At 32.7% G+C, this 71,748-nt stretch overlaps 6 protein-coding genes across 33 annotated transcripts in view; 4 read left to right on the top strand and 2 right to left on the bottom strand.

Moving 5' to 3' along the window:
- Positions 1-4,209: 4,209 nt before the first annotated feature.
- LOC145316510 (centromere protein S-like) lies at positions 4,210-6,283 on the top strand. Its single transcript, XM_080157083.1, has 4 exons — positions 4,210-4,689; positions 5,286-5,378; positions 5,604-5,747; positions 5,963-6,283. Exons 1-4 carry the CDS (start codon positions 4,639-4,641, stop codon positions 6,056-6,058), a joined length of 384 nt encoding a protein of 127 aa, XP_080013209.1. The 5' UTR covers positions 4,210-4,638; the 3' UTR covers positions 6,059-6,283.
- On the top strand, positions 6,145-16,462 carry IntS6 (integrator complex subunit 6). 19 transcript variants are annotated; one of them, XR_013878520.1, is made up of 7 exons: positions 6,145-6,834; positions 7,042-7,608; positions 11,640-11,805; positions 12,492-12,856; positions 13,081-14,498; positions 15,166-15,757; positions 16,031-16,462. XR_013878520.1 is itself a non-coding variant. In XM_080157066.1 (6 exons), the coding sequence occupies exons 1-6, from the start codon at positions 6,145-6,147 to the stop codon at positions 15,221-15,223; spliced, it is 3,264 nt and encodes a 1,087-aa protein (XP_080013192.1). In that variant the 3' UTR covers positions 15,224-16,215. The 19 variants fall into 19 exon arrangements, 1 of the variants encoding a protein (XP_080013192.1); XR_013878521.1 differs by having other exon boundaries at positions 16,154-16,462; XR_013878522.1 differs by having other exon boundaries at positions 15,166-15,712; positions 16,077-16,462.
- A 2,378-nt stretch (positions 16,463-18,840) lies between these two features.
- LOC145316508 (uncharacterized) lies at positions 18,841-20,707 on the bottom strand. The gene is made up of 3 exons (XM_080157081.1): positions 19,927-20,707; positions 19,583-19,749; positions 18,841-19,186 (listed from the first exon to the last, which is right to left on the bottom strand). Exons 1-3 carry the CDS (start codon positions 20,500-20,502, stop codon positions 19,003-19,005), a joined length of 927 nt encoding a protein of 308 aa, XP_080013207.1. The 5' UTR covers positions 20,503-20,707; the 3' UTR covers positions 18,841-19,002.
- Positions 20,708-28,701: 7,994 nt separating this feature from the next.
- Cdc42 (Cell division cycle 42) lies at positions 28,702-38,209 on the top strand. The gene is made up of 5 exons (XM_080157082.1): positions 28,702-30,593; positions 30,962-31,051; positions 31,333-31,615; positions 33,903-34,027; positions 36,483-38,209. Exons 1-5 carry the CDS (start codon positions 30,579-30,581, stop codon positions 36,543-36,545), a joined length of 576 nt encoding a protein of 191 aa, XP_080013208.1. The 5' UTR covers positions 28,702-30,578; the 3' UTR covers positions 36,546-38,209.
- A 2,114-nt stretch (positions 38,210-40,323) lies between these two features.
- On the top strand, positions 40,324-46,633 carry LOC145316506 (uncharacterized). Of its 10 annotated transcripts, none has more exons than XM_080157070.1 (11): positions 40,324-40,483; positions 40,669-40,712; positions 40,808-41,046; positions 41,197-41,388; positions 41,715-41,822; positions 42,035-42,214; positions 42,321-42,523; positions 43,005-43,120; positions 43,523-43,923; positions 44,127-45,001; positions 45,532-46,633. In XM_080157070.1, exons 3-10 carry the CDS (start codon positions 40,825-40,827, stop codon positions 44,394-44,396), a joined length of 1,692 nt encoding a protein of 563 aa, XP_080013196.1. In that variant the 5' UTR covers positions 40,324-40,483; positions 40,669-40,712; positions 40,808-40,824; the 3' UTR covers positions 44,397-45,001; positions 45,532-46,633. The 10 variants fall into 10 exon arrangements, with proteins under 10 accessions (XP_080013196.1, XP_080013198.1, XP_080013199.1 ...); XM_080157072.1 differs by having other exon boundaries at positions 45,914-46,633; XM_080157073.1 differs by having other exon boundaries at positions 45,940-46,633.
- Positions 46,634-70,632: 23,999 nt separating this feature from the next.
- LOC145315402 (uncharacterized) overlaps positions 70,633-71,748 on the bottom strand; it is a 6,632-nt gene continuing 5,516 nt past the window's right edge. The window contains exon 3 of the mRNA XM_080155384.1: positions 70,633-71,748. This exon is cut by the window's right edge and continues 127 nt beyond it. Coding sequence (XP_080011510.1) covers positions 70,633-71,748 — 1,116 coding nt within the window.

Here is a 71,748-nt window from a genome sequence, read left to right on the forward strand (position 1 = left end):
TAAAAAAATCAACATGTTTAAAATGGACGTACGGACATTTTGGTATTGATTATAGAGTTGCTACGCTTTCAAAATCGTACCTAACTATTACAGGAATCACCATGCAAAATTTGAAATCGATAGGACAATTATAACATGCCTAAATTAACGAAAAAAGCTATTTAAAAAAGTAAAAAAATCAACATGTTTAAAATGGACGTACGGACATTTTGGTAATGATTATAGAGTTGCTACGCTTTCTAAATCGTACCTAACTACTAGAGGAATCACCATGCAAAATTTGAAATCGATAGGACAATTCTAACATGTCTAAATTAACGAAAAAAGCTATCCGTTACGGACGTACGGACGGACGTACGGACGTACGGACGGACGGACGGACCGACCCTAATTATAGAAAAGCTTCGCTTTTAAAAAGGAAAACTGGACACCTTGATTTTTTTTATTTAAAAACTATAATTATAAATATCTATTTTGTCACAAACGGATGTAATACCCTATTCATAGAGTAGTTGTGTGCTTAAAATATGAATGATAAAATGTATATAACTGTTAAGGTAAAGGGGGGGGGGGGGGGGGTTAATGCAACCAATCAATGTATAAATGGCACTTAGAATTCGAATTTCAATCTGAAATTTCGCATGAGGAACCCTTGGTAGGTCTATTTTCCCTAAATCGAATGAAAAGTTAGAAAAAGTAACGGCTGGCAGCTCAGTCGTTAAGCCGGTTTTTGGCTATTTTCAGGGCATATCCATCATTAATTACGGAGGAATCAACTTTTTGAATGATTGTTTTAAATTATTCGGTCTAAAAATGATACTCTTGGTATTTTATAGCTTCTACCAGCCTTTTTTAGTCGATTCTAGCTGTTAAACAGCTGGTACTAGAAATTTTTAAAAAGTTTATTGATGTTTTTATCGAAAATTTTGCCCTAAAAAAAAGCCCCAAAACAGCTAAACGTCTGAGCCGGCAGCCGATAGCCGTTACTTTTCCAACTTTTAAATCGATTTAGGGAAAATAGACCTACCAAGGGTTCCTCATGCAAAATTTCAGATCGAAATTCGAATTTTAAGTGCCATTTATACATTGATTACGAGATTGTTGCATTACCCCCCCCCCCCCTTGTTGTTCTGTTTACGAAATCTTAATGGACACGTCTGCTTATTGGATTGTAGGTCCGTCTATCTGACGCAAAAATCTTAATATGAAACTTTAAACTTGGCTTCGAAGGAATTAAAAATCAAGAAATTATTATAAAAATCAATAAAGTCAACATATTTAAACTTTTTTTTTTGTAGTGAATATAGAGTTGTTACATGCCTAAATCAACGTACGGACGGGCCCTGGTTATAGAATAGCTTCGCTTTCCAACAAAAATTGTTTGTGAGAATCTAAAATAGATTTCTACCAAGAAATTATGGAAACTCTAATTTGTATGATTTGTAAACAATTCACCAAATAATTCCCAACAGAGAGAGAGCTTAACATGGGAAATCAAAGCTAAATAAAGATTTTGTATGCTGATAAGATATTGTAAATGTTAAATTGGACACAACCACTGCACCCCCCCCCCCTCTTCCCCTATCTCAATCTGTGCTCACTTAATAACTAATGATACACCCCTCCCTCCCCACACCTTGTTCTCCACTGTTAGTTCTTTGCTTATAGTTATTGTATACATAATACAGGGTGCGTCGAATAAATACAATTTCTTTAATTCAAAATTGGCAACAAGACAACCAGAAGCTGAATGGTAGCCGCGAAAAGGCGATAGTAGAAAATTTCAACTTATTTGTAAAACACTTTTGTAAACCACAAGAAAATCATAGAAATTGTATTGTTTAAAATAGTCCTAGTTTAAAATACAAATGGTTCTTTAAACTATCTTCACAGGTTACTAGTTTAATGAACACCCTGTAGTAAAATTTTAGATTAATAAGTTTCTTAGATTAGAAAAATTAAAATATAATTCATTAATACTGTATATGCTAAATTCTACTTTATTATGAAATACTAGCTAGCGGTATGCCCCTAGAATATAGGGCTCTGTATTCGAAGGGGAAGAGTGGTTAGAAAAATAGCTTAAACCATCCCAAGTCTTTAATTTGAAAATAAAACAGCCTTTAACCACCATAGGACCTATGTGATTACCTACTTAAAATATAATACCCAGTCGGTTCGGTAGTTATTGAGAACTTAAGCTTCAGACAAAACCTTGCTACTTCATGGTTTAGGATTAACCTTTTTTCACACCCTGTACATAAAAATGAGTGTCTAGTGCAGCTCAAATAATGGTAGCAAAGACCCGCGGCACCAATAATAATCGCTCCCTTCATGTTAATTTCAAGGTCAATCTAATCAAAAACAACAAAAAAATTTTCTTTAACTGACATAAAAATAGTTTGTTTTCAAATTGGATGTGGTCAATTATGTAACTAGGGAAAAATTCAATTAAAAAAGTGTCAATCTTTTTTATACAATTACTCTGTACATGTATATTAGTATAAATGAAAATAAAAAGGGAGAGGAACTAATCAAAAGTCCCGTAAGTAAAAAAAAGTGTAAGTTTGTAAGGACAATTGAAATAAAATAACTAAATCGTGGTTTGGAGTCGGACTATAAAAATACAACAATTTAATAATTGTAATTTTTTTAATACATTTATTAGATTCATGCAAATGATTTAAAATGACGAGTTTTGTATTACTCTCAACCAAACTTTTAAAAAAATTTAAACCTTTTAATTTTTAGATTTCAATTATGTTACCTACTTAAAACTTTAATAAGTGGGATTTCTAAATAGTTCCTCTTGTCCTTTAATATAATATTATATTTAAAAATACACAAGATTCAGAATGAAAAATCTTCTAAGTTTATTTCTTAAAATCAATAAAATAAAATTAGTTCTCAGCTCAAGTACGGTTTTCAAATTAAACAAATTAGAAATTCCAAATAAATAGTAATAATTCATATTTGTGATTTAAACTTTCATATACATAAACCTATGAAAATGTACTTTAAAAAAAATATAAATTAAGTTGTTGTTAATCCATTATTTGGAACAATTATTGAAAACTCGTAATTTTAAGGTAGACAAAAAAATTTCATAAAAACTAAATACGGAATTTTCCCTAAAATTGTTAAATTAAAATTTTCATGAATGAATATAACCTATACAATGTTTTCATGTCTATATATTTTAAAATCAAAATAATTCTATTTAAATAACAAATTAACTGCAATAATCAAAAACCATTAAAAATAACCTTACATTTAGTAATTAACCTTTTTATTTTGATAATGACCGTATGATGTGTTCATGTGTATATGTGATGGTCAAATGAATTGTCCAGAAAAGAACATGCAGGACGCATATACAAGCAAAAGAGTAACAAGACAGAAATTAAAATAAAGCAACAAGTTGCAATAAAATATACTTTTGCACTACACTGCAATTATTCCTATATTGTCACTATAAAACAAATCATATTAAATCTTGAATGGATATCATTTATTAACAACAAAATACAACAATTCACTGGTATATAAATTAATTACACTTTAATGCACAATCACAAAATATTTTTAAAGAAAATTTTGTAATACTCCCCATGCAATGCAAGGGACATCTCAACCCGTCCCAGACTGAACATGGATGCCTGCTCTAGAAAATTTGAATGGTCCAAATATAATTTCAAAGTTCCCCAAGTAAATTTGTATATTGGTCAAATGTATTTTTATGTTTTTACTATTTATTTAATGATTATACAAAAACTATCAAAATTTTAAAGTTTAGTACAAAAGCATTTAAAAAAAAAGATGTTATAAAAACATCTAAAGAAAGAATTATCATGCCTCCATCTTAATTTGTAATAAAAAGTGTGGAAATTATTCTTAAAGTTGGCCGACACTTCTACTTGATAAAATACTCTCAAAAGAGAAGTGGGGAAACATTGAGGAAAGCAAGGAGAAGGAGGAAACAAAGAGATATTTTGCTTCACGGTGATTTGGGCAAAAAAAGGGAGAGTAAAAGACTACCTCTACTTTAAAGACACAGGGATAAATATAAATCAAAATACTGGTTAAAAATCAAAGCAAAATCCAAAAAATGAAGCCGAAAAAGTTACAGAAATTAATTTTTATTTTAAAATTTTGTGAGGAATTATTTTATACCTTTATACGATCATGAGAGTCAAGTTAGTATTCGCTTTATTTAGAAGAAAAAACGATAATTTTAATAAAAATCATTCAGTTTAAAATTAAATTTTGAATCTAAGTTTTGGTAAAAATATTATTCACTTAAGCAATATTTATTTAGAGCTTATAATTTTTTGTTTTTTTATTTGAAGTGGGCCAAGCAACACTTTTATTTTAAAAACTGCATGCATTTTTTATACCAATTTTAAGTTCATCTTATCAAATCGAACATTTTAGAAATTTGAAAAATATAAATTAATAAAAATAATTTTAATGTGAAATGTATTTAATTCAATAATAGAGTTGCGAGTCTCACACAGTGAGTATTGGGATGATTAAAAAAGGAGAGAGAGTAAATGTCGGGGGGTAAATGAGAATATCGGGGAGAGGACAATACTGAGTGCTGCCCTCCTCAGTGACTGCGTGTAACAGTCTAACAGAATGCCCTGTGACGGCACGGAAACAGAGCTCCGACAATCCCAACGGTTTAAGGTGATTTTTGCCGATTTTAACGGCACCCGGCGTGAATTTTTTTGGCCCAACGGATTCGTGAATGTCTGCCCTTTCCGCCGATGTGCATAATAAGTGATGTCCTTATCATATTAATTTGTGAAAAATGAGTGTTTGTGTTGTGTTGGTTGGAACGGAGTGTTGATATAGTGTGTGTGTGTGAATGCGTGTGGCAGAGAGGGGGTGGGTAGGCCAAGAAAGAGAATGATTGCGCATGTACAAACCCGTATGCTCAGCAGCCGCGCCAAATTTAAAAATCATGCAAAATTTTTGCCATTTTTACATGTAAACCTGTATAACCTAGATAACAAACATGTTTTATCAATTATTAATGATTTACGCCTTAAAATTGCTTTTAATAGGTTTTTGGTATGCTGCGTTTTTAGTATGGATCTAAGAAGTCGTCTTTTATTTTCTAAGATATATTTTAATAAAGTCTTTTGCATATAAATTGATCTTAATATTTTGATTGGCAAATTTAATTATTTTATACTGTAAACTCAGAATGATAATTTTTGGCTCAAAATTCTTTAAGAGAAACGTTTTCTTTCTATTTTATACTTTATTTTTATATTTAGAGACTGAGTGCCGCTGTTCAGCTATCTGTCCACGATATTGTTTCAAATACTTCTCAATCTTATAATCAACAACACCTTCCCAAGTTTGAAAAGGTAGCTAGAAAAAATGAAAAAAATTTAAATTACACAAAGTCATAGTTATCTAGATAACATATTAGCTAAATTTTTATCAGACCTATTCGTATTTTTGATTTGATTTGATCATTAGTTTAATTCATTAAATAAGGTTTACCAAAGGAATATTGAGTCTATTAAAAACCCTTTTGGTCTTATCACTAGTTATATGCATAATAATGTTTGAAACATTTGTATATTTAGGAGACCACTGCTCTTGTCGCTGAACTAGTTATTTATAAGTTGGAGAGAACTGTTCATGATTTAGAAGCATTTGCTGGACATGCTAAGAGATCAACTATCAACACTGATGATGTAAAACTTATTGCAAGAAATAATCCAAAGTTGGTAAGAATGTAGAATTAGATAAGAAATAGGTTCTCTTTGAATTACTCAATTCTAATAGAGCTGTTGACTAAATGTAATAATTTTTAGAAAGAAACAAAAAAATAATAATATATTTCTATCCTCTCAAGGTTTTTCTTTATATAAAAAAGATACCTAAATATTAAGCATATCTTTAAAAAATTGCTATTTCATCTAACCTAATTTTATATTTTCAGAAAGAACGTTTGATGAATCTAATACCCGAGAAAAGCAATGTTATTCGCGGAGGCAAGTCCAAAGGCAAAGGAGCCGCCAGCGGAACCAGTGCATAGTTAAACAAATCATTATTACTATGTGACTAACAACACATCTACTTTAGTTTTATACATACATTTTCAAGTGCAAAAAAATAGTGAAAATGACCATTATAGTGTTTTTAGTTGACACAAGTGCCAGTATGAACCAAAGGGCCTATGTCAATGGCCGCAAAACTCTTCTAGATGTTGCAAAAGAAGCAGTCGAAGTTTTTGTGAAACAAAGACAAAAGTCGACCGAAAGTCGCGGTGATAGATACATGCTTTTAACATTTGATGAATTTCCCCGGAATATTAAGGCCGGTTGGAAAGAAAATCTGACCACTTTTATGGCAGAATTAAAAAATTTGGAAGCTTCTGGTATGACAACACTTGGATCGGCGTTAAAAGCCGTCTTTGACACGTTAAACATAAACCGTATGCAGTCCGGAATTGATATGTACGGACAGGGACGGTATCCATATTATCTTGAGCCCGCCGTTATTGTTGTCGTAACGGATGGTGGAAAGCTTACAACCGCCAGCACTGTCCAGCGGGATTTAATCCTGCCAATGGGTGGTGCCGGAAGCATGGGCGGTATGGCGGGTGTTCCCGGTGCAGAGCTTACTCGTGAACCTTTCCGATGGGACCAAAGGTTGTATGCTCTAGTCCTGAGAATGGCGGGACACCCGCCCATGTCTGGTTCAGCCGGAGAGTCCGGTCACGTGGCATCAGACTCTAGTCCCGTTGACGCTATGTGCGAGGTGACCGGGGGAAGAAGTTATGCTGTCACGTCAAATCGTGTTTTACACCAGGTAGGGTCAAAATTATTATTGCATACACGATATCATATAATAATAACTTACTAGACCATTTTATAAAATATTATTAAATTAGAAAGCTTATACTAAAGAATTAGATTTTATAAATCTATAACCAGTAGGTACATTAATTTAGTCCCGCATCTTTAAATTGATTTCATGAATAAGAATTTAAAATACTCACTTTGTGTTTTGTTTCAGTGCATTGAGAGTCTTGTTCAAAAGCTTCAATCTGGTGTTGTTATTCACTTTGAAAAGACTGGAAGCGACCCTCCCTTTACAGCTCCTGATGAAGATATTCAAGACATGGATAAAAGTGACGTTGAAATTATTAAATCCTCCATGTTTCGTGAACTCCACAGTGGGGGCTCATCACGCCCTAACACTCCTAACCCAGTGATACCGGGCGGCGGCGTCGGCGGATTAACACCGACAACGCCTTGGCACTCGTGCCGCAAGCTTATTTATGTGCAGCGGTCGGCGCAGAAAGGCTTCGCCGTTGGCTTCTGGCCGTTACCTGAATCATTTTGGCCAGACGTGAACGCCAGTGCCTTGCCGATAAGATCGGCGCATCCAACGGTCAAGTTTACCTGTACTAATCAGGAGCCAATGATTATTGATCACTTACCTTTTGATAAATACGAGCTTGAGCCATCACCGCTAACATTATTCATTCTGGGTATGAAGCAACCAAATTACTGCTGGCAGGTTTTCATTCAAGGTTCCACGAAAATGGGCGACACAGGGCATCCTTTTGGCTACCTCAAGGTAAACATTACCATAATTATTTACTTACTTACTTGATACTTGGCTTCTTAATCTTCATTTTCTACTGATGTAGCGAGTTGAAGATGTTGGTACTGATTATCTTGTTATCTTTTGCTAGTTCATATATTTTTTCAGTTTTGATTTAAAGCTAGCCACTGATGTGGCAATGGCATGTTTGATATCACTTGGTAAACTATTCCAATCATCATTTGTATAGAATAAGAGTAAATGGTGTTTTTAATATCTTTGATTAAACTGCCAATCATTTAAAATAGCTTATGTCTCTATTTAGATTGATCTTATATAACGTTTTTGTCGCCGTAATATCAATTTTAGAGGGAATAGAAAGTAAAAATTTTCTAACCACCTAATATTATTTAATTTTTTCCCGCTTTTTACGATTTCAGTTTTAAAACCAACTTTCTGCAAATAACAAAAACAAATTTTTAGTAAACTTAGACGTGTTAGCTTCGTCCCATCAATTTCTAACTTGGGGTATTATTCCGAAGTCTTAGGAATTTTAATATCATTAACATTTAAGTATAGGCAGTACGTACATACACACACACATTGACTTACTATATATTATGTAGGGTTGGCAATCCGAATCCGGGATCCGCCCAATTTTTGGCCAACTTTGGAATCCGAATCCGGAATCCGTTTTTCAATAGCGGATTCGGATTCTTAATTGGTAGGCTAAAACTAGCGCCAATTATCATCATTATGTGTAATATCTTTTAAAATCTGGTTCGATTATCGGGAGTGAATTATAGAGACAACCAAGAACATTAATTTTTAGGACATATGTAGCACTTAAATTTTTATTAAAAGCCTTTTAAAATATTGCTAGAATCCGGAATCCGCCAAAAATAAGAATCCGGAATCCGCGGAAATCCGCCTTTTTTTTGGACGGATTCTTTTAAGAATCCGAATCCGGTCCAATAATTTGACGGATTGCCATCCCTAAATTATGACAATTATATTTACATTAATGATCCTATTAAGCTGATTTTTAAAAAGGAAGATTATAAGGAAGTTTAGGCACTAAGTAGTTAATAAGCGATGCATCTCTAATAATTTTAAAAACGTATGTGTGTCGATATGAAACATATTTTATAGCAATTTTCGATATATTTACTTTTTACATTGAATTTTTTTAATGATTAAAAACAGGGGTGTATATTCTACATGGGATCCCCTGCTCAGGGGGGGGGGGGGGGGAAATAAAAAATATGTGGTTCGAGGGAAATAAAATGAAAAAATTAAGAAAACTGAAAACATTTTTTCCATTTCCCCCCCTCCTTGGTGAAAAAAACTTTTAAAAATGTGTGGTAGGAGGGATAAAATAAATAAAATATAGAGTTCTTTAAATATTTTTCCATTTTCTCCCTTCTTGGTGAGAAAAAACTAGGGGGGGAAGAAAAATAAAAAAATTGTAGCAGGGGAAAAAAATAAATCTTGTGCAGAATATACACACCTGATTAAAAGAGAATATTTCATAATAAAAGGAGATGTCTTACTTTTTTAGCTTTGCTCATATGTATGTTGTCATCCTGAGTTTTCTAAATCTGGCGTCTATCTTAAAAATTCTTATTTGACTAATGTCTTTGTCAATCTGTGATCAAGGTTTGCTGTTATGGATGTTTCAAGGATTTTTTTGTCCTACTTCTTGAATACTTAGCTCTAAACACGAAGTAGCCGTATGTAACTAATCAATCAATCTACGAGGCTAAGCCACCTTATAATTTGTATTCTTTGTAACAGAAGATTGAGGTTAGGTAGGACACTTGGCGTTTAGGGAGGTTAGGTTAAAGTGATCATTTATGAAAATTTGTTAAACAAGATAACAATATCCATAACAGCATGCTCAACAGACCAGACCGTCATAAAAATATATTGACATTTACAAAACGATTGACACTATAAATTATCAACATAATTTGTAAAAATTTGATCAAAAAGTTTATGTAAACATATTCCAAAATTACTGAAGTGTAGGATATTAGACTTTATTATATAGATGCAGTGCTTAGCACATTGTGCCCAATACACCTAAGATTCAGTTCAGTTCAGGCGCGTCTCTCTTTTGGACTGTGGAGTCCAGAGAATACGGCCACCCTGCTCCTCCATGAATTCCTTTTTTTGGCAAGTGCTTCAGCTTCTCCCCATGTTAATTCCAAATTAAAGAGGTCCTTTTCAGTGCTCCGACGCCAGGTCATTTTTGGTTGTCCCCGTTTACGTTTACCAGTGGTGGGGTTCCATTGTAAGCACTTTTTTGGAAACCTATTTTGTTCCATTCTAAGCACATGTCCTAGCCACCTTAGTCTTTTAAATTTCACTTCTGCTTCAATACTATTGCACTTGGTCTTAGCATACAGCTCAATGTTTGATATTTTACACCTAAGATTCACTATTTCAAAAAGCAAGTAATTATGATATTTATATCATTAAATACTTAGTGGTTTTTAAAAGCCAAAATTCTTTATGTCTTAAATGAACAAATGGACTTACTTAATTTGCTATGTTTTTAAAATTTCAATTTTTTACTTATTTTACTAATTAAAACAGTGTGTTTAGTACAGAAATATGTACGAACAACAACCTAATAAGAACTGTATTAAATGTAAAAATCAAAATATTCTACTTTTTTTTTTATCAATACAAACAATCTAACAGTAGTAATTTTAAAAATACTTCACAAACACTTTATTTAAGTTTTTCTTTGAGGTGCTGATCTGTGATTTAACTAGGGCTAGTCTGTTTTTCCTTTTGAAATGTCCACCTCTCTAAGTAACTTAACAAACATACCCACTGTATATAAGATATACTTACAAGTACTATAACTATGGCTTAACCCGCGACCGTGGCTCAACACGTAGCGCATCCGCTCGTCGTCGGGAAGGTGATAGGTTCGAATCTCGGGCCGACACCGCGTCATAACTAAAGACGTTAAAAATGGTTCCTACTGCTGCTATGTCAGATGCGCGACACAAATAGTTAGAGTAGGGGGAATTTCTTGGCCCAAAACAGGCGCAACTCGTTACCATGCACAGTTGGGACTTCTCAGACAAAGGTCGTGCATCACAGAGAGTTGGTTGTCTGATGGATGTTACTTAGCCTAATATCCTTGGGTGTTTGGACAGAAAAGGGTGCGTTACAGTCATCCTTAGTTCTCCTGGATTGCTGGACCAGGACCTGGACAGTACATCAAGTCGATAAGGTCCTGGACTGCAATCCCGCCCGTACGAGGTAATCTAGGTATAACTATGGCTTTATTAGAGTAAAAAAAATAATTCTTTATCATCGTTTGTATGATTTTGCACAGTTCCTAGTCTTTTATCATATTTTATCATATCAAGACATCAGTTTCACAAAAAAAACTAGTCTTGTTTAAATTAGTTTATAATAATCGTCATGACAAGTTTAAAATCGATAGGACAATTATAATATGCCAAAATTAACGATAAGAGCAATACATTCACGAGCATCATTCATAACAGTGACTTAATTGACAATATATATAATTTTGTATTACAATAAATAAACAATTAAGCAAGTACCTACATAGTAGAAAATTGAAAATCTTTTAAATATATGACCTATAAATGTAGTTTAAATCTTTGAATAGGAAAAATATGCAGTTCATTAAATTCATTTTTAAATGCATTTCGTGCAACTACCCCTTTGGGTACCTTTTATGCTCGGCGAGGAAGAGGTAATAATAAGGAGCTCCAACGAGATAGTGGGTAAAGTCATAGTGTGCTTGAACGTGGAGCTCGAGTTGGTTCTCATAGCTGTACAAAACTTTTCATCTTATTCCATGACTACATGGGTCGAAGTAATTTTGGCTATACATAAACAAAAATAGTAGTTCTGCCTAACTTACTGTCTTTCGTACCGACTTAAAATTTAGAAAGGCTTCATTCTAAAATGAATTTAAACTAATACCTAAATAACTCCAATTTTTTCCAATATTTAGCGTTTTCTTTACTACTGACCAGTACCACTAACAATTGCATTATTTGTTGTAGGCGAGTACAAACCTGCTGACAGTGAACCTGTTTGTCCTGCCGTACAATTATCCCCAGCTCCTTCCACTTCTTGATGATCTCTTCAAGTTGCATCGTCTCAAACCGACCAATGACTGGCGAACCAGCTTTCACAATTATTTGCGCACAATGCCTTCTTACTACGCAGGTAATTCGTGAATAAACTGGTCCAAATATGAAGATTTGCCTCATAACATAGAACATTACAATAAGAATTCATATTTTATTTTCACCATCAGTTACAAGGATAATCAAGTCCTTGCGGAAATTGTGTTTTTGACCCTAATTTGGCTTAAAATCAAAATCAAAATTTTGTCCCTCATAAGGGTTATTGAGCCCGCATGGTTAAAGTGTGAATTTAAGATATGAAACTGTAGGGTTAAAAAACTTAAATTAGGTACCTACTAAAATGCATTTAGTCTACCAGATGTATTAAACCATTAAGGCCCCCCAAAAAAATTTCGCTGAGTTTCATCTACTTAAACTCAGTAAAAAATTATAAAAATCTTCAATTTCTATATCATGTTTTAGTGTGTTACATTTATAGGAGAGACTTCTATTCAAAAAAATTCTTTAGATGGATATTTAGATTAGTTTGCCAACAGTCCTCACTCTACATATTAATGTCATTACCCTATATGATGGGTTGATTAATTCCTTGTTTTATGCCTTTGTTAGGCTCCTAGTTTCCACTCTTTTAAAAAATATATAATGCATTTATTAAAAAATTGTCCTTTTTTCACCGTTTTCTTGAAAATCTGAAGCACAGTTTACATATTGATTCTTTTTTTTAAAAACCTACTCCTGTAACCTAATCTTTAATTTTTATTTTAGGTCCTTTACGGCGAGCTTTGACTCGTATGGGTGCTGGGAACCTTGCGTCTACACTTATACCTGAAAACCTTGACAACAGCTTGAGCTACACAGTCCTTAACTATTTAAAACGTCTGAAGAACCAGGCAAAGCAGGAGTATGACAGAATCGTGTCAATGACCCCATACAAGGGCAAGTTCGGTCCCGACGGGGTGAAGGTGGTGCCCCGGTCACAGCTCCGCAGAGAATTGTTGGAGAATCCGAGTATTAGGGAGCAGCTTACTGATTTCCCGGGCTACATGCTGGGACTCCCGGAGAAGGCGGCCACAGAAACTCACCCACTTAGAAATCCGTTCGATATTTCCAGATCTGCTCTATTAGATCAGGTACTTCATTTAGATTAAAACTGTAACATTTTTTGACTAGCTTGTGAATTTAAGTTTCGCCTTTTAATGTTGCATGTTAAAGATATTACTTCTCCAAGTTTTACATTTACATATTAAGTAAAAAGTGAAGAGGCGGTAGCGCTACGTTTGAAACTTGAATAAAAACCCATTAAACAATATTTTCATTGCAGTTATTTTATTGTGTGATATTTCTTTCTTTTTAGATTGTTCGAATGAGATCTAACTTGCTCTGTGGTCGAGGAGGTGTCAGCCACGTTGTTGACGAGGACACGCGGCATTCTTTACCCATTGCGCAGATGGGCAACTACCAGGACTACCTGAAGAAGCAGCCTGTGCCGCTTAGAGAGCTGGAGTCTCCGCCGGTTCGCCAACACATGTTCGGCAATCCCTACAAAACGAACAAAAACCTGATGATGATGACGGACGAGGTTGGATTTGGTGATGTTGACGAGGTCCAGATCATCAACTCTGCTGGCCAAAATTCGCATCAAAGTCAGGGCCAAGTTATGCGAGGCGTGAAACGGCCTGCCGGTGATTCTCTCAGTGCCCCGCCAAAACGGCGAAAAGGGCCGCTTCCCAAAGATTTCAAGTATCAAAGTCCGTCATCTAGTCCGGTGCACAAAATTGATTATCCTAGTGTTGACATTAAGCCTGAATCAATTGATGTGAAGCCAGTTGTTATGCTTATGAACACACAGCCGCAGGCCCAACTGCCGTTGCATGCACCACAGCTGCAACAGCCACCTCAACAACAACTACTTCACCACCAGTTTAACGGTCACAACAAGGCAATTGTAGCACCTATGGTGCAGTCACATCCGCCAGTGACTGGTAAAATGGCTGGATTTGTCAGCGGTGAATATCATCTTCCTACTCCTGTTGAGCCTAGTGAAAGACCAGCGCTGCGCAACAGCATAGAAGAAAAGAATCCTGTTATTAAGGAAGAGCCGCTGCCTGTAGTGCGACCAGTAAATCCTATATCTAATCACAAACTAGAAAACTTTAAGAATAATTTTCTTAAGAAAGCCAACATGCCAAATTCTCATGGGAACCTAGGCGTAAGCTCACAAAACATTGCGGATACAATATTATCGAACATGACTGAAATGCACTCCCCGGGTAACTCATGGTTGCATCACAACGGCCAGGCCAATAGCAATGACCTACACCCGCTTCAGAAAACCAGTTTAGAACATTCATTCAGCCTTAATCAAGCCAAAACAATAATTCCCGCCACAAATAGCACACCAGTTCTCCAAACTAATTCAGAATCCTACAACAGTGACAGTGATAAACTATCATTGATATCCTCTCAGGACAGCAAGAATAAATCTAACCAAAGAGGTGACAGCTTTTCTTCAGACCCATCTGTCACTGTGTCCACGGGGCCGACAGTGACCAACGGACCCAACTCACTTGCACAAGAGGAGAAGATACTGACTGCGGATGAGCTACGCAGTATCAAGCTGAGAAACAACAATGTTCGTCAGTTGATCTATAAAGAGGTGAAGAAGCCTGGTAAGTTGCACACTGACCTCTGGAAGATGTTGGATAGTGACCTGCATGGACCTCCCTGGATCAGGAGACAGTTTATACAAGAAGTCAAACTTGAAGCACTGAGGTAAAACAATTTTTTTTATTATTTGATTCTTTATTTATCTTAAATATTTACGTGAAAAGTTTACATCTGAATTATAAGAGTTATTATAACAATATTAAATTAAAACAAATTTTGTCTTTATTCTCAATCAAATTGCTTTCATGGGTGAGTATGCAAATATGATAAAAGACTCGTGGTAATAAAGTATTTACTTTTACACTGTAAAATAAATATGTTTATAAATTACAATAAGCTTCTAAAAATAACAAGTTTTAATAAGATGTTGAGGGTCTTATCCTTATAATAAAGTAACAGGATGTTTGTGTGTCTGTGTGTTTGTGTGTTTGTACCGAAGGATCTCGCTAACCGCTGAACCGATCGGGTTCTCCTTAACAGGGTAGATTCTCATATGTCCCGGAAAGGTTTATAACTATTTTGGGGGAGGGTACCACCACCCTCCCTAGAGAAAATAATTTTTTTTAAATTTCTCAATTTTAGAAAGAGAGTTCAACGAAAAACAAACATCAAACGTAAATTTTTTTACTTTTTCTTTTAAAATCTAAAAAAAGAAATTGAATTATTAAATTCGACTCTCTCCTCCTCAAGTGCCCCTAGAGGCCTCTAGGGGCGTAGCCGCTAGTTATTTTATAAATGAATTACTTGGTAATTAACATTATTTTTTTTTTAGGTTTAAACGTTCAGTGTTGGCATACCAGCTGGATGAATTCTGCAAAAACCTGAGCTAGCGCGTTATAACTCCTTCTACTTGATAATATGAAAGCTACAACATAACATTTCTTACCTTGTGCAACATTATATCTGATAAAATATTATTCTACGCAAACCTGGTCCGTCAAGCTAGAAAATTTCTAAGTGAAACCCGGAGGCCTTTATGTAGAGCCTTTTGCTTGTAGTGAAGCCAAAATTTGAGTTGTACCGAAAAGTACTCATCATTCTAGTGGTTGTTCCCGCTCTCATTCTTAATTCTACTTGATGTATTACTGATGGTATGTGGCGAGTAGAAAAAACTATAGACTCCATATCCTAAAACCTGTGATAAGCTTGGAAACGTGATTTGTATCCTGTAATTAGTGCATATGGCAGCACAAATATGCACTTTACTGACTACAGAATATATAAATTTCTACACTTTATATGTGCTATTTATTATGTAACAGATGTGCACGATTAAATTATTTTCAAGCTCCTTGGGCAAAGTTTATGTACACAAAAATGTCTCAAATTGATGCCGTTTTTTTACACAAAGAACTTTTTTTTAAGTACCCAGAATAGTCTATTATACTCCACTCCGCGCATTTTTTTAAGCATTGTAATATTAATCATTTAAAGGATGGGGGAACGGTTGGGTCTAAACTTACAGCCTGGACTTTGTAAGACATTTTATACCAAAAGAAGCAGCCTTAGCTCTGAAACTAAATGCCTAAAGATTTGAAGGCTGATTTTTTTTCTTCCTGAGGTTGTAATGTAAACTTCAACGATAACCCCATTTAATTTTTCATTTGCGTGTAATAAAATATAACATTTTTTTTAAGGGTGTATTAGAAATTATTTTACGAAAAACGTAAACAATTACAAAAGAGATATCTTTTACATAAATGAATGTTGAAAATAATATTAAGAGAATTAATCGTAGCATAAAAATTCAACTTTAAAAGTAGTAAAATGAACACGGCATTAGTAAATGTTTTTTATCCGACTAGCAAACCAAAATTAAAAATTCAGCATATTACTGAAATTTTATGTTTCTAAAATAAAGTTTAAAATTAATGTATATGTAATTAATGAAGCTAATTTTATTTGAATGTGATACACAATGATAAGGAATATTATTTAATTGCTAGTTATTTAAGGCATTAAGATAACTATTATAGGGCAAATGATATTGATGTGATATTTCCCTGACGGGTTTTTATATTTTCACCATGGAAAAAATCCGCAATTATGGAATACATTGTTAATTCAAACCAAGGTGGTTTATTGTTTTTGATATTATGATATTTAATTCGCGGAAGGGGTAATGCACCCGTTCTGCGTCAGGTTCAATCCAAGTCATAATTAAAGACGTTAATAGTTGAGCCTCCTGCATATATTTCTTAAGATGGCCATCAATAATGATAATAGATATAGAATATACGTGGATATTATAAAAAAAATGTCAATTTAGGATGCTCTCATGGAACTCATTTATTGGTCAGTTCGTTCATTCATTAGGAGGAAAGGGAAGAGGAGTATTGTTATTAATTTTAGCCCACTGAGAGTTTTACTAAATTATGGGAACATGGACATGAACATCAAAGTAATCCTAATATATAAAGTAATAAGCGTTTTTTTCTGTAACGAAGGATCTCGCTAACCACTGTACTGATCGGGTTCTCCTCAACAGGGTAGCTTCTCTTAGGTCCCGGGAAGGTTTATAACTATTTTGGGGGAGGGTACAACAACCTTCCCTAGAGTAATCGCCCCTAGTAAAAAATCAGCCCCCTTTTTTTGTAAACTAAATTTTAAAAATGGGTTTTGGGATTCAACTCCTCCATTCTGAAGTGCCCCTAGGGGCGTAGCCGCTAGTAATATATATATTCTAGTAATGAAGAATTTTGTAACTTCATTTTATTCCATTAAAAACGTCTTATTTCGTTTCCTTATGCTACAATTAATATTTTTTATCGATCGATATTCCATAAATCACTAAAGAATCCTCGAAAAGTAAGCTAAAAGAGTTAGAATATTGGGAAAATTCGAAGAATTCGAGAAGTATTTAGGAACCAATCGAAATGAAACGAAGAAATTCGTGAGAGTGTTCGGATATGAATAGACCAGTTCGAAATCGAAAGATTAATAAATTCGATGGTAGGTAGCTATTATAAAAATCTTTTTTCTTTTAAAAAAGAATTATTTTTAAATAATCTGAAAAAATACTGAAATAAATAACTAATATGAAATTAAAAAATCTTGTTTTATTAAAGAATCTTAATGAAAAGACATAATATGTAAAAAATAATACAAATTATATAATGACTTAGTTAGGCAGAGTCACGATGAAAGTCTGCGAAGATTCGATGGCTAAGAATTCCTCGCCATTGGCTCTAACCTCCGGAACTTCTTGTGGGAGCGGGTAACCTTCGTTGTTGAGAGGGCATCCTTGGGGGTCTAGATAGCCCGAAGCTAACAAAATTTGGAAAATAAGGGCGCGGTTCAGAGAGGCTGAATGGGCGGAGGACCAAGAAGGTGTCGTCCGTGAAGTGATGGAATTGGAGGCCTGGTCTGTGAGAGCTGCTAAGGACCTGGGGACTGCTGTGCTCGAGGATTTTAGCATAATTTTTGAAAATATTTCAACTAGCGTTGTGTCGTCAATAGCTCGATAATGTTGAGCTGTAGCTATGGAGCGCCATCGGCCTAAGACTCGGATATGATCATCGCTCATACCTAATCTAAAAGCCGATGACACTCCTAAGCTTTTTGCGGATTTAGATGTAATTTTATGCTTAAAGGGCGAATATAGGTTCGATATGATATGAGCTTATATGAAAGGTGCCATTTCATACTTTTAGAATATCTATGCCAAATTTAAAAATTCAAAAAAATCCTTAAGTAGATTTTGCAATTTTCTGTTTCAATTGAACATATGATAAATGAGATTGACGACAAACGGTTTATTTTAGCCCTTTACAAGACTTTTTTTTGACTATTTTGCTTAAGTTTGATTGACTATTACAATGGCACGCATCTTAAATGATAATTTAAATGTTTATTAATTTAGATTATATACTCTTTAATTCAATTTTTAAAAAGCGTAGAAATAATTTGCGTAAAAGTTTTGACTAGGGTAAATAATACGTCTTAAAGTTTATTTTCTGTACAAAGATCATTGGTTGATTCTGGAAAATATAAAAACCCTGATGTACGCAATTTTAACACACACACACACGAACCTTAAAAAAACAGGGATTTGAAATCATTCTTCCTCCAAGAAAATTTTATCAATTATTTTTTTTTTACTTTTTACATTATTTGATGTTTTTTTTAACTTTTAAATATTTTACTTTATATAATTTGTATTAAGGTAGAAGATGGGTATATTTACCCCTGATTAATTGGTTTCCACGTTATTACGACTATCCTTTAACGAAAGCTTTTTAATTCAACCTTGCTACGAAGCCTTGTGTGATGCTAGGGTAATTGAGTTCTTAGGGAACCACACTTATTAAATAATATTATCTTGAGTTAGAAAGGTTTAAAGCTATAAACAGACTTATACAATTAGATATGTCAATATCCTTAAGTTATTTATAATCTATATAATGGCACCTTTGAAATAAGCTCATATTATATCAAACCTATATTCGCCCTTTAAGTCCTAGATTACTATAAATTAAATTGACATCCTTCATTAAGGTAGAAGCTGAAATGGCGTAACGTCCATCTGCAACTAGGATTCTAAAAATAATTACTAATAAAAAATGTGAAAAAATAAAAAAGGTAAAAGAAATGTGTGAATTTATTATGCTTAAAAAACTCGCCTAGAAGATTTCGAAGTGGTGCCGTTGCCTGTGCGTGGCAGAAGGTAGCTGGTATCTAAGCAGGATGAATCTGATGAATATAACCGGAGCCTGTTATAATAGAGGACTAGTAGTGAATAAAGACAGTACTCTGATCCGTTGAAAATAACATAACTGGTGGAACCCTCGAATCTAAAAAAATGAAATAATGTTTATATCTTTGTATAAAAAGATTTAAACAAATGATGTTCTAGATGAGGTAAAAAGTTGAAAAAAGATAAATCTTAAAAAATTTTTTAGACTTCGTGGAAATTAAGTAGAGTAAAATTATAATTAGGAAAAGGTTTCCGTGGTAAAAAACTTTCAAAATTTCTAAAGTATATAAGATGGTAATTAAACGATAACTAGAAAAAAATTTTTTGTAACCGTAATTTGAATTTTAACGAAGAAATTAAAACTAATAAGGTAGAAAAGAAATTTTGTATAAAAATTTGAAATTAAAAAATTTGAAATTAAAATCAAAATTATCTGGGAAAGGTATAAAAAATTTTAAAGAAAAAATTTCTTGTCAATATTAAAATTAAGTACCTAGGGTCAGTTTTAGAAGATCTGAAGGTTATGGACATCGCGGGAGTATCTCCTAGTGTAGTAACTGCTAGATCACAAGCCTTCAGACGCAGCAGGTCGGAGATGCGGGCACACAGGCTGTATTGTAAGTGTTGTGCCACGATCGCTCGGAGGGTTACAATTGGAATCTTAAGAATAAATAAGATTTCTATTAGAAAACAATATTAATGTGAGGTGAAAGAATAAAAAAGTGTAAACCCCGTATATTGAAATTAGTTTGGTCCGAAATTTTCTAAGATCTATAGTAAAAAATTTGAGAAAATTTTATTCGAAGAAGGATTTATGAGCTGTGTAAAACTGATTACCTGGTCTGGATCCTTTAAAAAAGGTGTCACATGTTTATCAATAGCCATGGTCAGATATTGAATGGGCAGTTTGGGCGCTTTCTTGGTTAGAGGCTGTTCTGCTGAGGCTCGTCTCGTGATACCTTGGTACATCCTCTCTATTTGGGGGGTCCAGGGGGATTTAATATCCAATGCGGAGGCGAGGAAGTCTATGGCGCCTGCCAGTCCGACTACGGCGGATTTTTTAGCTGCGGAGTCCTCTAGAAATTCTATGTAAGCGGCTAACTCTTTCTTTGAGAAATTTAATAGAGTCTTATTTCTATTTCCGCAAAAAATTTCAAAACGTCGTAAAGTACGGTTGTGAAGTAATTGTGTGGACTTAGTTCTTGATGACGCGGTTAGTTTTATGTGACGTTTCCTTCTTTCCGTAAGGTTGTATTTCTCTAAAACTGAAGGAAAATAGAGGGGGCCTCTCTTCTCTAGAGGTCTATTGTCTTTAATGGTTTGTAAAGAAGCATTAAACTTATGATAATTAACGGTAGAGTGTTTGAAAGATGTTCTCATTTTAAGATGCTGAAAAAATTTTGTACAGTTCATTAAAAAATATATTAATTAAAATTGAGGTAAAGGAATTGCATATTCTTTACCGGTGTGAATCAATAAGGCGAGAGTTTTAAACGTCTTGTGGCCATTGAAAAAATTATTTGGCGGAGAAGCAATATAGTAAGGATCCCAAAGAAGAAAATTTTTGACAAAAGAATTAAAATAAGATCCTTTAACGATACAATTCCAAAAGGGGTACGTTGGCCATGTGGGCAAAACTACTACTGCTGTTATATCATCATACAATTTTAATTTATTAAAAACACGAGAAAGTAGAGAAATTGGGGGGTGGATGTAGTAACATTCTGAACTAGTCAGGGAAACTGTAAAAAAGTCAATATCGACACAATTAAGTTGAGGGAAAGGGGAAATAAATTTCTCTACTTTGCAATTTTTGGATGTTGCGAAACAGTCAATTGAAAATTTGATAGAAAAATAATTTTGAAGAAATTGAAAATCATCTAAACTAATTCCAAATTCATTAGAAGATTTAAAAAGTTTAGAGCCTAAATCTGCTAAAGTAATGAGTGAGCTGTCTCGGGGCATCCACTTAGGTAAGATACGAATTGCGTATTGGAATTCCAAGAGTTTTAATTGGATTAACAATTTTTGAATTACTAAATTACGCCTTCCAATACGCAAAAAAGAATAAAGGCACATACTATCTGTTATCCAAATAACCAATTGTCCTTTAAGAGTAGCAAAATAATTGCTGTAGTGGTCAAAAGCTTTTATAATGCTTAAAAGTTCTCTATGGCCTGAAGATAATTCAGCCTCTTGTGGAGTAAATAAATAATCAGAAACAATTTTACAATCTCCAGCTTTGAAGGAAAAGGCTGAATGGTCGGAAGCGTCCGACACGAAAATATTACAATGTTTGTTTAAATCATTAGGATCAATGTTGTCAATTAAAAAAGAAATTTGATGGGGGGACAAAACTTCTATTGTTTTTGATTCAGTGCAAATGGGTTGTCCGTTTAAAGAAACAAAATGTTCTTTACAGAGGGACAATTCTTGAAACATGTCTGCATTAACAAACAAAGATCCTTTCCAACCGTACTGTGAGGTGTAAACACCTAAAGCATGGTTAGAATTTCTAGCTATTACACGAATAAAATCTCCATGACTAAAATATGCGTGACATAATTTGCCTAAAAAGGAGGCTAAAATTTTAACATCTACAGGGTCATTTGAGTCAAAAGCAAGTAAAATTTTTTCAATTAGAAATAAAACTTTTTGAATTTTTATGATAGGAAGAGAAATTATCATTTTACTACTATCGAGAATAAAACCTAAATATTGAATGCGTCGGACAGGTTCTAATTGACATTTAGAAAGTTGGAAATGCCAACCTGCACATAGTAAAACTGATAATACAAAATATGTACTGAGAAGACATTTAAAATAATTTAATTCGACAGTCAAACCGTCATCAATATAGACACGAATGTCTATATTGTGACGATGACAAAAATGTTTGACTGGACGGATCAAGGCATCTACTAAATAAACGGCTGAGGCAACCCCGAAGGGAAGCCTGAGATATTTATAAAAAGAATAAGAACTGTCAGCATTCTTGTAACAAAAACCAAAAAATTCGGTAACAGCGGGATCTAGATGTACTTGGTGGTACATACCTCGCAAGTCCCAAGATGTAAAAAATACATCCTGAGAAATGCGAGGCAGTACTGTCTTAATGTCGTTTAAGGAGACGTTTTCAGGCTGGAGAAGTAGATTAATATGGCGTGATAAATCAATGCACAATCTAAAAGCAGGAAAATTCTTCGAAAAATGGAAAAGGGATATTTATTAAAAAATTGAAAAAACTTAAGGAAAAAATATTTCAAGGGGCAAAGAAAAAGAATGAAAAAGAAAAAAGAGTTTTTAAAAAAGAAACATAGAAACTTAGGGGAATCAAAAAAGGGATGTAAAAAATAAAGAAGAAAGAAAATGAAAATATAATTTTATGTTTCGAAGAATTTTCCTGAGTTTAGTTGTGTTAGTTAAACTACATGTTCTACTAGCTACCGTAAGAGGCGAACAACAATAAGGCTGATGATCAATTTGAGCAACAATACCTTTGTCTAACAAGGATTGAATTTCTTGATAAACAAATTCGGGATTGCGAACAGCGCTATTGTTGTTTTTCTCGAAATACGGTAACACAGGAGATGTAAAAACTTAAAAATTAAAAGATAGATTATGGAGAATAATTGTAAAAATTTTGTTTAACAAAAGTAGAAATAAGTAAGCATAAAAAGAATTATTCTCGATAATCTACCTGGTTGATATCCAAAAGTAAGAGTTTGTAAAACAAAAGGTGGAGCTTTAAGAACATTTTTATAAAAATTGATTGCTGTAAGCGAATGAATAGAATAGGCTGGAGAATAACTAGATAAAAATTCTGCTTGAATGTCATATAAACGTTTATAATGATCATAATCTTCTGTAAAACAGAAATTTGTTAAAGAAGAAATATGAAAATTTGGAATATCTGAGGTAGGTATTGGTAAATTTAGATCTTGAATAGTGTAAAGAGGATTAGACTTATGATTTAGAGTTAGCGGAAGGACAGTCTTCGATTTTATGTCCTTCGCCGTTACAACCGTGGCAGCGAAGAACTCCTCGACCTCGTCCTCTGGATCCTCTGCCCCTCTGAGGGTTTGAGCCTCCATTGTGGTTAAACCGGCCGTTAGAGAAGCCACCACGTGCTCCTCGGCCAAAGTTTCCTTGAAAGTCAGGTAACGAATCAGAGATGCGCTGCTGTTGCGAGGTGAGATAGCGCCTGTTACCTGCTAGAGCTACTCGGTTGGCGTGGCTAATGTTTTTAGAAAAGGCCAGTTCAATGTAGCCTATTGAACTTTCAGCTACCTAGATAAAAAGAAAATATTGATAAAATTATTATAAAATATAATAATAACTGTCGTATTAAAAGAAGTTTCCGTAGAAAAAGATTTTTGAAATGAAATTGAAAAAACTAAACTTCAATTGGAACGAAAGAATAGTTATTTCTCGCATTTTATTATAAATGTCTTTCTGTGGTGCACGAGCCAATAAAATTGGTTCTAATCTATACTTGCGCATCCTTAGATATGATTTTAATACTAAACATAGTTTTTTGTAGGATGAGAACTGATTTCTATCTACCGGATTCAAAAATAAAAAACGAGAAAATGAATGACACAGTTTTGATTATGTAAGACGAAAAAAAAAAGAAAAGAAATTTTGAAATTCTTGCCTTTATTGCTTGATAACAGGCTTGTAACGACTGCTGCAAGTCGTATAAGAGGCTCTTGGGGGCCTTCAACGCTACAAGGCGCTTCGCAGCGTCCTCGACGTAATTCTTAGAACGACAGGTGTCTCTTATAACACATTTTAAAAATGTGAGAGAGACATCGTTGTTTTCATCCAAAGACTGAATAGAAAAAACTATGTAAGATTCCTAAGAAAAGATTTAATTATAAGAAAGATAACGTGGATAAAATAACAAAAAACTAATATTCCAAAAAAAATAAATTTGAAAAAACGTTGAATAGAGAAAAATTTATAATAAATTTTAGAAAAAAATACCCTTAACCCAATGTAACTACCCTTTTTTGTTGAAAAATGGACTAATTAACCCCTACATATATTAAAAAATATATGATTGATAAAAATTTTAAAATTTTTCTTACGTTGAGATGTTCGAATAAGCATTCCCGCTCGGCGTGAATGTCTGCAGAAGTCATTCCTATCCACGCTGGTGGGTCTGATAAGATTTCTGCTGCTCGTCGGAGGCGACGTTGAGCTTTCCGACCACCTACTAGTTGGCTGCCGCTGTCTGAATCAGACGAGTGTCGCTTTCCTTTCTTCTTTTTCTTCTTCTTTCCTACAGAAAGAAAATATATGAAGAAATATTTATCCGAAGAATAAATGTCAAAAATTTAGTCAATGCTTATAGAAATAAGGTGTTAAGAAATTTATAATTTAAATTAAACAGTATTTAAAATAAATTTCTGTGATAATATCTTTAAGATTTAAAGAGTTCATGAAAATGATTGTATAAGATAAAGGATTTTGTCTAATTAAAATACCTTTTCTCTTTCTCTTCGGTTCATCTGATTCCGTAGAACTTGAAGATGAGGAAAATGAACTAGATGAAGAGGAACTACTTGGGTAGCGTTTCTTCTTTTTAGACTTCTTGCGTTTGGGGGAAAAATCATCTAAAGAAAAAATAAAAATTTGTTTAAATGTAATAAAGTAGAAAAAAGGCTTATAAGTGTGAAAAAGAGAAAAAATAAAGGGAGGAAAAAATTAGAGTTTCTAAAAGGAAATTTATGGGGGTAAAAAATTGTCAAGAAGAAGAAAAAATTATTGAACTCAACAAAAAATCAAAATTTGAATCAAATCATTGATTTTCTAAAGTATTAAGTTTACCTGAAGACACTGAATCATGTCTAACAGGCATCTTGACTCTTTCAGATTCAATAATTGGAGCTGCAGACACCAATGGTTGCGCTAAAGCTGCAGACTCTTGAGGTCGCGCTGACATTTTTGGCGGCTGATGCATTTGCGGCACAAAACCTATCCCCGGCAAATATGAACCGGCTTGAGGGAGGTTATTGAGCCCTAAAGGATCTTTAGGATCTTTAGGGATAATAGTTTGCGAAGCCGATGAAGGGCCTGGAGCTACAAACGTAGAGGGAGCTGAGGCAGTTAATGGAACCGAATAGGTTCTCGATAAATTTATGGTAGAAGTCACTGTGGAAGGTGCGGGGGGGGGGGGATTATCCTCATCTGAAGAAATTTGCGAATGTCCTGTAGGAACAGGCATTTTAATTCTGAAGATGAAAAATAAAAGTGAAAAGATTTGAAAACAATATAAAGCAAAACATTTATGAAAATCATGCAAATTCAAAAATACATGCGGTAAATTTAACAATTTTTTAAAAAAAAAAAAAAAAATTTAAAATGGAAGAAAATGAAAAATAATTTAGAAATTGTTGTATTGAAATTTTGAAAAATTAAGAAATTTTGTTATTAAAAAGAAAAAGAAAATTATTCATCAAGAAGACATAAGATATTGTTGCGAATTTCGGCTTCAAATTCTTTAAATGTACGGCCAAACTCATCATAAACAGATTTAGCAGTGAAAAAACAGTCGTCGAATTCATGGTTATAATGATCTAATTGATCACGAAGAATGTACACACGATTAATCATTCCTCGGACTGTTAGATGTTTGTTTGTGGCACTATGAAACGTTAAATAAAAATCGAGACAAAAAGTTAATCTCTCCTTAAGTTCACGAAGTTTACAGAAATATAGTGTCCTGACATTCCGTAGTTTGTAATACTCAAAAGGAGTCATGATCACAAAGAATTGAAAAACGATGATCTGAAAGAAAATGTAGATACATAAATAACTTAATATGTCAAAATTGAAAGAATAAATATTAATGTAAAAAATACAAAAAATTAGAAGCAAAAAACTTTCAATAATGAATGAAAATAATATGAAAAAAGGGGTTAGGGAGGGTGGGTGAGAACGTATTTAAAAAGCGATGTAAAGAGAGAGTACTAACTCTATCGGTGAATTGAAACGAATGAGAATATGAAAAACGTTTTGATTTAAAGTAAGTTTTAGGAGATTTCAACTCGTGTGACGGCAGGTTATAGAAACGTGTCTGAAGCGCAATTTTCGAGAATGCTCCGTAATTTATTGCAATCGATCAATAAAATAATATCAAATTTCTCTTAATTCAACAAAAAATGGCCATTTTGTAACTTCATTTTATTCCATTAAAAACATCTTATTTCGTTTCCTTATGCTACAATTAATATTTTTTATCGATCGATATTCCATAAATCACTAAAGAATCCTCGAAAAGTAAGCTAAAAGAGTTAGAATATTGGGAAAATTCGAAGAATTCGAGAAGTATTTAGGAACCAATCTCCATTTACTATTGAAATTCTCCCGAATAATCCCAAATGCAAATAAAAATCCCCAAATGAAAATAGTAAATAATGTAAATACGTTGAAAAAATAATATATATAATTCACTAAAAAACTAAAACTTACTGTTGAAAACGTATTTAAAAAGCGATGTAAAGAGAGAGTACTAACTCTATCGGTGAATTGAAACGAATGAGAATATGAAAAACGTTTTGATTTAAAGTAAGTTTTAGGAGATTTCAACTCGTGTGACGGCAGGTTATAGAAACGTGTCTGAAGCGCAATTTTCGAGAATGCTCCGTAATTTATTGCAATCGATCAATAAAATAATATCAAATTTCTCTTAATTCAACAAAAAATGGCCATTCTCAAGCGCAGTTAAAAATCATGTAATTGCACAGCACAATCAAGACTTCGAGACAATGGTCGTTCATTTAAATGGTTGGATGTCTTCACTCGTTTGAATTTGAATGTTGTTCATAGACGGGTCTTCCTTGAAGTTTGATCACTATCAGGCTTAGTTGGAAATGAAATTTGTCAAATCCTTTTAAAAGTAACAGGATCTGTGTCTGTTTGTCTTCCGTAGGATCTCGCTAAATGTTGAACAGATATTGTTCACCTTTACAGTGTAGCTTCTCATAGGTCCTGGGAAGGTTTATTACTATTTTTGGGGAGGGTACAACCACCAATAGAGAAAGATCACCCCCCCTACCTAATTTCTTAAGAAAATTCGGGTCATATGTGAAGGAAACAAAGTTGCGGGTTACGTCATATTTTCACAGTAGCTTTTCTCCTATTTCTCAGTTTGAATTTTTTATCTGAGGATTTGAAATAAGTCTTCTTAATTGTTGGACCATGGGGTTGTTAACTAAACATGGCCTGCTCTGCTTGCTTGGTCAGCATAAGAGCCACCCCTATGATAAGTCCTAGATCCTCATTCATATGGCCTGAATATTAATAAAGTATTTTCAAGCCAGAATGATGTTTAAACTCTCCATTATTTATTTATCCACCTTGATTCGGTGACAGCCAGGATATCAACCTTGGCTTTTAGCATTTCTTGGCAAATGTTTACTGTCTGGCCTGACTTTTACATTGTCCGAACATTCCAGGTGCATATTTTTGCTGGTCTGCGGGAATTCAGAATCATCCGTCTGACTGGTTCTTTAGCTGTTTCCCAGTCAAACATCATAATCTCTACTTGGTTCCTGAGTCCAAAGTTAAATTGATCTTTACTTTGTGCGGATTGAACGTGAGCAGGTTTTTTTTCTTAGGAAGGATTGTTAGCCCTACCCAAACCCCCTGAACTGGGGGAAGTGACCAGAATTCAGTCTGGCATCTACCCTAGGAACTTTCCAGCACAGTAGGACTTTTCTGGTGTGGCTGCTATAAGGATCATTGCACGGTGCAGGATGGACGGCGTGCATTTATCTGATATCCCATCCCAATTTTGACAGTGGGTAAAAAATACTGCCAAAATTACAGCAAATAATCGAAATTGACAATAACACAATTCTAGTCAAAAACACAATTGATAGTACTTTTGCTAGTCGTTGAAGTGGCAGCATCCCGCTGACTAAGTTAGATATAGTTTGAATTTACATTTGTTTATAAATAAAATAATATAAGAAAATGGATTTTGAGAACTCCGCCAACTTAAAAAAAATCCAGTTAAATTTAACATTTTCATTCTTATAATAATGATTATTATTTTTTCCTTATTCCAAACGGACAGGTCGTATTCTTCGAGTCTAGATATTGCAACTTTAAACATGCGCAGAACAGAAGAGGTAAACATGCGCAGGGCTCCAGTAAATGCGCAAATTGTTTTAAGCAAATTACTTATGGTATTTTTTTGAAGGTAAAACGCCTTTTTAAAATATTAAAATGTAATTTTAGTAAAGATAATAAAGGGAATTATAAATAATTTATGGACTTTATAATATATTAATGTTTGTTGCGTATGCGCTTAGTGTACATCTGTTGTTGACGCATGCGTATAGAGTTCAGTGTTACCAGATAAACTTACAACAATTATTTATATCAATTGAAATAATATAACACAAAAAAAATATTTATTTATAGATACTCATATATTAAATTGAAAGAATAGTAAAATCATCAATCATTGAAATGTATATAAAAATATGTTTTAATGTATATTAACACTTACTAAAATAAATATTTTTTCTGTTGACACTGTTTCCTTGTATCTCCTATCAAAAGTATGGCTGACACGCCCGAGTTTACACTGTGTTGATAAGTGATGCACTATTGAAATTTTATCAAACGTATTTATATCTTTTGTATTTATCGAATAACAAATAAGTTGTTGTAATTCTATGTTATTTAAGTTAAAAATATTAACAATTAAACCAACACGGTATGTATTTAACCAAATTTGGTCAAGCGTTAGATGAGTCATATTTTTTATTAGCAATTTTTAATTCATATTTATAAAATTTTGATGTCAATGTAAATGAATTTATCATGTTAAGGATATAATATTTCTTCAAGTTTTTATGAATCCTTTATAATGTTTGCAAAGCTGATTTTTTAAATATGTGCTACTTCCTATTATAAAAAGTAGTAAGCGTTTTTTGTCTGTCCCGAAGGATCTCGCTAACCGCTGAACCGATATTGTTCTCCTTTACAGTGAAGCTTTTGATAGGTCCTGGGAAGGTTTTAAACTATTTTTGGAGATGGTGTCTTCACCCCCTTCCCCTCGATCAAAATATATTTTTTAAAACTCTTTTGAAACTCAAATTTTAAATGTGATTAGGTCGACTTTTCTCTTTTCTAACAGTGCCCCTAGAGGATTCTAGGGGCGTAGCCGCTAGTATTCTTATATAGAAATAATACATACGTACACATCTTGAAATACGTTTTTGTAAACAAACTTTGACATGCTGGCCTTATTGTAAATGGTCATTTTTCTCCCTAATGGTCCGATTTCTTTATTTGTTTAAAGAATATTTTGTATATAAAGATTACCCTCTTCATAATTGCATAGGTATTACATTTTGAAAATTTTATAAAATCTTTGAGAAGGATCAACAGTAGATTTTATGTTATATCGATGAATTACTTTCTTTGATAAATATCTTGTTCGTAATATTACACTATTGATAAACTAAACAGTGATGACAAACCAGAATTAAAATAGAATAATCAAGTTAAGGAGGGCTTCATAACGACCTTGCAGTTTTCCTCTTTAAAAATATCCCTTCCACTTTTCCTAAGTACCTTACGTAATAATCAAACCAAATAGTTCAAAATGAATTATTACAGATTTTCTATCTTTAATTTTTTTTCTATTAGTTTGCATTTTTCATGAAATATTTAATAGGGATGACAATCCGTCAAATTTTTGGACCGAATTCGGATTCTTACAAGAATCCGTACAAAATGGAGGATTCTTGCAGATTCCGGATTCTTATTTTTGGCGTATTCCGGATTCTAGCAATATTTTAAAAGGCTTTTATTAAAAATTTAAGTGCTACACAGGTCCGAAAAATTAATGTTCTTGGTGTTCTCTATAATTCACTTCCGAGAATCGAAACAGATTTTAAAAGATATTGTTATGTATGATGATGATAATCTTTGCCTTCAAAAAGGGGGAGTTGAAAGAAAAGTTAAAATTAAAAAAGGGATTCCGGATTCGGATGCAGATTCCAAAATCGGCCAAAAATTGGGCGGATTCCGGATTCGGATTGCCAACCTGAAGGGGATTTCTTGTCTTTTTTTTTATAAATGTTGGCTCATCTCTTAAGCAATTCTCATTGGAATTGTTCTGCGTTAAAGTAATAGAATCACATTATTTATTGTTCTGTGAAAGAGGTCCAAGATGAATATGATTGTTTGTGTTTCTTACCTGACTTAATGCCGGCGTGTATCTTTTGTTTTCTAAATTGAATAGTAAAAAGGCCCAAAGCAAACGTGCCGTTAAATGATTATGGGGTTTATTGTTCTAATTCCAAAGATAAGATTTTAAACAATAATATAGAATAGCCTAAAGCATAAATTTGAAGATTCCTTAAAATAAAGAAGCCAATCGGTTTAAAGGTTATTGTTATTTATTATATTTCAGAAGAAAAAATATTAAAATAAAGAAGCTGTGATTTAATGACGTAAAAATGCAGACAATAAAGGTAATAAAGTTTTCATATAGAATTAACTTGAACATGATGTAAAAATTTAGTTTTTATATATGAGTTTGAATCTACTTTCTACAATATTTCTTGTAAACTGCCTAATTTCTATGGTTTGTTCAATATTCGGAATTCCGCGCATTTGTTTCATTGGGTGTTCAAAAGCAATGATATTGGTTCATAATTCACAGAAAATGCCCTCCATATATAAAATCCTGATTATGGTTATTAAGTTTACCTAATCCTTATTTGTAAACAGCGGATGTCTAAGTTTGGCTAGTTTTAGGTTAAATCGTCTTTACTTAAATAACTTGAATGATACTTTAATATGTAAAAGAACATCTAATAATTTAATTGTTTTTTTTTAGTGTGTAGTGGTGGGGGATGGAGCTGTCGGTAAAACTTGTCTTTTGATTTCATATACAACAAACAAATTTCCATCGGAGTATGTGCCAACAGTAAGTATCTTTGTTTATTGTTTCCAAATTCGAGTCTTGTATCAGACAGTGTCATACAGAAGACTTTGTAAGTTTGACATTTTTTTGTGATTCTTATAAATCTCAAATTAGAACCTTTAAATTAAATGCTAGTCATAATTTATCCTTCATTTTAGTTTCACATTCTTATTGGACATGTAATACCTATTTTATTTTACATGTAAAACAATATCAACTTAGCAGTTTAATTCAATTGTGTAGACATGATATAATGTTAATATTTAATATTTGTTTTACTTTAGGTTTTCGATAACTATGCAGTTACCGTTATGATAGGCGGTGAACCCTACACCCTAGGACTCTTTGATACCGCTGGACAGGAAGACTACGACAGGCTTCGTCCACTTTCCTATCCCCAGACTGATGTGTTCCTCGTCTGTTTCAGCGTAGTGTCCCCATCTTCATTTGAGAATGTAAAAGAGAAATGGGTTCCTGAGATAACACATCATTGTCAAAAAACTCCTTTTCTGTTGGTTGGCACCCAGATAGATTTAAGAGACGATGCCACAACAATCGAAAAATTAGGTAAGAATTACAAGTAAATTTTATTATAAACAAAAGAAAAATATTAGCCATAGAATGTTAGATTTAAATTTGACAAAATTATATAAAGAGATGATGATTCTGGCAAATATTTCTTTGTGAAAAACTTTCCTTTAATCCTTTTTCTGCAATTTATTGAACTTCTTCATCCTCACATCCCTTTGGTTACATCCCTAAGCTAGCTTATCCTAAGAACGTAGACTAGGCATTTTCAAGTTGAATTGAATAGCTAAATTACAGCCCCTGATAGAAAATAATGGGTTTTCACTTTTTTTATTTGCGTGTATGTTAAAGAGTCATTATCACTTTTTTTATTTGCTTAATCCTAAAGTAACAGGCCGTTGGACTGAAAAACCTTAGCACAGAGTGTCACAGCAAAATGTTTCATTGTCCTCTACATTATTATATGAGTACTAATTCAAGTTCTTTTGTCCACCTCGCGTAACATCGTTTTTAAAAAGATTATTTTTCTGTTTTCATAGTATAACAATCTATAATAACTACCAGATTTAAAGATATTACGCAATTACTGGTCTTGTTTTTAAAAGCCAGAACGGGGAATTACGCATAAATGAAATTTTCATACTATAGCATTATCATTGATTACGTAGTGTCTGTATATCTGTATTTAATTTTCATAATTCCTAGCCCCCCAAAAGTTCTGTTGCAATTAAGGAAAAATCCTCATTTTTAGTAGCGAAGCTACTCTATAATTCACTTTGTCCGTCAGTCAGTCCGTCAGTCAGTCAGTCCGTAACGCTATGGGGGAAATGAGATTTACTCAGCTCCTATAAAAGATAGAATGCTGAAATTTTTGACAACATTCCTATTAATAAGGAGCACAAATAACTTTAAAACATCAATGGCGGTCAGACCGCTTTTTAGCAGGTTTTAGGCTATTTTTGTATTTTTCACATTTTTCTCCATATCTTTGGTGTTTATGGTCCGATTTCCAAAATTTTTTCAGTTATAGATATCAAAATTAAATTTCCTGTCTTTTGAAGTAAACAACTATGACGGTCAGACTACCTTTAAACAGGTTTTAGGCTATTTTTGTATTTTTCACATTTTTCTCCATATGGTCCGATTTCCAAAACATTTTCAGTTATTGATATCAAAATTAAATTTCCTGTCGTTTAAAGAAAACAACCATGACAGTCAGACTGCCTTTTTGCAGGTTTTTGGCTATTTTTAATTTTTACTTTATTTTTCCATTTCTCTTATGTATATAGTCCGATTTTCCAAATTTTCAAAGTTAAGGATATAAAAATTAAATTTCCTGTCGTTTTAAGAATTTTTGGGCATTTTTTTTTGGGAATTTTTGGGCTTCGCTACTTATGGATGTTGTCATCCTTGTTACTTTACAAATGGGGGAAATACTGATGGGTAGGGGAAAACGAAATTAAACTAGTTAAAAATTATACACTCCTGTCCTTTACTACTAGCGGCTACGCCCCCTAGAGGCCTCTAGGGGCACTTGAGGAGGGGGGAGTCGAATCTGATAACCCAATTTCTTATTTTAGATTTTAAAAGAAAATTTTTTAAAAAATATTTGGGGGGTGGAAATTTTTTTTTGAGGGTGTTGTTGGGGGGGGGAGATTTTTCATTTTGGGGGGTTTGGGGTGTCCCACCCCCACAAAAATAGTTATAAACCTTCCCTGGACCTATGAGAATCTACCCTGTTAAGCAGAACCCGATCGGTTCAGCGGTTAGCGAGGTCCTTCGGTACAGACAAACAAACATCCTGTTACTTTAGTATAAGGATAATAAAAACTGAGATGCGTCGTCCTAGAGGTCATCCGTATATTCCTGGTGTCCTAGTGATTCAATTTAATATCACTTAAGTCTTGTTTAAGTCCGTTTACGATGCTGCAATTTAAATAGTTTAGTTTAAGTTGGCGACAATTGAGTCACTTCCTTTTATCGAATAACAATGCACAATAATAAAATATAGGTACGTCACATCAAAATATTACTTTCATATAATACGTTTGTTTAAGCATTGTCGAAAAATATTCTTATTTTCTCTTTACTAAGAGGTTTTGTCTCTAGCCTTTATGGTTTGAGCGTGTTTTATGTAAATAGGTTAAATCATGTTATTTATTTCTTGTAGTTATAAGCTACATAAAAAGTTTCAGTTAATTAGGATAAGATAACGAAATCTCTGTGCAAGTGTTAATTACACTTTCCTTGTTTAAAATATTTCCCAACGCCTTTTCTATAAAACATCTTGACTTAACAGATTTATAATTGTTTTTGTTTGTTTTAGCAAAGAACAAACAGAAACCATTGAGTTTGGAGATGGGTGAAAGATTAGCGAAGGAACTGAGAGCTGTTAAATATGTAGAATGTTCTGCTCTCACACAGAAGGGGCTGAAAAATGTATTTGATGAGGTAAAGTATTTATTATCTCGTAGCCGGTCATACTATTAGCACCTAAAGGACTAGGAAACCGTCTTCAGATAAATGACTGCGAAATTGATTGAAAACAAAGTACTTTAAAACATGAGATGTATTATTGGCAGTTTGTTTTATACTTTGTAATATCTTCTAGGTTTGTATTACTAAATGTTTCATACGTAAAAGTATCGGATTTCCTTATATTCCTTTTTAATATGTAGAAACGCTAGGGAGCAGAGTAGTTTTTACTTCTGTATAACACTTCTATTTTATTATTCTGTGCGTATAGACCATTCCATTTCGTTAGATGGTTCTATTTCAGTAATGTTTTGGTAGTTCTTAATTTCTCAACGAAAAAATTGTGTTGTAAAGCGGATTTGCAATCATTTTAAGTCCAGGGGAAAAAATATCTTGTGAGTAACTCCAACTAATTTGTATAGCGCTTTCAGGGGTGTATATTCTGCACAAGATTTATTTTTTTTCCCTGCTACAAAATTTTTATTTTTTTTCCCCCCTAGTTTTTTCTCGCCAAGAAGGGGGGAAAATGGAAAAATATTTAAAGAACTCTTTATTTTATCTCTCCTACCACACATTTTTTTTGGTTTTTTCACCAAGGAGGGGGGGGGGGAATGGAAAAAATGTTTTCAGTTTTCTTAATTTTTACATTTTTTTCCCCTCCAACCACTTATTTTTTATTCCCCCCCCCCCCTGAGCAGGGGATCCCATGTAGAATATACACCCCTGAGCGCTTTTCTATTAAATTTTTGTTTTTACCCTAAATCAGAACAGATACCATAATGAATTATGAAATTTACAAAAACCAAATTTTTATAGAGGGAACAAAATCATGTGGTAGTTTTTTCTCAAATTAAAAAAAATACTTTCACTTCATTTTACTTACCTTGTCCCTAACTTGCCCAGAACCAATACAAAGCCTTCAAGAAAAAATATATATTTTATTTATAAATAATTATATCATTTATTAAACACAAACAATGTTCACAGTGACCATAGCCGTGATAAAAATACAAGTTTGATAGAAATAGTCCACGGAGCCAGTTAGGAAAATATTCAGTTTTCCTATCCGCGGACAATCGTCGATAAAACCATATGATGATACAATTAATCCATTTTATCTGGTTCTGCTACATAAGTCATTGTATTTTTGTTACTTGATTCCTGCTCTTTTTTTTGCTTAAACAATAAACACAAATCTTTATCAATTCTTGGCCTTGGCCCACTACATGTAAAAAAATATGAATAATGCATTGAATGTTTAAATATATTAGGCTTTGTTGCATAATTGTATACATATTCTTATTTTTTTCGTGATTACTAGGCTTTTAATTTTTCTATTTGAATGTCTTATAGTACGAAAATGTGTTGATGCATTAGAAATGAATTATGACTTTTATATGGGCTACAACCAGATAAATCGTCCGCTAAACTTATTGATTTTCCATGCAGTAGTGAAAGAACTAGTTCTACTACACAATAAGTTTGATTTTTTGTAGCATTTTTTGCTGCGCATATTCATGTCCTAGTTTCTTTTGAAAACTTGGGATGACGCAATTTGCAATGTTTTACCTTTTCATATAAACTTTGTATTTTATGCATCCAGTTTTAAACTTGTTTTCCTGAAATTCTGCATTTATATTATTATGCAACAACTGAGGACTGACAACTTTTTTTACGCATTTCATACAATATTTTTAGTTCTCTGAATTTTTTTGTGTTGCCGTTTTTCTAATATTTCATGAAGACCTGTTATTAAATTAGTCTTAATCTTTATCTTAAAGGGTCGTTTATAATTTTCCTTTGATAGTGAAATGAAAATTATGGTATTAATTTTTGGTGTTTTTTTCATGTAGAATTTTATTCTATTTTTTCTTAAAAATTCCTATAATTTGATAGAATACATGATTTTTCAATATCGTCTAGATCCGGTTTTAATCCAGCGGAAATGATTAAGAGCCATTCTAGAAATGGTTGTACCAAATTTTATTTTATTAACATGGCTACTCAAATATTTATAATGAGTAAGTGAATGCTGTTTATAATACTAGCGGCTTCGCCCCTAGCCTCTAGGGGCTTTGCCCCAAGAGATGACAACAAAAAAAATAAGAAGAACTAAAGAAACTTTCTACAAAAGAAATTTCTACAAAAGAAATCTTCTACAAAAGAATTCTTCTACAAAAGAATTCTTCTACAAAAAAAAAAAAAAAAATGGGGGGGATTTTTTGTTTTTGGGGGGGTTGGGGGTGTCCCACCCCCCAAGAAAATAGCTTAAAACCACCACAGGACCAATAGGTATATACCCTGAAGAGTAGAATCCAATCGGTTCAGCGGTTACCGAGATCTTAAGGGATGGACGGACAGACGGACAGACATCGTTCTACTTTGTATTATAGATATTTTAGTTTTATATTTAAAAATTTATTTGTTTTAGGCAATCCTAGCTGCGTTAGAGCCACCAGAGCCTGTGAAGCGAAGAAAATGTACTCTGCTATAAAGTAGAAGAGAACAGCTGAGATGACCAATTTTTTCATATCAGCAGCAGCAAATTATAATCTGCTCGTCGTCCTTTTTTCATCCACCGTAATCATACATAATTCCCGCATCTTTTATTCATATCCTGCGTCATCTTTTCAATCTTAAAATTGTATTTGCCCTAAAAGTAAAATTGTAAAAAAAAACCTTAGGTTTATTGAATTAACTGTTTGTAAGATGACATAAGATTGTCATTAAACCTTATTCCCATGAATTTCTTATCATAACCACAAATATTACTAAAAACCATTTATGTAATTGTTACATATAATAAGATTATAAATATAAAATATATCTTCCTATACTTGGTGATCTAACATAATTCTTTAAAACTGAAAATTGCTTTCCATAGAGGCCATTGAGCAAAAAATATTTATAATTAAATTAGATTTTTTATAAAAATGCTTAATTAACCCATATCTGTGACCTTTCTTGTTTTTGTCCTAATCAAATGTTTTATATTTCTTAAATTTAAAAGAATATTTTTTCATTAATATTGAACAAAAAGTTTTTGATAATTTTACTGGACATAAAACAGGAGAAAATAAATCAAATCTTTTTGATAATTTAAAAAGTAGAATTTAATTCATGAAATGGTTATTTGAACTTCTTTTTTTTATTTAAACTATTTGTTTTTGCTTATTTCCTGAGAGAATATTGTTAGTTTTTTTTATTGAGATGAATTTAGAATTTAAAATAAACTTTTGATTGATTTTTTACTTTAGTTTGTAGTCTAAAAATGATTTATTTTCATCTCATGATAATTTTAAAATCCAAAATTCTCGCATGTTGTAACGTTTTTATATATTTAAAGTGTTTTTGTTATTAATTTAACATATATATGTTATTAAAATACATTAAATCATTGGTAGATGTGTCAAGAAATATTCAAATATTATTATTTTAATAAAATTAAGATAAGACAAAGTAATGTATAATTAGTTGAATTCAATAAAATAGTGTTTAGCAGTGACAATGTATTAAACATTTATCATATTTTAAAATCTTATCTTAATTTTATTTAAAAATGTATTGAAAAATATAAATTGTTAGTCAAGTCTCCTGCACTTCCTTAACATTTTTAAAAATCCCTTTCAAATATCAATCATTACAAAAAGTAATGATATTTTGATAAAATCCATTTTTTATTCCTTACTTATTTGGCCTTTTAATTGCAAGACTTTTGTTTTTATTTAATTCTTATCGGCACCTGAATTTCTGAGGATAGGGTTTTGGCACCTTAAAAGTATTTTGCCTTTTCAGCTATTTTTACTTCAATAAAAAATTTTCTTTAGAAACTGTCATGATACTGTTAAATGTAATAATGAATCAATGAAAAAATGGTACATTTTGCCATAACTATTTTCAAGATTGGAGGTAAAATTATTTTTCTTGATGCCAAAACTCCACTTTTTATCCACCCTCCCATCATTATCCTTTCTAATTGACCTCCCCCTGTCAATTTTTATCCTTTTCTGTACAAAATTTGATGTACAAGGAGGAAAATGTCTATTTTCCAAATTTTATACTAAAAAGTTAAACGTATTTTTCATAATAGAATGTATCATATATTGTAATTGGCAAAAATTGCATTTTATGAAAAATATATTATTTGACATTGATAAATTGATAATTTTAGATTTTAAGTCACACAAGGCATGAAGTAATCGCGTACGGAAGTGAGATGTCAAACCCACCTTGATATAGGAATTACCTTCCCCTTTTTCACTCCAGAAATTTGTACTATTTGTAACTACAGGTTGTTTATAGAAACTTTTGGCGTGATCCTCTTTATCCCCCCCCCCCCCCCCCCCACAGAACAATTATTTTAGGTTAGGCTAGGGGGCCGAGCGCTGCGGCTAGGGAACTCAAATTTTCAAAATTGAAAAATATTTTTCTAACAGGATATTACCAAACTTTTATTAGAAGATTCATCATAAGAACTTGATCAAGTAAAATGGGGATCTTCAGACAGATTATCATGTACTCTAAATAAGTGAAACTTTTAGCTGGCTAAGATAACGATCCCCTCCTACTCTATGGACGAACTGACAAATAAATGACAGTGAAATAGCAACCTAAATTGGCAATTGTTCCCCTGTCAACATCGACCATTAGAGTAATCCTTCTAATGCTCATTCAGGGACAACTATCAATAAGCTCCATCAATTTGGACTATCCTAGAAGATTATGGTTTTTATCTAGTTCTAAAAATAGGCTCAAATTGATCATGTAATCAGAAATTAGGGTTTCTGAAACTTTAAATCAACTGTCAAATCATATATATTTCTAAATGTCGTCTTCTATATCGTAATTTTTAAAAATATTTGGAGTCTAGACTTCCAAACTTTTAAATTCATAGTAGGGCTCGGAAATTCAATGTGTAAAGTAATATTTCAAATATTCTAAAAATCTTTTATCTTCTATTTTAAATGATTCTTTCAGAAGAAAGGTCATTTCTAATTCATTTTATCCATCATTTAAAGAAAAATTTCCGATCGTTATGAATACTTGTTGTTTACTGAGATTTGGGTCTAGACATGACAATTTAATTTCCCGCTGTGGAGTTAGCCAAAGCTTCCAACATGGCTACCCCTCTAGGACCAACAGCCCCCCAATTACAAACATGTAAACAAAGGAAGAAATTGCAATTTTTCAACTTTTCTGCTCTTTACTTGGTTAAAAGTGAAATTTACGTAGTGAAATTGATGAAAATCCCACAATTTGGCAATATTTAAGTATATTTTTATGAATTTAATAAGCTTTATCTTCTAAAATTTATACGAATGTTCTGATCATTTATGCTAAAAAGTAGATTTCTTTTTAACTTATTCATTTTTATGTTTTAATAAACAATACTATTATTTTATTTGTATGCCATTGGTATAGAAATGTAGATATTTAGATGTAAATTTCATCCATCCAACAACTGGGAGGCATTTTTTAATGAATTTCGTTTTTACTATTAATCATGTTACTTTTTATTCAACAATTAATCCAGGCAAATACTAAGTAGGTATATAGGCTAAAACTAATCACTTTATTACATATTTGCTCCAAAAATTAAACTGCAATAATAACCAAAGAATATATCTTTGATGAACTGCAGAATTTGAGTGAGATATGGAAAGATGATTGCATTAGCTTGAAAGCCCTAGCTATATAAGTTCTAGTTCTCAGCATAATATTTAGAGTTACTAAATGAGGGATAAACTATACATACAACATCCAATAAAACCATGTTATTCAATTAATTGTACATGCCTTTTGAAACAGTTCATATTGATTTTAAATTCTAATCTTATTTTGACGGTTTGGAAAATCAAATATTATAAAATTAAGGAATTCTTCGGCGATTTCAACTGATCTTCCATATACCTGTCAATGAAAAATATAAAAAAAGTACGTTTTCTAGAATAGTTATTTATTACTGTACTTAACACCGGGTTTTACGGGAACTCTTGATTTCAGGGAACCTTCTCGTAGGTCGCGGGGTGGTTTATGTTATTTTATTCATAGATTCTTGTGATGGTTTAATGTGTATGGTTTATATGTTCTCACCCTGCCCCTTCGAAATTTAATATGTAAGAGGCCCCCGCACAGCCGCTAGTATGATCAATATCAAGAACCATATTTAAAAATTATTTATCTTGTTTGTTATCTGTCTTGTAGTTGCCACCAATCTTAGAACCTGCTGTGCTTCAAATAAAGTTTATAGTATTTCAAAAATCTAACTTTATATACATAAGCTTTAAATGTGGAAGTAAAATCTATTCTATGTTTTTTTTTTAAATTTTAAAAATATTTTCAGATCTTAAATGTGAATTTAAATGGTTGCCCGTAAATGAATATGTGTTTGTTACTGTGTACATAACACAGGACGAGGCAGCTTTCAGAAAGGTAATAATTATGAAATTTACAAGATGGTTGAAATATAAATTAATAGTGGGTATAAATATCAATTTACCTATGATAGAAATACAGATAGAAAGTATATTTGTATTTTACTTAAAACTTAAGTTAATTTTGATATTATAAGTAATTTTGTTTGTTTTGCTTATCAATAATATTTTATTTTATTCTAGATCTTCGGTTGGAAGAGAAGAAAATATTATTTCTTAATATTGATGTAAGTTTTTCATTATTTATTAGATTACTTTTAATTTAAAAAGAAAATTGATATCCAATAAAGAAGATGATACCTTATCTTTAATTACTTTTTAGTGCTAAAATAAGTGAAAATGCTCGAGAACGGAGTCCACGTAACCCAGGTTCCCTCCCCCCACCACACGCAACAACAACAACAACAGCAACAGCGCCAGCAGCTTGGTGGCCAGCAAACCAACGACACAGCCTTCCCTGGAGGACCTCTCCGTCACACGTACACCTTGGCCGCGCCTGGTCAGGTTACACATACAATTCTGTCAACAATATCTGCAAATGAAATTAAAGAACCAAAGCAGGTAATTAAAACTATAGCCTTTTATTACTTCATGTTAACTTTAAAAAGATGATGAAAATGATAATTTCTGTTTAAGCCTTCTGTTTTTGTGTTTCCCATTTTCGTTATTTTTTTAATCATTACCAAATTATAAAGAGATTTTTTTGTTCAGGAATATCTTGTAAATGGAGAACCTTTAGACAAACAAAACTATAAATGTCCTCATTGTGAAAAAATGTTTGTTCGTGAAGAGCACCTGAAACGTCACATTCGAATTCACACGGATGAGCCTATACACAAGTGTGAGGTGGAAGGATGCAACAAGGCATATACAAGGAAAGAAAGACTTAATAAACATTTAAAGGTAATACAAAGTTACTTTTTCATACATCTCTTTGTTTTTTTGAGATTTTAAACTTTTATTTTAACTTAATTAAGTAGGTACTTAGTGTTTTACAAAGAGAAATAATGTCCCAAGTAGTCATTAATATAAAAGCAACAAAATATTTAATTAAAGAAAGATTGATAAATTATAGGTACCTAAGTATTTGCATTAGTCTGTTGCGTTTGACATTTTCTTAGAGCATTTATGTTTTTCAAAGTTTTTGATTTAATCATTTAAAAAATCTTGTAGAACTCTGGTTCACGGTCAGAATTATTTCAACTAATAAAAATCAATTTTAAATATAGTTTGTTCATCTTGGAGTACAACCAGAGAGATTGTTTTGGTGTTCTCTTTGCGGAAAGGACTTTAACAGGAAAGAACATCTACAAAGACATCAGAAAAATGTTCACGGGGTAAGATTTTATTATAATTTTTTTATCCTACTTATGAATTTTGAGGCCGATAGCTTAGTGCGGGGGGGGGGTCTTAAAAGTTAGGTTTAAAAAACAACCTCTACATTCCCTGCCCATTAAACACAACAACCCATTCGTTAGAACCATCCCATAGATTTTTATTAAATTATTCTATTTGTTATTTGTTGTAATCAATATCTTTTTTATTTCAGCCAAACGGTAAACTCCCTGGATCAACAATAGCTCCGCCCAACCACCTGGCAGGACCCATCATTCAGACGCCGCGACGAAGGAAAGAGGGACCTGTTGAGGTATTGCACTGCTCTTACGAGGGATGCAAGAGTACATACACGCGGAAGGAACACTTGAACAAACATCTTAAAAAGCACCAGGTTTAGGAGACATTTGTTTTTGACATCCGTTTTTTGGTTATGATACTTTTTAGATGGTATTTGTTTAAGTAATATAACTATTTTATAATAGAATTATAATTTTTAGGGAATATTACCGGAGCGCAACCACTTTTGCCAGACGTGTGGCAAAAGCTTCACCCGGAAGGAACACCTGCAACGTCATGTAAGGATCCACACTGGGGAGACACCGTACCACTGTGTTCAGTGTGATAAGTCCTTTGCGCGCAGAGAACATATGAAACGACACGAGAGGGCTCACAATGGAGAAGGTCCTCCTTTCCCTCCAGAGTAAGTTTTCTTATCCTATTATATGAAGTATTATTATATATATAAACACAGGTCATTTCTTTAACTTTTTATTGATGGAATACAATTGTTTCACTATTAAATAGATCAGTTCCAATTAAGATGTATAAAATAAGAGTAAAAAAAATATATGTCCTTGCATTTTGAATCCTTTTAATAGACTAAACTATAAGAAAGAAGTATGTGTAAGAAAATTGTACCCCCTGCAGGGTTTTTTTTTTTGTATAAAGCAGGTAGTAAGGTTATTTTTGTCTGTTTGAAGCTTAATTTTGAAAAAAGGAAATTTGCATGAATAACAAAGCTAAAAAAGTTATTGGCTTAAGCTTAATTAAGTGTTTATTTAAATTACACTTAGTAACACTTCTTTAAAAGTAGGCATATTTATGATTTTTTGTTTGTTAATAATTTTAATATGATTAGGTAGCATTTTGTATAAACATTGTTTAATCCTTTATTGTTTCAGGGAACATGTTACCCCAACTAGAAAAGGAAGAAAGCCTAATCCATTAAAGAACATGCACCCAAGTCAAATTACTATTGGAAGCATTACCACGGTTAAAAAAGAACCAGGACACCAAGGTTTGTATTTTTTACGTAAATAAGGAAGGCTGTTTTTTCTTTCTTATTATCATGTATTTTATGAATTTAATGCAAAAACGAAACAACGCTGTTCTTTATATCCTTTTATATAAAGTAGTAAGCGTTTTTTGTCTGTACTGAAGGATCTCACTAACTGCTGAACCGATTTTGTTCTCCTTTACAGTGAAGCTTCTTATAGGTCTTAGGAAGGGTTGAAACTATTTTGGGGGAGGGTGTCTTCACCCCCCTCCCCCCAAAAAATATTTTTTTATCTTTTTGAAACTCAAATTTTAAATGGGATGAGGTCGACTTTTCCTCCTCCTACCTTAAGTAAAGTGCCCCTAGATGCTTCTAGTGTAAATTGATATGTTTGAAATATTATAACCTTTTTTTTTTTTTTAGTTGAGTTAATAGAGAATCATGGAGTATTTGGTGATCAAACTCCAAATCTACTCAATGTAATTGCAAGAAAGGGACCGCTGAGTCCTGATCAGCTGGGTATCCGCGCCACTCAGCACGTCAAGGCCATAGCCAGCGCCAGTGGAGTGCAGAAACGTACCTACACAACCAAGAAGGCAAATCAACATCAACTGCAACAGCAGCAGCAACAGCAACAACACCAACTCCAGCAGCACGAAGTGACCTCTATTGTAACAACTGGCGGCCAGACTTTGCACACTATTCCTCAGGCCCAGATTGTACAGGCCCAGCCCAATCAGGCCAGATCAGTTGACATCAGCTTTGCCCCTGCCAATGTTCATCCTGAGATGAGTAAGATGCCGGCTGGTTTCTCCATTTTCCAGGTAAATCTTTTGTAATTTTACATAATTTGCTGGCTCGTTTAATGGACAAGAAAACACAACATATAACATTAATTTTTTGTGTTGATCTTTAATTAGTAATATGGAATTTCTTTAAATAGTCAAACTCAAAAATTGTGCAATTATTCAAGTTATTAACCCGTAGGCATAGATTTATTGAAATTAAATATTTGAAATTGTTTTAGGTGCAAGATAACAAAGCTCCTCAACAAATTGCAGTTGACCAGAACGGTCAGATTGCTGTTGCCACTGGTACAGGCTACTACCAAACCCAACAGGCACATGTGGCCACACACGCCCCAACCCACACAATCAAGGCTGGCGAGTTGACCACGATACCAGTGACAGCCTGGGGATGGCCGGTTAACATAAGGTCAAGCCCGGCCAAACTAGAGCCAGCTGACGGCAAGCACTGGGAGACACCAACAACATACTTTAGAACAACCTTCTCATAGAAATATTATAGACTACTGAGCAGTCTTTTTGTTATATGCAATGTACACGTGTGCATACAAGTTGTATGCAAAAGAAACCGAATAACCTCTCTGTACTCTACATAAATATATCTCACAAAAAGTATTCTATTTGTGAATTCCTTCTTATACAAATTAAAGCCTGTAAATTGTGTACAGTGTAAATATGTAAATATTATTAAGTTTATTTTTACCTTGTATAGTGACTTTACTTTTTATTGACACGTTATTATACCATAATCTAAATTCACCAAGATAGCATTCAGTTTAGTTCTTTTTGAATATTGTTAATATGATTTTTTGATAATTATAAAAAAAAGATTTAACCCAGTTGTGTTGGTGACATACATATGAAATATTAAAATGGTAAGTCACAGTGAAAAAAAGAACCACCCCAACTTGAGTTTGCAGTGCATCTAGAATAGAAGATGTATGAAATGAAATTATGAAGGTGAACCTCAAAGATATTTTGTGAGACTGGTTAAAGTTCAGTGATTATATCTCTATGCAGAAATTATTTTCCCCTCGTTATTTTTTCTTAATAAAATCCCTTGTTACATGCCATTCCTTTGTACTAACTAGCCTTTGTTATAGAAAAGTCATTTTTTATGTCAAGGGGGGGGGGGAGTTTTGACACATTTGCATAAACCTGGCACCTAGGCTTTATCTTTGGACTGAGAGGATAGGTTATTAATGATGAAATCATTCTTATATGATGAATTTCACGAAGTTTAAAGATTTTTTGGATAGGCCTCCAGGTGGTCTCTGTACAGGTAAAAATGAAAAAAAATTTTTTTTTATAAAGTTACAGGTCAACTTAGAAAACAAAATAAGCATAATTTTTAATATTATTTACATATTTGAAGAAAAACGATGCATATTTTGTTTTAAAGGTTGATTTGTAACTTTAAATTTTTTTTTCTTCATCTTTACCTGTACAGAGACCGCCTGGAGCTCCGGAACCTGGAGGCATATCCAAAAAAATCTTAAAACATCGTGAAATTCATCATATAAGAATGATTTTATCATTAATAACCTATCCTCTCAGTCCAAAGATAAAGCCTAGGTGCCAGTTTTACGCAAATTTGTCAAAACTCCCCCCCCCCCCCCCCTTAAGGACCAAAAATCAAACTTTTTTCAGTCATAAATTTTAATTTTATAAGCTTTAGAATTATATAAAGAGATGCAAGATTTTTTCATATGCGAATTTTAAAAAGTTTTCAGTTTGATATTTTCATTGGGTTGAATATTCAATTCATATTCGAGTCTTAGTTTAATGAACACTAAATGGCTTACAATAAGACAATTTTATTAAGGAAGACATGGTTATTGTGATTCTAAATATTTACACCAGAGGAAGCTAAAAATTCATGCATACCTTACTAACGGGTGTTAAGTCCAATATTAAATTCTTATTCTTTACTGATAAAACAACAAATTATCGTAGTTAATAATTCTTTAGAATTACAGGATCACCAAAATAATTCTATCTCCCTTAGTTATAAAAAATGACAATATAAAAAAGATTAATTTGTTATAATGTGTAAATATATAGATTTTATTATACCAAATATGTAAAAGTAATCCCTGGAAAATGCAGTATGAGAATTACAATAAAGTTAGTTAATGATTTTAAAGTACAAAAGATCTGTTGTTGTTTTGAGAAATAAATATTGAATTTAGATATAATATTGTTTGCTTCCAATTAGCCCTAGATGCAAAAAATTATTGGATGAGAAGATTTTTTTCTAGATATTACTTACATGCATCACAATAATAAACAGGGTTATAGCAATTGAAAAAAAATGTTTTTCATCACAAAACTTGAGGACTTTGTTTCAGCAAAATTATTAAATATTGAATATTCCTGACTCAAACTTATGGTTTAATATTTTTAGTAATATTTCACATAAAGAAAAATTATTTTGCCATCAACTCTTTCGGAGTAAAAAATAGTTTTATCCTTAATACCTATTTTGATAAAAATAATCAAATATGATAAAGAACTCTTACTAAGACAACCGAAAAAGTTTATGGCAAAATAGTTTTTCTTCAAATGAGACATCCCTCCGATTTATATTTTCTGGTAATTATTAATGAATAATAGGAAAATTAATTGTATAATAGGTTTAAAGGAAAATTACTGTTTTTAGAGGGGCAGTCATATAATATAAACAATTATTAAGACTAGTTGTAGAATAAATATTTTTACTAAATAATCAGACTTAATTAGATAGATGCATTTTTATACAGGGCTATGATCGTCTGTACAGATAACTTTTTGAGGAAATAGCTTTTAATTTATCCACCAATTAAATTCACAATTGTCTTCAAAATATTGATTTAGGTTGTGTTTGTGTCTTGGTTATACTTTAAAACATTTTTTTAAATCTTATGCTATATTTTAAACGTTTTTCCGCCAAAAGTATCAGAAAGAATAGCTATTTATCGCATTGTATAGTCGGATAATAAAATGAAAAATTATGATATTAATTCCAGTTTTGTTATAAACTGTTTATTATACGATTCGATACATGGGTTTTCAGTATGGCTAAGAACCGGTTTCGAAACCAAACTGGAAAAGATATTTCTCGCATCGTATTATAAACAGCTTTCCGCGGATATAGAATGTACAATTATAAAGATTAAAACCAGTTTTTTTTTAACCCAGAGGTGCCGAAGGCACCGGCTAAAAAACTGGTTTTAATCTTATGATTGTTCACTTTTATATTCGTAGAAAGCTGGATATAAAACGATGCTAGACATAGTTTTTTTCTAATGGATGAGAACCGGTTCCTATCCACCGGATTCGAATGAATACGAGAAAAAAAAGTTTTTTTGGTTCCTTGCGGTTAATGGATGTCTATCTGCCAAAGAAGTATGATGTATATTTGTCTATCTAAATTGAATTTCCATATCTTTGGATTTTCAATTCCTATATAGCTAATGGTATCGGAAAAAAATGCCGTTCTGATTGGTAAGTCTGTACACGAAAGGACAATAATCGTTTTTTAAAAGCGAAGCTTTTCTATAATTAGGGTCGGTCAGTCCGTCCGTAACGGATAGCCTTTTCGTTAATTTAGGCATGTTAGAATTGTCCTATTGGTTTTAAACTTTGCATGATGATTCCTGTAGAAATCGTAGCAACCCTATAATCATTACCAGAATGTCCGTACGTCCCTTTTAAACATGTTTTTTTAATGTTTATACTTAAATTACATTAGAATTCATATGAAATTATTTTTTTAATTCACTAAGCAATGAAAAACCTGTGAATAAGTTATTCGCAAGTGTCCCAATTAACTAACGCGACTGTATAACAACAGATAATCTAGAACAATCGGGCCACAGCATTGGTTAAAATTGTGTACAGCTTTTTGGTAGGAATAGGCATAATTTCTTAATTTCATTCGCATAATGAATTATTTATAAATAGTCGCATGTCTTAAAACAAAGTTATCTTTGGTAATTTATATCGAGTAAGATTTTCTTTCCTAGTAAATAGTGTGAAGAGCTCAAAAAAACATAGGTTGAATTTCTTAGGATAAAGTTAGCTTTCATGGATCATCTAGATATATTATGTCCATTACTATAACATACGTAACAGAAAATTCCCCTCGGGGGGTTGTGTATATCCCCCATAGTTCTCTTAATAAATCTAATCAATTGGGGGTGTGTTCGCTCCGGGTAATGGTTTCCGTGTGGGGGGGGGGGGTGGCTAGTAAAGGAAAAATAGGATTATTTTACACCCGGCAAGAAATGGTGTTCTAAAAATCCCCCTAAAAAAGAAACATACCTACTGAAATTAGTTGGTAAAGCCGTTTTAGCAGAGAGAATCGGAGAGGATGGGTAGTTAGCACCTTCCTGACTATTTCAAGGCAGGGTTTACCATTGAATATCCTCACTATTTTCCTCTACTTTTGTGATCTTTTACTAATTTTATTTAACAACCAAAAAATGTTGCGGATTTGAAGAAACACCCAAGAAATAACCATTTTACATGAGCAACAATGAATAAAGAGGAGAAATCAAATAATTTCTTTTAATATTTTCCGGTTAGTTCTTTAAAAATTTCTCCATAGTTACGGAATGAGTAAAGGCTAAACTTATATTAATCCGCCAATCTCCCCTTACCAAACCTTTTCAATTTGAATTTGTAGGTCGAGAAAATAAGGAATGCCTCACATTTTTAGAACTTTGAATCATGTCTTAAAAATTAAACAAAACAATAGAGGGGACAGGGTTAAACAACTGTATGCCCACGGGGTTGGGACCCTGTGGCGACTTTCAATTTCGTTTTTAAATATCAGCCAAAAGTGTCGAAAATATTAACGCAACCAATCGCTTCTAAAGAGCAAAAAGCAAATTGCTAGCAGACAAAAAAAGGTCCCCACCAATGGAACCAGGAGGTTGTCTGGGTTATACATTTATACTTATAAATTTATTTATCACATTCTTTTTCAACTCTCTTCAATCGTCCTCTATGTAATTTGCTGACCCTCCTTCCCCCCAAAAGATATCCCCTACCCTTTAATTTTGAGTATGTTCGTCCGTCACTATATTCTTAATCAAAAATGTATATAACCTATTCCCTTCCCCATTTCTCTTCTCCCCATATCTTACTCAATCAACAGGCGTGATGATCATTGCATACATCAAATGTATTATTTGAAAATGGCAATTTCATAAGGCATTTGCAATTATAAGATTTGATTTGAAAATATCCCCACATGGTTTAGGTTTGTGTAAGCAGTTAGACAAAAGTTTAATTTATTAAGGATTAGTAAATTGATATTGCAATAAGAATTTTAGAGCATCTCATGATATTTTCTCAAAGGTTCCATTGGTTTCCATTCATACAGGGTTTCTCAATCCTCTGCAGAAGGCATTAACCTTAGCAGCCTAATAACTAACAACATAAACAATCCTTTAATAACCTAACCTATATAATAGCTATTTTGTGAAATGAGTACAGACCCGTTTTAGGTCAATTCCATGTTCATATTTAACAAAATGCAAGGTTTAAATGACAATGATTGCGTTCATAGAACAAAAAAAACGTTTACAGGAAGCAGCTTATAGTGCCTAATCAAAATGATGTCATACAATACAAATGACCAATGATAGACTAGTATACATTTTACCATTGGTCAATTACAATGTATACTTGCCTATCATTGGTCATAAATAGTTTAGAGGCAAGCATACTTACCTACATATCCAAGATACAAATATGGTGAACTACTTTAAAGATAGGGACTTCTAATCTAATTTATTAAATATTTCCCATTGATCATCACAAAAAGTAAACAAAGATGGTTGTATAACCATTGATCTTGTTATAAATTCCCCCAGGTCTAAGTGAAGACCATAGGAACTCACCTCACCACGGAATGCATGCTTGAAAAGTATGAAAAGAACCTTAGATTTAGGACACAATAAAACATTTGATAAAGGTTTTACTTTAGGTTAAATTTTAAAATACTATTTGAAATCCATTAAAGACTAGTTTGAAATTTTTTTTTATTTTTTGTCCCATCAGAAGAATCAAGTAAAGAGAAAATTAGAGTATTTTAGCACTAAATATAATATTATTATTATTTTTTTGACATGTTGTAAGATAACTTCTGATTTGGCAAAAAATTACTTTCGAAAGTATTGGAACTTGGTATTTGCCAACATAGGTTCTGTTATAATTTTCAAAAACATATTCCAGGTAGGAGTGAACGGGTGAACCAATATTCTTCAACATAAAATCAATACAACAATTTTTCTCTTTAGTGTTGGCGATTCCACTTTATTTACCTTGTCTGTCCATCCGTCAAGAATATGGTTTTCTTGGCTGCTATTCAAGATAAACTACAAATTTTCAACATTCTTCCTTGGATGCAGGAATACCTTGGACGTCCTTGTTAATTATCACACAACTCTTTCTCTCTTTACTTAAATAAATTTAGTATTTAGTATTTTTTAATTTGATATAATCATGTTTTCTTTATGCCCAATATAAACAGTTGGCCCTAGCCCTATTGGGATACCATGCATCCAACTTAACCTAACCTTTAAAAATGTGCGCACGCACGTGAAAGTAACAGGTAGAAGAACATGTGTTTTTCTTTCTTCATGGTTTTTGATAAGTTTAAAAATACCCTGTAACAGAATCCAAGTAGTTTTTTTGTGTCCTAGATAGTAATCTATGAATTCTGTTTCAGCAGGTTTAAACAGTTGCAGCCTTAGTCGGATGTGTCACCCTGAGCTGCGTGTAGTAAAATTACTCTGCAATATGTATGTTAGTCTGTCTGTAATACTTTTTTAAATTGTATCATATACTTTTCTACTCTATTTACACTTTTGTGATTTAAAATTGCCAATTGAATAAAAAGCCTGGCGTGGCCACTAAGATATATAAGTTTTCCAGGATTTTAATGAGATTTGAAATCAGCATCAAATTTTAAGGATTTTTTATAAAATTCTTTTTTTGTATAATTCTTTATCTAAAAGCGGAAATGCATTTTAAGTTAATTAATTTTGACCAATAGGATAGATGGATTTTAAACTACCTGCGCTCTAACTGGTTGAATGATGTACGCTATCCAATCAGAGGGCAGATTTTTTAAATCCACCAATCACAGATGCCAAAATTAATTAACTTAAATTGCATTACCGCTTTTAGATAAAGAGTTATAGAAAAAACGAATTTTATAAAATATCCTCAAAATTTGATGCAGATTTCAAATCTCCCCCTAACTTTAAAATTCCGGAAAACTTATGTATCTTAGTGGCCACCCTGGGACTTTGTATCGATCTTGTATATTCAAAGCTAAATGAAATGGCATCTAAATTTCTATAACAAACATATTATATCAGTGGGACTTTCATTCTATTGTACTACAGGAGGATGTAATTAATACCATCAAGATTTTTGGCCAGCGAAGGATTACCGAAAAATAGTTTTTCTGCGAGTGCCCTATACCGAGACGCAGATTTATTTCCATTATTTTATAATAGCGAGGCTTTTCTATAATTAGGGTATGTCCTTAATTAAGCCCTTCCTTCTAACTTTTAAGCTTCGCTTTTATGGAAGTTGTAATCATTGTTTAGATTCAACTTCGGTTTCATTTACAAAGGGTAGCTTTTGTATAGTTTTCATTGATAGCGTTTAAAAATATGGCAATTTAATGGTATTATTGCAGAATTTTGATGGGTTCTTGACAATTTACAACAAGTTTCAACCTACTCAACATACTTTATACTCAGTTTTTATCTAACAAGGATAACAACATCCATAAAAGCGAAGCTCTGGAACGACAGGACAAACGAACATTAACACTTTTGGAGTGTCAGAACTGAATAATCAGAATATAAATGTATAAAAGTCGAAACAAATTTGAAAGTAAATTTGTTAAAAGAATTGTTTAATACAGGATAATGTTTAAGGACACACTTACATTTTTAGGTCTTTATTATAGAAATGCTTTGAATTACATCACATAAACATTTGTTTTTAAAAAAGTTAAAATCAACATGATTAAAATTGACGTACGGATATTCTGGTAACTATTATGGAGTTACTACGCTTTCTAAATCATACCTAACTATGACATGAATCACTATCCAAAATTTAAAATCGACAATTCGACGGTTTCTCACAAAGTACCTTGTTGAGCACTAATGACCTCCCAACCTTATTTTTTGAATAAATTGAAAATAAGTGGAGTGGTAGCTTTTTGTTTCTTAGTTTATTACTTTAGATTAGGTTAGGTTATATTGGGTACAGGGTGGCCCTGCAGGGCTAAGGTAAAGAAAACAAGGATGACAACATCCATAAAGGCGAAGCTCTAAAACGGTAGGACTAACAAGCATTAACACATGCAGAGTTTTAGAACTGAATAGCCAGAATATAAATGTATAAAAGTTGTTACAAAATTGTAAGTAAATTTGTTAAAAAAACTGTGTGATTACAGGATAATGTTAAAGGACATACTTACATTTTTAGTACTTGATTATAAAGATGCTTCGCTTATAACATTGTACTTTGTTATCTTAGGAATCGTATTCCAAAAATCAGATCAATCGGACAATTATATCACATAAAAAATTGTAAAAAAAAGTTAGAAATTAACATGTTTTTAAAATGGACGTACGTACATTCTGGTAACGATTATAGAGTTACTACGCTTTCAAAGTTGTACCTAACTTCTACAGGAATCATCATGCAAAGTTTGAAATCAACAGGACAATTCTAACATGCCTAATTTAACGAAAAAAGCTCTCCGTTACGGACGGAAGTACGAACCGACCCTAATCATAGAAAAGCTTCGCCTTTCAAAACTACCCTCCTTAATTTTCAATTTATCAAAAAAATGAGGGGGTTATCAGTGCTCAACTGGCACTTTGTGTGACATCACCAAGAATTAGCACAGAAACTATAAAATGTGAGAAGTGAGAGGTCAGGTATGCAAATATATAAAAAAGATTGCCAAATATTCAACAAATCTTCGGCAGCCGCAGAGGAATGAAAGAAAACTATAATCTTTAAACTAAACAGATTTTTTAATTTTACGGTTTGTAGAAACATCGTCAGCTGACATTTTATCAACAGTACAATTTGACTAATGTCTTTTGTTGATGTAATAACACCAAAAAAGACGTGGTAATAAATAAAGATTTCCATATCATAAAAAGTCGTGAGAAAAAACAATTTCTAAAGTTCACAAAGTTGGTGGGCCAACCAATAAGAAAACGTTATTATAAAACTTTGTGGAATAGTTTAATAAATAGCCCATTGTCTCTCTATATGGTTGTTGCGGGCGTAGATCCTTTGCAGTGAGCATTTGCCAAACTTTATTACTCTTTCCAATAAAAATAAATCAGTGTTAATTACTATGCATAGAAATATAACAAGACCGCGTAAGACCATAACTCAAAAAGATGAAATGTAATTATAGAAAACTATAGGAATTTAATGTTAGAAATATTATAAAACAATAATACATAAATATTTCAAAGTAGAACAAATGAAGTATTTACAGGTAAAATTTAGTGTTCAATAATAGTAAATTTAGGTTTCTGGTGTAAAGGAACTTTTTTGCTCAAATTTCAGAAGTCTTATTAAATAAAATAAATAAAAACTTTTATAAGGTGATACAAATTAAGTAATCGTATCAATAGTTTAAAAAGATACTTTACTTTGTTAACCGATTCAAACTAATAAAGTTTAATTTTTTTCTTCAAAAAATAGTCAAAACCATTTTAAAACTTGAATTTAAAAAAAAAATTAAAACTTATGTTACCTAAAACCATCAATAGACAAAATAATCCTTATAGTAGGATAAGTCGAATCCTCCCTAGATTCTAGAGGAGGGCGAACAGGGTCTGGAATATAGCCTAAAATCACCTAAAGACTTTTATAAAGCTTCCCTGAAAAGTTGACATAATTCGGACTTTCAGTTTCCAAGACCTTTAGCTTCAGTAAAAATAACTTTTCTACTTTGAAGTATAGGATTACTGCAAGTGTCCACTCCCTTCTTGATTTGCTAACTAACTCTATATAAAAACTCCTACTAAGCTGATAATAAGAAAAAGGGTTTGGAATTATAGTAATGGAATTCTTATGGAAATTTCAACTAATTTTCTTGGTTTACTTGTTGTGTTTTACATTTTATTTTCTTACTGGGGTTTATAACAGGGAGGGAGAGGACAATCAGAGGTAGAATAAAATACAACCATTTCTACTCCATGTATGTATATACCAACTAACATATGCAGAAATTTACACATGAGAAAATTTATCTATATTACATTGTTCTATCCCTGTATTGTTTCTATTGTTCTTAAAGGTAAAAATACAATATTTTTCACGGAGTAATTTAAAATAAGAAATGGAAATTATTCTTACTATTTAGTATTTGATGAAGATGTTAATTACATCCTTCTATTATAAGATGATGTTAGAATCAAACACGTAAATGATTAAAGTCCCTCAACAGATTATGACGTCATACGATAGAATAGCCAGTGAGAGGCCAGTATACACTGTAATTGACCAATGGTAAAATTTATGCTGGCCACTTATTGGTTATTTTATCGCATGACGTCATAACTTGATGAGGGACTTTAATCATCTACGTGTTTGATTCCAACATCATCTTATAATAGAAGGATGTAATTATTGTTTATTTGTTTGTTCGTTTAGATCTTAGTAACAATTAAACCAACTGATTTATCGATATTAGGTAAGCTTGACATAGGTCTTGTGATACCAACCACAACTAAAAAATATATTGTCCACAATTTCGTGAATACCGAAGGGGAATTTTGGGGCATTTCCCCCCCCCCCCTTCCCTCTTACGCCCCCCAGCCACAACCGCCCCCCGCCTTAATGATGAAAAATGCCCATTACTGCCCCTGAGATATGATTTAAGAGGGAGTTGGGTGTGATCTGTCAAATGTGCCACCCCTAGACAAAGTGCTTATGCTACTGCATGTCCATTCTTGTAGATTGTATTCTTTGTTATTTAACCAAATGTATAAAATATTCATCCTGCAAAACAAATTACAAACATAAATTTCTTCAGAGAAAGATTCTAGGATTGAAAGAGAAAGAGAGAGAGGGAGAGAGAGAGAGAGAGAGAGAGAGAGAGAGAGAGAGAGAGAGAGAGAGAGAGAGAGGGAGAGATAGAGAGAGAGAAAGAGAGTAAAGGAGAGAAACCCAATTGGACAGAGGAGGAGTTTTAAATAATTTATTCATCTAAGATTCATTCTCCAAACTTTTCTGTTAAGAAAAAACACAAATTTTTACTGAAGACGTTAAAAAAGATAATGGTAATATTGATTAATAGTTCAATAATGGACGTACTAACTTTTGAACTACAAACAATTTTGAAGTTGCTACCTTCTTTACTAACAAAAATGAGGAGTTTACACCCCATTAGACGTCCCTGTAAAAAAGATTCAAAAATAATTCTTTGTAAGAGTTGTTTCCAAATTAAACAACTCTTATTTATCTAACATACAAAAATTAAAACACTGTTGCATAAGATATGCCTTTATTCATAAATGTAGAGTAGCTTTTTTTGTATAAATCGTGTAAAATACCGGCTATTTATTGTCCTTGTTCTGGCAACCATGCCTTCAGCCAAAAAGATGCAGTTGAAGCTGCGGGGAAAGCTAAGGGAATTATGTGGCTGTTAAACATTGAGGTAAATTTGGTAACTTTTAAGCTGCGCATCTGATATTGTGTAGTTCAATAAGTTGCTTAACTAACTGGTGTCTGAATTAAAATTTGGTGGCAGCGGCTTAGGCCAAATTGGTGGCTTAATTATTCTTGCAGCTGAATTGTAAAGCATCTTTAATCCGCGCGACTGAGTGTGATTTTGGCTGAGAAACCACTTTCATGTTTTAATATTTTACTTACAAACCTAACAATACCTTTCAGATGTTAATTGTTTAATTAAAAAAAGAAACAGTGTGTGTGTGTATGTACATATGTGAGAGGGTGGATGTCTTTTATTTTGAAGATTAATTATTGTTTTATTCCAACACATTTCCTTAAACAATCAAGAATATGTAAAACTGTTGGAAGAAAAATGACTCTAGAAATATGCGCAAATGGTGGAGGATATTTTATTTGAAATCTCAATTTTCTTTTTTTTTAAATCGCTAGTAAAATAACAAGTAAGGTTTGTCTACTATTTTAATTTTCCATTTTAAATTTTCAAAGCAGCTCCTAGTTGCTTAGAATTGACCAATCGTAAAATGCTTACTTGCTTATCAATGGTTATTTGTATTGTATGACGTCATTCTTTATTAGGCACTATAAGCTGCTTCGAATTTTCTTTACAAAGGCTTTTTTCTGCTAATTGTGTAAAAAGTCCTGATTTAAATTGAATTTCAGAACGGAACGATCAGTATTCTTTTTTTGAGGGAGTCTTAGTAATGTACCTGGTATATTTTGGTCAGCTCTCCACCCCCCCCCCCCCTCCCATCCCTGGATAAGTTACCACTTTCTATTAAAAAATCTTCTGCTGAAAAACTTTAAACCTGTCCTAGACCAACAATAAACTATTCTGAGTTATACATTGACATAACTTTAGCTGAAGCTTTGTTTTAAGATAACTATCGAAGCTTAAAAGTGAAAAAGAGAAAGAAAATAACAAAAATAAATAAATTGAATAAAATGTACAACGAATGTTTGGAATGCATAATACATCTGTGATTCTTATGCATAAATGTATATGCAACATATGATTCAAGGAATGACAGACGCGTGTCTTAAAATTGGACGGACACAAAAAGTTTACTTTTAAAACTTCATAAAAATGGAGAGTCTTCTATTATCATTTAGGATTCGCGCCTTAAATCATCACATTTGATCCAGGCAGAGAGCCTTTTAAAAAAATTAATGCAAATACGGTCCAGAAGTTGCCGAGATCTTTGGCAGCAGACAGAAGAACAGACAATGAAGCAGGGCTCGGATGCTGATTAAAGAATTTTTTAAAAATGCGGCTGACTTAATTAATATAGTATAGCTTCAGTAGTAAACTTTAGCAAGGTATGAACCAAAAGACGGCTGCGGCTGACGTAGTTTGCAGTTGCAGCCGCGAATGAAGATCCTTCTTTTATAAAATTTATTCTTCTTCAAACATAATACATCCCAGAAATCAAGCCAAACAAACAAACAAAGAAAAAACAAGCATTTGCATTACATACTTAAAACAAGGACAATCATATCCATATCACAACCATAAAAATAAGGGTAAATAATAGCAAATGAAATTAAAGTTAGAATAATTTATGACTTGTGTTTTCCATTGAGAGGTATGTACCACCACTAAATTAGGAAAATTCCCTGAGAAAAAGAGCCCAATCGGTCCAGTGTGGTTGGATACAGAAAAAATTACAAACAGACTTCATTCTCCTTTGTGTTAGAGATATCTATAATACAAAGTAGAACGATGTCTGTCTGTCCGTCTGTCTGTCTGTCCGTCTGTCTGTCTGTCCCTTAAGATCTCGGTAACCACTGAACCGATCGGATTCTACTCTTCAGGGTATATACCTATTGGTCCTGTGGTGGTTTTAAGCTATTTTCTTGGGGGGTGGGACATCCCCAACCTCCCAAAAACAAAAAACTCTCCCCCCCCATTTTTTTTTTTTTTTTTTTTTTTTTGCTGAAGATTTCCTTGGTCCTTTAACGAATTTCGCCTTAATTTTTTTTATCACCTCTTGGGGCAAAGCCCCTAGAGGCTAGGGGCGAAGCCGCTAGTCTATAATACAAAGTAGAATGATGTCTGTCCGTCTGTCCCTTAAGATCTCGGTAACCACTGAACCGATCGGATTCTACTCTTCAGGGTATATACCTATTGGTCCTGTGGTGGTTTTAAGCTATTTTCGTTGGGGGTGGAACATCCCCAACCCCCCAAAAAACAACCCCACCCCCCCTATTTTTAAAAAGAATTTGCTTAAGATTTCCCTGGTCCTTTTACGAATTTCGCCTTAATTTTTTTTAATCACCTCTTGTGGCAAAGCCACTAGAGGCTAGGGGCGAAGCCGCTAGTGTATAAAATAAAGCAGTTAGTTAAATACAGGTTTATTTAATCTATTTTTTTCTGTATTTTCTTGTGTAAATAATAATAATGTAAGAATAATATTAAAAGAGAGGATATAGATTTAGTCCAAAGGCTTTGCCCTAGCTTTTCAGGACTGTGCAGTGCAGGATAGTATGAATAGAATTTTTTCAGTGGTTTCTTGTTTTGGGAGGAATACGCCCCCCCACACAAAAAAAAAACAATAAAAAAAAATTGAGGGTAGAATTTGTATGAAGATCTAATACATTAATATAAATGTTTATTTTTGGTGGGGGAGGGGGGAGGGGGGCGGGATTGATGGTGGTTTTCATGTTTACTATCAAAGTTTAAATGCGATTTTAATAACCTACGGTTTTGACAAGTTGGCTTATGTAAGTTTAGGTTTTAGGTTTATATAGAATAGAAAAGAGTATGGGTTGAATATATTCATCTTTTTTCATACCCCCTTTACTAATCTCTGTGCACGTGCCTGCTTGGGACAATATCGCAGGCTAAGTTAGAGATGGGGGGGGGGGGGTAAGGGTTGTGCTTGGGGGGATACAGATAGATAGATTGTTAAAATAAGTGTATGTTTTTGTATAAAATGTGCACTAACTAAAACAAATAAATATACACTGCTCTCTTGCAAGGCTTTAATCTAGATGTTTTAAAAGTGCATTAGCGAACAAGAATGGCAACATACATAGATGCTAAATTTACAGAAAATAATTTACAGTTGCTGCTAATAAATATCTTTGCAATTTTAGCAGGGTGTGGTTTTTATAAACCAGATCTTGTATTAGTTGGTTTTAAACTTTGGGTACTTGTGTTAGATATTTTGTCCAAGCTTTTCAGCCAATGATTTATATCTACAAAAGGGTTAACTTTGAATTTTAATAAATGATTTGTAATTCACCAAAAATCTGACGATCAAATACATTTAGATTGGTAAAAAAAGGTATCTAATATCATTCTACTTGGTTTATTAAACACTAGCGGCTACGCCCCTAGAAGCATCTAGGGGCACTTTACTGAAGGTAGGAGGAGGAAAAGTCGACCTCATTCCATTTAAAATTTGAGTTTCAAAAAGATAAAAAATATTTTTTTGGGGGAAGGGAGTGAAGACACCCTCCCCCAAAATAGTTTATTTTAATAAATGATTTGTAATTCACCAAAAAACTGACGATCAAATACATTTAGATTGGTAAAAAAGGTATCTAATATCATTCTACTTGGTTTATTAAACACTAGCGGCTACGCCCCTAGAAGCATCTAGGGGCACTTTACTTAAGGTAGGAGGAGGAAAAGTCGACCTCATCCCATTTAAAATTTGAGTTTCAAAAAGATAAAAAAAATATTTTTTGGGGGGGAAGGGGGTGAAGACACCCTCCCGCAAAATAGTTTAAAACCTTCCCAGGACCTATAAGAAGCTTCACTGTGAAGGAGAACAAAATCGGTTCAGCAGTTAGCGAGATCCTTCAGTACAGACAAAAAACGCTTACTACTTTATATTAAAGGATGTACGTTATTATTAAAATAATAGAAGCTTTGTTACATTATCTTATTGTTTTTTACATATTGACGAACAGACCCTAATAATAAAAGAACAGCTTCGCTTTTGATATTTATTGAATTGTTTGTTACAAATTAGAGTACTTTTTTACATTTTAACAACACATAACTTTGCCTTTCAGATAAGACGAACTTTACGCACCCCTCCCTTATTTCCCACTTCCCGTACATTTCAATTTTGCCATAAATTTGCAGGGCTTGGTAACAACCGCGCATCAGCCGCCTGTAAGCCATAGGGAAATCAACCTTTTTTAATTTGAAAATCACCCGACCCAGATATAGCAATACTTCTTGTAAATTTATTTTGTCAGAGCATCCGAACCGAACGGATTTAAATTTGAGGCTCAGTCACGGCTGACGAGCACTGTGTGTTTGTCCCCCTAGTTTTTCTCCTAATTCGTTTGTCCCCTTAAGGATTTTTCGTACTAGTACGTTTGTCCCCATAGTACTTTTGTAGCTGAACCCTAAAATAGTTTTTACTATTGTCACAACCTAAAAATATGCAATATTATTCATGCCTAACAATTATATCGTGTCTAGAGGTCCTTGGCGTAGTGAAATACTTCTGACTGACTCTTATTTCAGAAACCAGATTCCTAAGGGGGCAAGGATGGAAGAAAAATCACTACCCCCACCCCCCCAAAAAAAAGAAGAAGATATTTTGTGCGTTCTTTATGCTCCCTAAAATTTGTAAAGATATATATTAGAGATTTCTCTTATAACACCCCCCCCCCCCCCCGGAAAAAATAGTAGGTTAATACAACCCCCGCCCCCCCCCCCCCACCCTGTGAATTTGAATTTTGGAGTATTGTAGAAAAGCATCTCATTTTAAAACTTATGGGGATAGGTTTTACAAAGGGTATTAATTTATCGATAATATAAAAGGGAATATTTTTTAGCGCAGCTACTTTAAAACTAGGAGGTCTGTCCGTCCAGAAGTATACTAAAACACAGATGTTTATATGTAGATGAGTAACATTTCTATAAGTGTTCTCTTTTCTCACTGACTCACTAAATGACAAAAAAAATGTTGTGTACCTCTATTGGAGTATATACAATTAGAGTGACCTTAAAGTATTTAATTATAAGAGATAAAAACTGTTTTTATTTTTAATTCAGACTTTAGTTCCCCATTTCTTTATTCAATTTGATGGTAGCAGATTATTACATTGTGCATTAAAATATTTTTTTAATCTTATCTCTTTGTATTCTTCCAATTTTCTAGGAGAGAGAGGACAATGAAAATCAAATCAATATATATCATCTTCTTTACTATTTTCAAAGTAAACATAAAACAAACTATGAATTTATGGATTTTTATACATTCAAAATAGTTATGAATTAACTATTTACAAAAAAAAAAGATTTGCTGTGCTACTTATGTATACAATTATCCTTGTATTAAAATTATACCTACTACACAACGCCGCCTTCTGAACGCGCTTTTTGTAAGCGGATATTTTTGCAGATGTTACCATTGTAATGCTGTCATAATCTTAATCCTAAATTCCTCGACATTTTTTTTGAGGGGAGCGGTTCTACTATAAAATTGTCATCCGTAAAATTTTGTTGAATTTGTATTTAATATAAAAATACTTGTATTATGTATAGATTTTAATTATTCAGGGATCTTTAGGGATAAGACAATGAAAGATGAATTGATGTACGCCCCAAATCAATAGATTAAGATTAAAGATGGAAAATGATTTAATTTTGCTAGTTTAAACCACCTTCAAGTAACCAAAGTTTTTTTAAGCCAATAAATGTGAGAAGAAAAACTTTGAGGACTAACATTAATTACAATCAAATGTCCACCTTCACCCTTAATTAAATATATACGTATAAAAAAAAAGATATCAAGTGGAATAAGCTGCGTACTAAAAGGTTATGTAAATTTTTGTCCTTGTGAAACATGTGCCATGTTGAAAAAAATAGAATTGGGCGCAGATAATAGGTTTACATTTTAAATCAAAACTAGAACATCTAGATCCATAAATACATAGCAAAACCAATAATCATTAATTTTTGAGTGAAAAGCTTTAATTAAATATTTGTGGAGGCGCACCAGGCATCAAGGGAAGGAAATATAGCTTAATAGCCTGAAACTAACACAAGACTAAAATTTAGAAATCGTCAAGCCTACCTTAACCTATGGGAAGCTAACTTAATAGTGAAGAACTTAATGGGTTCTGTGGTTACATACTATTTATAATACTAAGATAAAATACTAAGTACAATAAAACCACATAAAAATTTGAAATTATGAATATATTTCAGCTTGACATGTAAAGAAAGAAAACGAAAGAAAAGATAATGATGCACTTACTCACTGCTACTGGTACTCGTATTGAATGACGTACAAACATTCGGTCGGATAAACGTATATACCATAGTTATAGAGCAGTTGCGTTACTGCTGGAATTCCCTTTTCACTACATTTATCAATTTTGTTTTTATTAATAATATTTTTTCTTAACATGTGTAATATCAATATTAATGCTAAAAAAGTCACTTTAAAACTTTTTAGGGTTTAAATAAAATATTGCAATATAACAAAAGTGTGCAAATAATGACAATTTATAAACATTAAGGTCGGTCTGTATGTCCGTCCGTTTGCAACAGATCACTCTTTTCATTTAAGCATATTCGATGTCCTGTCGATTTCAAACTTGATGTTTCCTGTCAGAAAGAGTAGTCAAGTCACCAGAAAATCCGTATGTACATTTTGAAAATGATATAATTATCCTATTCATCTATTTTTTGGAATTATGATTTCTTGGACGATCAGGCATTATGTTGTTTGGGTCAGATTGAAAAGGAATATTTGCTTTTTAGATATTGTTGAAATTATCCTTATTCCTTTACAAAGATAAATGTTCGTTTGTCAGTCAGGTGTGATGTGAGATTCGCTTTTTTTTGCTGTTTTAATAGACTAAACACTGTAAAACATATATTCCCCTGTCTTTTTATGAACAATTTATGTTCAATTTGAATGAAAATTTAAATGCCATTACTGAGATAGTGCTGACCAAAAAAGGGAAGAATTGTTAGATAATAGATGTTAAAGAATAGATGTACAGTATGAATAGAAATATTTTATTTTATCACACCGTAATAGAGACAGTTTTTCTTGGATAGTAAAATGAAAAATTATAGGATTAATTACATATTTGTTGGCCATAAGGGTCAGTGGAAATTTTACTGGTACCAAAAGTTTTAAAACACATTATATCGTTGGCATGCAATGGATACTTTTATAATAATTGGTTGTTTATTTTATACTTTTCATTCAATAATTATAAGCTACAGAGGGGGGTAATTTTGTTATACATCATTGAGGATCAGTTTTTCGTCCTTAAGATCTCTGGGGAAAAGGTTACTATAGGGCATTTAATCTTTGTTGTCCCTCTATTCTTTGCCTGTATTAGTAGGATCCAGGTGCTTTTTATTCTGATAAAATAATTCATAAATTTGATAACACAGAACCTATATACATAAATAGATAAAAGATTCATTTTAATATTTTAAGAAGTATATTGCTTCTGTAAAACTATATTGAAAGTCAAATAAATATTTTTCTCGTATTCATTCGAATCCGGTGGATAGGAACCGGTTCTCATCCATACGAAAAGACTATGTCTAGCATCGTATTATATCCAGCTTTCTACGAATATAAAAATGTACAATCATAAGATTAAAACCAGTTTTTTTAGCCCGTGCCTACGGCACCTAGGGGCTAAAAAACTGGTTTTAATCTTATAAGTGTACATTCTATATCCGCGGAAAGCCGTTTATAATACGATGCGAGAAATAACTATTAAAGCTTTTTACCTTAGATGGGGGGGAGAGGGATTCTAAAATAACTTTAAAGGATAACCGTACAGTAAAATTTAGGAGTTATTTATTAAAAAATGCGCAATTGATGGTGGTTGCTTGCAAAAAAAAGCCATTAAGTTTTATTAAGTATCAGTCGCAGCTGGTAAAAAATATTTATATACATATTTGTTGTTTGTTTTTAAATGATATATTTCATTTGTAAGTAAATGCCATAAATAATTAATTAAAAATGTACATGCACAATACAAAATAAAATACTGTTTTTGTTCTAAATGGCTACATTTGGATCAAATTAATATTAATATTGTTGTTTTGATAACAGATATAAATAATAACATATCTATAAATATTTTACCATGGTACTATGTACTACTCCATGGCATTATAGCTTCTTTTAAAGGAATAAATCATTTTAAACATATTTATGTGTTGTATAATGCTTATAAACATTAAGATATTGAAAAACTTTGTGGTCATGTGTGACGTCATAAAAATACTTCTAAAAAGGGAGTATAAGATGAGTAGTGGGAGAGGAAACCCCTTAAAAAGATATCGATGAAAACGTATTTCTATGACGTCACACAAGACACTTTCTGTATTACCAATTCTTTGATATTTTGAATAGCAAATATTTATGGCGTAGAACATTTTTCTTCAGATACATTATCTCTAAATCTGAATTTGCGTATAAAAAATGTCAATTTTATTAACAATACAGATCAGCATGATTTTCGTGCGAAAAAAACATTTTAAAAAAATTTCAAGGAAATAAAATTCACATAACATATAATATATGAAAACTTGTATCTTAACATTTTATTGCAAATTTTGATTTGACAAGGATGACAACATAATTAAAAATCAGAGAATTGACTATAATAAGAAAATGAAAGCCAAAAATTACGTTTTTAACTGTTGTTAAATGCTTTAAATTTGTTATTATTAAGCTATATATTTCCTTTTCTAGAAATAAATTTTCTAATTTTCTCTAATGATTACTATAATATTTACGGTGTGCAATCTCATCCGCGAAAGTGTCATTATTGAAAGTGTTACAAATTTGATACAAATCAGTAATATTTAGATAAAAGACAAGTAACGATAAATTTATGTAAACCAGCAATATTGTTACACATAATTACACCTACTATAAGAAAAAATTATTCGTTGAAAATTTTCATTTTATTGAAGTAACCAATGTTTCTAAAACTTTGGGTACCAGTAACAGTAAAATGTACCTTACATCCCTGACATAAAAAAAATATATATGAAAGGTGGCAATGAAAAGGGGAATTTTAGCTATTAATCATTCCAAAAAAATTTATGGCGGAAGCAATGAAACACCATAAATTTTGCTATTATCAGAAGAATGTGTTACAAGTAGATGAAATCCCCGTGAATAATGTGTAACTTAGTGCCACCAGAAGGGTTAGGTTAGGGCTAGGTCAATAATTATCACTCAACTATGAAGGCTCTGCTAATCTTTAGCGCTGTTATTATATCAACATACAACTATGAATTGATTTTATTTATATTACAAAGTATATCAATGTCTGTCTTTCTTGCACCATCTAGAATCTCGGTAACTGCTTAACGGATTAGGCTCTAATTTTAAGGGAATACACCTACTGTCCATACCAAGGTGTTAAGTTATATTTTTAATTGGGGGGGGGGGGATATAGACACTTTGTTCCGCTTGCCCCTTCCCCCTCCCCCCTGAAAAAAAAACACCCGCACCATGGAGATATTATGAGAGCCATAGAACAAATAAAACTTTATATTGTTGTACACATAATTTTATGTCAATATAATAATTCCAAGCTTACTAGTGAAAATAGGGTGAACTATAGTGTTCAGGAGTGGTCACTTAATTTTATCTTAATTGTGCTAAACACATATATGTATTCAAATAGCCCTGTTCAATATTTTACTTTATTATAAAAAAAATCTAGAATTCGTTTGAGGAGCACTTGGGGGCAAGGAGGGAAGTTTTTTTTTCAAGGGGCTATTTCTTTTTTGAGGGTTCAGTCGTAGACGTCCAAGGGGGGGGGGGGAATGGGGTGATTACCCCCCCCCAAAAAAAAATTTTTTTTTGGATTTTCAATTTTTACCCCCCCCCCCCCAAATAAAAAAAATGCCTCTATGAAATAAAAATTACCCCCCCCCCCCAAATAAAAAAGCTTGGACGCCCCAGGGTTCAGTTACCATCTCCTAAAAAGTTATAAACTTTACTCTGTTGTAATACAACAGAAATGTTATATATGACATTATTAACAATTATTAATTAGTTTTTGTTAGTCAAAACATTGTACAAAATTTGCCAATACAAGTAAACATAAACATGTGTTATTTAACCTAATATACCCCTGGTGTTTAGACAGAAAATAAGAGATTTGGCCTCCTCTTGGTTATCCTTGATTGTTGGACTCGACGTTACAGTGTCATGGACATCAGCCTCGCCTGTATGAGGAAAGACCCAAATAGTATTATTATTGTTGCTTAGAACATCACAAAAAAGGCATGATATTAAGCCAGGCTAATATATAGTAAAAATATATTTTAGCAATTCAGGGATGAAGGCTAATAATAGGAAATAAAGATTTGCTTTTGCAAAATTTAAGAAAACACACACACAGTCAAAAGAATTATTGTCTAACTTTCAAAATTATTATTACATAAGCACACAGGTAGAAAAATATCTTGTAGAGAATAACATTTATTTAATATTGTTTTAAAAGTTAAATTTTTATTCTTATTTATTTTGCAATATAAAAACAATTAAACACTTGTTTCCTAGTAACCAAAATGTCTCCCGAAACCAGCTTTCTAAAGGAAAAAACCTGTTTACTTACCGTAAGGAAATTTTTTCACATAATACCTACATCCTTGCAAAATATTTATATATAGCAGAAAAATTTGTTCAAACATCACTTCCGCTCAATTTCTCCCATGCAACTATTTCTTGAATGAAAATACCCCTCCATCCACTCCTTATTTTTAATTTAAAAAAAGTATTTCTAGCTCCTATGGGGGCCTCGAACCCTACGGATCCTATTTCTACAAGTTACTAACCCTCCTGGGTTCTTTTAACCTTTTCTTAACCTAACATAACCCCCCAAAAACATAAAACTAAGTTTTTTTTCTTTCAAAAAGTTTGTTTGTGCACATTTATCATTTCACAGAGTTTATACCCTCCCTTTTGCCCCCCTTGTACGTTTTTCCCCCTAGTACGTTTTTCCCCCTATTATGTTTTTCCCCCTAGTATGTTTGCCCCAACTAGTATGTTTGTCCCCCTAGTATGTTTGCCCCCCTAGTATGTTTGCCCGCCTAGTATGTTTGCACCCCTAGTATGTTTGCCCCCCTAGTATGTTTGTCCCCCTAGTATGTTTGCCCCCCTAGTATGTTTGTCCCCCTAGTATGTTTGCCCCCCTAGTATGTTTGTCCCCCTAGTATGTTTGCCCCCCTAGTATGTTTGCCCCCCTAGTATGTTTGCCCCCCTAGTATGTTTGCCCCCCTAGTATGTTTGCCCCCCTAGTATGTTTGCCCCCTTAGTATGTTTGTCCCCCTAGTATGTTTGCCCCCCTAGTATGTTTGTCCCCCTAGTATGTTTGCCCCCCTAGTATGTTCGCACCCACTAGTATGTTTATCCTCCTAGTATGTTTGTCCCCATAGTATGTTTGCCCCCACTACTATTGTTTCGGTACAACGGCATTTGGCTGGCCGTTTACCAGATCTTTGCGTACAGACGTACGAAACCTGCTACTTCCCACAAGAGACAAAACCAGCATAGTTACTAATACAATTTATTGTATGAAAACGGTCATGCTGAAATAGAAAATAACAAAATTAATAATCAAATATTAAAATGTTAAATACATGATAAAATAAATCTTGAAAAAGAGAATAAATCTTTTCTTATTTGGATCAATCGTCTTTTTAATAAAGTAAATATTCATTATGAGAGGTTGCGTGCATTCGAAATTATATTTTAAAATATATAAAATACTAGGGTTACTTTTTGTGCTTAAAATTAATCAAAAATTAAATACGAGTTTGTAATTAATAAACAAAATCATTATAGACTACGATTAAAATATTCTGATACAAAAATAAATTAATTACTTGGTCTAATTTAAGTAAAAATGAAAGATTAATTTGCCGTCTTTTAAAATTCATTCCATTCCATTAAAAATGCTTAAAGAAAGAATTCTTACCGAAGTTTTTGTTCCTGTAAAGCCGGGAAGCAATCAAAGGTATTTTTCAGTACGGACAACACCACAATTCTGATTATACATGGTTTTTCATCACGCATATAATCCGCACATTTTGAAAGAAAGATCAAAGATGGCTACGCTCGCTTTGTTTATTCTCCATGCGCAAGCATTGTTTTGAATGCCGCGTTCAATTATGAACATTTGAATTTCACCGCTTTCCAAACTGACATTAAACTGTTTTTAAACTATTTTTAAAAGGTATATTAAAAATATACTTTGACATCTGTAGAATCATACTGCAAAGCCAAAAATGAGAACAATTGCCCACATCAATTTTTATTAGGATTTTAAAGTTTATTTTTTACTATGGATTAAATAATTTTTACTGAATCGTGATGTTTCTTCCCTTTGTAGGTAAAATACTCAGCTTTTAGAGTGTCTTGCTTCGTAAATATTGTATGCTAGTATACAGTAAAGTTAGGTCTTTTGATTTTATCTATCAATACTAATTAAAAATTAATTCTTTACAATATATCAATGAATTAACATAAAAATGTTTCATGTCTATTATACATTAAAACACATAAAAATTGGCTGTAAAGGGTTAAATAAATTAAGATGACAACAAATGTTTATGCAATACAACAAATTTATTTTGTCACATATACAAATATGATATAAAATAAGATTATTCAAACATATTTTTAAAAGTATTTTTAAAAAGTATGTATCTTTTATGAGTAGGGTTTTCATTCTTTTCATTTTTATTAAATAAAATTATTTAACTACGTTTGAAATAAGTCACTTTGTGAAAACACTCTTTCGGAAATTCTAATTTCTAATTGGTTTAAATTCAGCATTATGTTTTTTATTGTATTATGTCAGATTTTTCAATAAAATTAATTGTTTTAGAAAAAAAATTATTTCCATTGAACAGAGTAACGTTTTTTTTATTGTATCAGTATAAAGTGAATTATATAAAATTGTTCACTAAGTTACAATATTACACGAAGTAAAAAAAGACTTTTTGATCTGGTAAAAATGACCAGAGCAACAGTAAAAATTAATTTTTAAATCCCCCCAAAAAAGTTTATTGGGGACTTAATTCAAATTTGGGCTCTGCAGTCTGATTCTATAGGTGTCCTAGTATATTTTTGACCCCCCATTCAAAAATAGTTTAAAAACAGTTTAATGATAAGGAAAACAAAAGGATAAAGGTTCGAGTTCACAAACGCATCACACTATTATACTTCCGATACACACCCGCCTGAAAGTGGGGAATTGAACACCACACTATTCAACTTTTCAACTTTGTGTGCAGACAATGTCCACAAAAGTCACAATTCAAAACCACATAAATTACAAGAGTTTTAAATTTTGGCCCTTTGGCCTCAAGTTTGCTAGTAGTAATATCCACGAATACTCGCACTAACACAAAATGACACAATTCCACAAAAATGTAGGAATAAAGGAATAGGAAATAAAACATTCTTCATTGAAAGCTTACACATTCACTACTCACTCATAACACTTATTCTCATGGCCTCACCATTTTTCGAAATAAACAAATGGTTATTTGAATTTGTTAGACCATGTAATGCAATACATAATAATAATTTCAATCAGTACCCAAACTTTAATTAGGTACCTAATCAATAATAATGATAATAATAATATTCTTAATATTAAATAAACTTAATGCTAAACATATTCTGCATTAATCATCAAATAATTCATTCAAACTTTTTTAATAAAAGAAGAATAATTACTTAAAAAACTTCTTTTCAAACAAATATTTTTGCTACGAAAAGTGAAAATGCATACGTAAATCTTTCTTCGATCAAATCTTTATGTAAAAGATAGACAAGAAACAATTCTTAAATCTAGATAAACAGAATAATCAAATAAAGTAAAATTATCCTTAATCTAAACATATCATCAAAATAAAATATCCTTATATCTAAGAACATATAAAAGACTGTATTAATGCATCAATAAAACATCAAAATGAAAGCAAATTTGCATTTTTGCATATGCGAATTTTAAATTAAGCTCAAAGTAAAAGAAAAGTCTCAAAAAGTGTTTATTTGGCAATTTCTCTTTGGCTGAATAGATAATAAGCTTTTCCGTGTACTTATTTATACAGTCTTCTTAAAATTAAGAGCAATTGGGGCCTCAGTTTAACCTGAACCTCGAAAGCTAGCAGATCAAACCGACGCACTACAATTATAATAATGCCACGTGCGACGAGTCCTGTTAATGGTTATGTTTTGTTTCTTTTTTGTGTAACCGTGAACAGGATTCCTGGCGCGGGGCTCAATTCACGAACATTTCTGAAACAAATAGAATGAAAAATGTTCCAAAATTAAAATCCTGAAATAAAGAAGGAATCAAAGAAATTATGAAAGAATCTTTTTAAATCATCAGATATTTTTTAAGCTTTAGTTTCCATGCGATCTAGGTTGTTCGGCCGAGGAAACAGAGCTGGGACACCCTGGATCGCATGACTATTGGGCTTTATCCTTCGAATTAATCAAACGAATCAAAGTGCATCTGCTATGTTCATAAAATTACTGCTTTTTTGTTTTTAGGTAATCTTCAGAACAAAATTAAATATAATAATCTTAATATATAGTCAATATTAAATTATTTTGTAATGCATGTAATATAAAAAGATATTTTTAAAATGATCAAATGTGTTTCATTTATATTCTTATCTGTATATATCATATTTCATGTCTGTTAAACAAGAAACGACAATAATGCTTCGCATCAAAAATTAAAAAAATACGTACCTAAGATTTTTTACGCGAAAAAATCCCAGGTCCCGATCAAATAAATCCGTAAAGAAAACTTATGTATTCGAATAGAAAACTTTAGTTTTATGCGTTGGAAATAAAATATTGAGCTCATTTATAATTTTAAACGAATTTGTAAGGAAATTTGCGTCAATTATAAATTTTTAAAAAAAAATATGCAATTTGTTGAAAGTTTAAAAATACGCGATAAGAACGATACTAATAAAAATACTTAATCGTCTTGGGAATCATCTTGGGGTAGGTTTACTTTCAACAATCGTCTTGAAGAAATCTCGTTATCCGTGGCTTCAACATCATCGGACAATTTGAAACGGGCTACAACTGTACGGCCACCGCCTCGTACGTCTTGAACTCTGCCGAGGCGAAACTTCTTAACCAAGTTGGTGCACCCGTCGACAAGAACGACATCTCCAACGCTCAGCGGAACTTGATTGCGCCTCCACTTTACCGTGCGCAATAGCTCAGGCAGCAGCTGCTGCTTGTAGACTTCATGGAACTGTCTTGTCAGCTCCTCCAGATGGCTTAAACGGCGTGTAATACGATCTCTGCAACCGGTCTCGAACGAGCAAATCCCGTCGTTAGCTCTGCCACCCAACAAATCAGCAGGAGAAATGATTCTCCATGTATTAACATCATTCCCTTGTGTAGCATAGCTCAAGGGTTTAGAGTTTAAAACTCTAGCAGTTTCAGCAGTCAGCAGCAACAACTCGTTGTGATTGACAACAGCTCCACACAACTTCTTATTGAGGACACGCTTGACCATGGCGACCTGGCGCTCAACACTTCCTACATACGAATGAGCGCCAGTCGGTACAAGGTGCCACTCAAAACTCACATCAGATTTCTTCATAACTTCATCAAGTATTCTTTTCGAGCCAAGAAAGTTGGTGCCGCGGTCAGTAGTCACGACTCTGGGCATGTTGTAGAATGCTTGAAGCTTTCTGAGGCCAATAATGACAGCCTCAGTACTGTAATCCAGCAGAACATCAATAAACACTGCTTGTGTAAAACGACAACAAACAATTAGCAACCAAACCTTGTACTTGGCTGGATTCTTTCTGGTGCGGACCCCAGGCCTTGTAACTTCCATCGGGCCAGCAAGGTCCAGATGGACATGAAAGAAGGGAACTGAAGATTGTAACCTGTCAGGCAGGACGTCTGCCATAGTTGGGGCTGAACGACGTGCATACTCTAAACAACAACTGGAACATGACTTGACAACCTTCATAGCTTCCTGGCGGCCACGTGATATCCAAGCATACCTGCGACTCTGTACCAAAGTCTTTCTATGACCGGCATGGCCAAGTTCATCGTGGGCCTGCTGTAG

The sequence above is a fragment of the Acartia tonsa genome, chromosome 4 (genome assembly GCF_053477335.1).
Source record: "Acartia tonsa isolate MP-2025a chromosome 4, ASM5347733v1, whole genome shotgun sequence".
Classification (NCBI taxonomy): Eukaryota; Metazoa; Arthropoda; class Copepoda; order Calanoida; family Acartiidae; genus Acartia; species Acartia tonsa.

Bases quoted from the DNA above. Each gene is read 5' to 3' on its own strand.
- LOC145316510 (XM_080157083.1), top strand. From the start codon at position 4,639: ATGCCCTGTGACGGCACGGAAACAGAGCTCCGACAATCCCAACGGTTT. The intron at 4,690-5,285 runs GTGATTTTTGCC...TTTTATATTTAG, and splicing joins GACAATCCCAACGGTTTAAG to AGACTGAGTGCCGCTGTTCA. The intron at 5,748-5,962 runs GTAAGAATGTAG...TTATATTTTCAG, and splicing joins CAAGAAATAATCCAAAGTTG to AAAGAACGTTTGATGAATCT.
- IntS6 (XM_080157066.1), top strand. From the start codon at position 6,145: ATGACCATTATAGTGTTTTTAGTTGACACAAGTGCCAGTATGAACCAA. The intron at 6,835-7,041 runs GTAGGGTCAAAA...GTTTTGTTTCAG, and splicing joins CAAATCGTGTTTTACACCAG to TGCATTGAGAGTCTTGTTCA. The intron at 11,806-12,491 runs GTAATTCGTGAA...TTTTTATTTTAG, and splicing joins AATGCCTTCTTACTACGCAG to GTCCTTTACGGCGAGCTTTG.
- LOC145316508 (XM_080157081.1), bottom strand. From the start codon at position 20,502: ATGAACTGTACAAAATTTTTTCAGCATCTTAAAATGAGAACATCTTTC. The intron at 19,750-19,926 runs GTAATCAGTTTT...TTTATTCTTAAG, and splicing joins TTTTAAAGGATCCAGACCAG to ATTCCAATTGTAACCCTCCG. The intron at 19,187-19,582 runs GTACTTAATTTT...TCATTTTTTTAG, and splicing joins TCTTCTAAAACTGACCCTAG to ATTCGAGGGTTCCACCAGTT.
- Cdc42 (XM_080157082.1), top strand. The intron at 31,052-31,332 runs GTAAGTATCTTT...GTTTTACTTTAG, and splicing joins CATCGGAGTATGTGCCAACA to GTTTTCGATAACTATGCAGT. The intron at 34,028-36,482 runs GTAAAGTATTTA...TATTTGTTTTAG, and splicing joins TGAAAAATGTATTTGATGAG to GCAATCCTAGCTGCGTTAGA.
- LOC145316506 (XM_080157070.1), top strand. From the start codon at position 40,825: ATGCTCGAGAACGGAGTCCACGTAACCCAGGTTCCCTCCCCCCACCAC. The intron at 41,823-42,034 runs GTAAGATTTTAT...TTTTTATTTCAG, and splicing joins ATCAGAAAAATGTTCACGGG to CCAAACGGTAAACTCCCTGG. The intron at 42,524-43,004 runs GTAAGTTTTCTT...TTATTGTTTCAG, and splicing joins GGTCCTCCTTTCCCTCCAGA to GGAACATGTTACCCCAACTA.